At 43.0% G+C, this 72,089-nt stretch overlaps 1 long non-coding RNA gene across 1 annotated transcript; it reads right to left on the bottom strand.

The window, feature by feature from the left end:
- Nucleotides 1–17,555: 17,555 nt before the first annotated feature.
- LOC141107201 (uncharacterized) lies at nt 17,556–55,676 on the bottom strand. Its single transcript, XR_012235809.1, has 12 exons — nt 55,652–55,676; nt 34,368–34,388; nt 29,802–29,822; nt 29,155–29,175; nt 29,015–29,035; nt 28,752–28,772; nt 28,646–28,666; nt 21,298–21,318; nt 19,602–19,622; nt 18,694–18,714; nt 17,732–17,752; nt 17,556–17,578 (listed from the first exon to the last, which is right to left on the bottom strand). It is a non-coding gene; the product is annotated as an uncharacterized lncRNA (long non-coding RNA).
- Between the last annotated feature and the right edge of the window lie 16,413 nt (nt 55,677–72,089).

Below are 72,089 nucleotides of genomic sequence, written 5' to 3'. Positions count from 1 at the left end.
TAGACATCTTCACCAGAGTACCTTTGTTGGGACATTTTGGCCACTAAATTTACAGGTACCTGGTGTGACTCATGGGAAAAAGAGCACCTGCCTGTCAGGGACTTGAACGGCTAAAAATAAAATGTACCTGCTAATGCTAGCAAAGATCAGGCCAGATCTTTCTAACACTGTGGTTTTGGGTGCAACGTATCAGATGTGGCAGTGATCTACTGACACCGCACTTGTTGGGGGGGGTGTAGTGGCTAAATGCAAGTGCTGGTAGCAAATGGAGCTGACCCTGTTAAGACTCTAATGCCCCGTACACACGGTCGGACTTTGTTCGGACATTCCGACAACGAAATCCTAGGATTTTTTCCGACGGATGTTGGCTCAAACTTATCTTGCATACACACGGTCACACAAAGTTGTTGGAAAATCCGATCGTTCTAAACGCGGTGAAGTAAAACACGTACGTCGGGACTATAAACGGGGCAGTGTCCAATAGCTTTCATCTCTTTCATCTCTTTATTTATTCTGAGCATGCGTGGCACTTTGTACGTCGGATTTGTGTACACACGATCGGAATTTCCGACAACGGATTTTGTTGTCGGAAAATTTTATATCCTGCTCTCAAACTTTGTGTGTCGGAAAATCCGATGGAAAATGTGTGATGGAGCCTACACACGGTCAGAATTTCCGACAACAAGGTCCTATCACACATTATCCATTGGAAAATCTGACCGTGTGTACGGGGCATAAGACTGCATTTTTGAGGACACTATACTAAGGGGAAAACTAGCCTGTTTGTGGACAATATATTGATCTGTACAGACATACTATATTAGTAATGGCGGTGATCGGCGACCTATAGTGTGAGTGCGATAGTGTGTGGGCAATCTAAAACTAACTGATCCTGGCTGGGAGGGACGCTAACTGACCCTGGCGCTATCTGATTATTCAGTGATAAATGAAAAAGGCTGTGCACTGACACTGTACTAATGGTACTGGGTGACAGGAGTAAACAAAGGGTGATCAAGGGGTTAAATGTGCCTATCTAAGGTGTATGGGTGCAAAGTGTGCTGCTTTTACTCACTGTGTGGTGTTCACTTCTGTTGTTGGACCGAAATGGGTCCAGGAACAGAAGGGACAGTAAGACCGACAGCCTGTGTTTACAAATACAGGCGCAGGTCAATCTCTCATTGGCTGCAGGCGATCAGCAGGATCCCAGGCAAAATCATTAGCGGGGACCCTCTGACAAACTGGTCCTGCAGCCAATGACACCTTGGGCTTCTATGCGCGCTTGGCCCCGGAAGAAACGTACAGGTACGGGATTGTGCCTGTATGAGCCAACCTGCTGTAGTAAATGAACTGCGGCGGGTCGGCAAGAGGTTAAGCTGGCCATAAACAGATAGAAATCTGGCCAGTTCAGCAGGGACAGGCCGTATTTGGATAAATGTATGGCCGTCCCTGTTTGACAGAAATCGATTGTTAGAATGGACAAGCTAGAACAGTTTTGTTAATTAGCAGCTGCAGCCGCTAATAAGTGTATTCTGACAGTGGAGAGTCAGAATACAATATCCTGGAGGGGGGATTCTTACATCCACCTTACTTGTGTGAATGAAGTAATCTGTTCATCTTTTTGTTCGGCCCACTGGCTAAATGAAAAAAAAAAAAAAAAATCATATATGGCCAGCTTTAGTCCTAAATGGGCAAAATTACAGATTCCCTTTGAGAACCCTCTAGAGGCAGATGCATTAACCGCTTAAAGACCAGCCGCCGCAATTATACTGCGGCAGGTTGGCTCTCCTGGGCAAATCGACATCATGGTACGTCGACCGCTTAAAGACCACTAGGGGGCGCACGCGCCCGCGATGCCGGAGCCAATGCGCGTGGCCGGCGGCCGCAATGTCTACAGGCCACCCGGGGTCGCTCCTGAGAGAGACAGAATGGGGATCTGTCTCCTCCCCCCTCCTCCTCAATGTATACAGACAGATCCCCGTTCTGTCAGGGGAGGATGGACAGATCGTCTGTTCCTAGTGATTAGGAACAGCGATCTGTCTCCTCCCCCAGTCACTACACTGCCCCCACAGTTAGAAACACCTCCCTAGAGAATACTTAACCACCCCCTACTGTTAACTCCTTCCCTGCCAGTGACATTTATACAGTAATCAAAGGCTATTTTTAGCTCTGATTGCTGTATAAATGTCATGGTCCCAAAAAAGTGTCAAAAGTGTCCAGTTCGCCGCAATGTCGCAGTCCCGCTAAAAATTGCTGATCACCGCCATTACTAGTAAAAAAAAAAAATGAATAATAAAAATGCCATAAATCTATCACCTATTTTGTAGATGCTATAATGCCCCGTACACACAATCGGAAATTCGGCCAGCAAAAGACCGATGAGAGCTTTTGGTCAGAAAATGCGACCGTGTATATGCTCCATTGGACTGTTGCTGGCCAAATTCCCGCCAGCAAAAGATTGAGAGCAGGTTCTCTATTTTTCCAACGGAAAAAGTTCCGATCGGAAATTCCGATCGTCTGTACCGATTCCTACGCATGCTCGGAATCAATTCAACGCATGCTCGGAAGCATTGAACTTCATTTTCTCGGCTCATCGTAGTGTTGTACATCACCGCGTTCTTGATGGTCGAAAGTTCCGCGAACTTTTGTGTGATCATGTGTATTCAAGCCAAGCTTGAGCGGAATTCCGTCGGAAAAGCCATCCAAGTTTTTTTCCGACGGAAAATCCGCCCGTGTGTGCGGGGCATTACTTTTGCACAAACCAATCAATATACACTTATTGCAATTTTTTATTTTTTTTTTTTAAGAAAAGTATGTAGAAGAATACATATTAGCCTAAACTGTTGAAGAAATGTGTTTTTTTACTTTTTTGGGGGGATATTTATTATAGCAAAAAGTAAATAATATTGTTTTTTTTTTCAAAATTTCAGTCTTTTTTTATTTATTAGCACAAAAAAACAAAAAAACACAGAGGTGATCAAATACCACCAAAAGAAAGCTCTATTTGTGGGGAAAAAAAGGACATAAATTTTGTTTGGGTACAGCATTGCACAACCATGCAATTGTCAGTTAAACCGACGCAGTGCCATATCACAAAAAATGACCTGGTCATTAAGGCTACTTTCACTGAGGTGCTTTTTAGGCATTTTAGCGCTATAAATAGCGCCTGCAAAGCACATGAAAAGCGCCTCTCAAGCCACACCAGTGTGAAAGCCTGAGTGTTTTTACACTGGGGAGGTGCACTTGCAGGACTGCAAGCATTATCTTTGGGGCGGTGTGGGAGCGGTGAAAGTAGCCTAAGGGGGCAAATCCTTCCAGTCCCTAAGTGGTTAAACATGCTGCACTTCCAGAGAGGAAATCATCTCAACTACTGACCAAAACCCTGATATATCAATTTTGGAAGGAGTAACTATTTAAGGGAAAAGCAACAAAAATAAGTAACAATTTGAAGGTGATAATAACAAATTGAAATTGAATACAATTACCAGCAGTGGTTGTTTTCCCTGTGTTAAGCTGGATACACACTATACAACTTTTGCTGTTGGATTTCCTTTAGATTTACCAAAACCATGTAGTGCAAGGGCCTGCCTGATTGCATACAAATTGAAACTGTTAAGGTTTGACCACATAATATATGGTTTTGGTAAATCTAAAGGAAAAAATCTAAAGAGAATTGTATAGTGTGCATCCAGCTTTAGGCTCTGTTGTAAAATACAAATTAATACATTGCCTTCACCAGCCTCTTTTGGACACTTCAATCTTTAATACACACCTCCAGCATACTCATACACCTGTAAAAATTGCCTGCAGAATGTTTACACTGATCTGCCCCACCTCTGATACATGTCTCCATTGTCCTGCATCACCTTCACCTCTGGCGCATGCTTCCAAAATACTCTCTCTGGTCTGCCGTACCTCTGATACATGCATGCACCATCCTGGATCATCTTTGACTCTGACACATGCTTCCAAAATACTCTCCCTGGTTTGCCGTACCTCTGATACATGCCTGCACTATCCTGGATCACCTTTGACTCTGACACATGCTTCCAAAATACTCCCCCCTGGTTTGCAGCATCTCTTATACAGATGTAGCAAAATGGACTACAATTGCAATTAACAGCTATCCCCGGCACTATCTGTATATCATATCATCCCTCTAGTGCCCAGCGTTACTAAACTGACATCATATTTGTGAGCCAACAAAAAGGGATTGTTGGATTGGTGGTTCCATCAGGTGACTGTTCCCCTACATGACCATACACCCGGACCATATATCCCAGGGATTTTTGCTACCTTCGGGGAGATTGCTGGGAAGAGCTATAAAAAAAGAAACCAGAGACCCGCCCCACGCTTCCCAGTCCTCGTGCGAGAAAGGTCTCTCCCTGTGCAAGGGGAGTGAGGTTGTGGCCCACCACGCGGGGCACATCATCCTCGCCTGACCAAGAAGGGGTCCACCGCTGCCTGTTGTTCATTGTACATCTCACCAGCACCAACTCTACAGTCCAGCGACCTATGCTCCGTGCTTCGCATCGGGTGATTGTCTCAAGCGGGTCTGCAGCCAGGATGCCTACCCGGGAGTCGCTGTCTAGAAGGTGCTGGTTGTTGGTGAGAGGGCAATTGCTTACCTTTGCAAACCTTCCCTTGGTTGTTTTACTGGGATACTGTGTACAGACAGCTTTACTTTGGGAACACTTCACTGCACTTCTATTTGAACACTGTGCATAGGCATCTTTAATTGCATCTATTACAAGGTATAATACCACTCTGTTACTACACCTTATTGGATATAGTTAATGAGCTCCAACTGCCGGTGAAGACCATCAAATCTGCAATGGGGACATTCTGTCATTGCTATTTTAAAGGGCCCTATTATCATCCTTGTTTAGCTTCATCTCTCATTAGGATAATAAGAGGTTGAACAGGCCGGCCTGGGTTTTTCACTTTAGAAGTATTGTCAGAATTGATGCTTAACTTTGCTTATCCTTCCAGGTTATATCCAGGTGATATTCCATTATGTGTATGTGTATATATATATACATATATATATATATATATATGTGTGTGTGTGTGTGTGTGTGTGTGTGTGTATGTATGTATATATATATATATATATAGCGTAGTATCCTGTTGTTGCCAACTGTTCTAACTGTTTTACTGGAGGAATCATTCCACCGAGCTTCTGCTGTTATCCAAAGCTCAGTCGAACCATTACCTCTTTTGTACAACAATATCTTATCTGAAGCATTCCAGTAAATGTTACCGAATATAAACGTATTGAGTGTTGTCTATTTACTCAAAGGTGTGGCAATGATGTCTGAACCCAGAGTGTCAGGTGAGTTGGAATGTTCACAGGTTCAGGACAATGTAGATGAGCAGGTAAATCCAAGCAGTCCCTAAGTGGCCGTGCTACACTTGCATGCATGTACCATCCTGGATCATCTTCACCTCTGCCACATGCTCCCAAAATACTGTCCCTACTCTGGCCCACTTCTGATACATGCATGCACCATCCTGGATCACCTTCACCTCTGCCACATGCTCCCAAAATACTCTCCCTGGTCTGTCCCACCTTTGATACATGCATGCACGATCCTGGATCACCTTCACCTCTGATACATGCTCCCAAAATACTCTCCCTGCTCTCGCCCACCTCTGATACATGCATGCATCATCCTGGATCACCTTCACCTCTGATAAAACAGGGCTCCCTATGTCAAATCAGCTTCATATTTGCCTTTACCGTCCCTAATTTTCTCCAGCCCTGATACATATTTCCAGAATCTACTACCTGATCCATCCCTCCTTTTATACATGCCCCAACCAGCCCAGATCTACTTCACATCTGATACATGTCTCCAGAATCCTCTCCTTGATCCACCACATCTCTGATGCCTGTCCCACCATCACTGTTCCCTTCCAACCACTGTAATCACTCCAGTGTAAAGACAACAAATTAAAATACAACTGAATACATTGCCTTCACTAGTCTTTTTTTGATTCTTTGATCTTTAACACACACCTCCACCATACTCATTTACCTCTAAAAATTGCCTGTAGAATCTTTACACTGATCTGCCCCCACCTCTGATAAATGTTTCCATTGTCCTGCATCACCTTCACCTCTGACGCATGGTTCCAAAATACTCTCCCTGATCTGCCTTACCTCTGATACATGCCTACACTATGCTGGATCACCTTCACCTCTGACACATGCTCCCAAAATACTCTCCCTGCTCTGGCCCACCTCTGATACATGCATGCACCATCCTGGATCACCTTCACCTCTGACACATGCTTCCAAAATACTCTCTCTAGTTTGCCATTCCTCTGATTAGGAATGAGCCCAATGTTCGAATCGAACGCAAGTTGGACTCGAACATCGGGTGTTTGCCTGCAAACGAACCGAACATATGGGGCATTCGTGGCAAATTTGAGCGCTGCGGAACGCCCAATAATGCACTGCGAGATCGCAGTGCATTGACGTCTGATGATTGGCCAAAGCATGCACCTGACCTGCATGCTTTGGCCAATCACAGTGCGCTCTGCTGCGAGAGCCATAATTGGCCAAAGGCAGGGTGCCTTTGGCCAACATGGCTCATGGGTACTAAGTCCATGCCCCACACTATATAAAGCTGCTTACATAACGGCCGTGTATAGTGTGTGGAAGAAGATAGATTGAGCTAGCTTAGGCAGGCAGGTTGGTTAATGGCTTGCAGGCAGTGTTTTATATATATATATATATATATATATATATATATATATATATATATATATATATATATACTGCATTCAGTGTAGACTTTATATTCAGTTAGTGCAGGCAGTGTAGTATATATAACACATTGTATTGAAGTTGTTAAGGGGAACCCCACGCCAATTTTTTTTTTTAAATGGCGTGGGGGTCCCTCTAAAATCCATACCAGACCCTTATTTTAAGGGGAACCCCGTGCCAAAATTAAAAAAAAATGGCATGGGGGTCCCCCCCCAAGACACATACCAGACCCTTATCCGAGCATGCAACCTGGCAGGTCAGGATAGGGGGATGGTGATGAGTGAGCGCCCCCTCCCCAAACCATACCAGGCTGCTTGCCCTAAACAAAGCACCTTGTCCCCAGCACCTTGCCTTCCAGATTCCGATAAGCCCCCTGCCCGCAGACCCCCACAACCACCCGGCAAGGGTTGTGGGGATGAGGCCCTTGTCCCCATCAACATGGGGACAAGGTGCTTTGGGGGGAACCCAAAGCACCCTCCCCACGTTGAGGGCATGTGGCCTGGTTAGGTTCAGGAGGGGGGCGCTCCCTCACCCCCCATCCTGTCCTCCAGGCTGCATGCTCGGATGAGGGTGTGGTATGGATTTTGGGGGGGACTCTCACGCCAATTTTCTTTTACGGTGCGGAGTTCCTCTCAAAATCCATACCGGACCCGAAGGGCCTGGTATGGATTTTGGGAGGGACACCGCGCTGTTGTTTTTTTTTTTTATTTTGTAGTGGAGTTCCCCTTAATATTCATACCAGACCCAAAGGGCCTGGTATGGACTGGGGGGTGGGGGCACCCATGCTGATTTTTTCCTTGATTTTTCATCTATATTGCCTGGAGCTGTCAATACTTTACAGCCGCGAGCAAGTTTGAATGACATTTTTTCCTTTAGAAATGCAATTTTGCTGTGGGACTGTAAAACACATCACACGGATGTGCTACTTTACAGGCAGACTAAGGGGACCCCCAGGCACAATATTTAGAGGAATATTTAATTTTTATTGTTTCACTTTATGCATTATTAAAATCACTGCTCCTGAAAAAATGGTCGTTTTTAAAACTTTTTTTTGCATTGATACATGTCCCCTGGGGCAGTATCCGGGTCCTCATACACGTTTTATGTCAATAACTTGCATATAAGCCTTTAAAATTAGCCGTTTTGATTTTTCATGTTTGTGTCCCATAGACTTTAATAGGGTTTGCATGTTCGCACAATTCTTTTGCCTGTTTGTATGTTCTGATGCAAACCGAACAGGGGGGGAGGGGGATGGGGGGGGGGGTTCGGCTCATCCCTACCTCTGATACATGCCTGCACCATCCTGGATCACCTTAACCCCTGACACATGCTCCCAAAGTGAATATTAAAAAGTAATAGTTGCGCTAATAAAAAACCCCAGTCACTCTGTGAATAAATAATGATAATCCCTCCACATTAAAATTGATAAATATAGGTCTGGTTAGGTCAGAAGCATTAAATCAAGAAACACAATGATCCAATATCCACAATATTCACAATCTAAGTAACAACCCACCTGTGACATTGGATCTTTAAATAATGATGAATATAAATATTATAAATGTAAATATATATATAATATACTCATATATGGTGGGAAAAATGTCTATTAGAAGCCGTTCTCATTATAAATAAAAAATATGAATGTCTATAAAAAAACGTTTCTGTTATAAATAATCTGCTTTATATTCAGACATGAGATAGATCAAGTCACAGGGATCGCCCAATTTCCTCTATATTATACGGATTTCCAGATGAGTGTTTTCAGGGACAACAAACATGTGAAATAAGCAGAAAGAAACATGATTGCGCAGTAACTAATTACTATTAAATGGTCACACTATACTGGATGCACTCACATAGACCTGAATGATAAATGCCTGGATGAAGAGAAATCAGCCACTTGGGGCGCGGTGAGTCTTGATACCGCTCGTAATACACTACTGCCCGGCCTCACTGTCAGGTCACCTGTATCCAGGTGACAGATGCACCCCGTTGGGATCAGGAGTGCACTGCAAGGTAGTGGACCCTACGGCCGACTGCTGCGGATTGAACCCTGGGAGGTTCAGGAAGCAGGTCTACTGGATCACTGACACAGATCCCACTGGGAGCTAGAGCATAGTTTTCCCCAGGGCGCGGAGTCTAAGAGCCAGCAGGTGTTCACCAGAGCCTTTAATGGTAAGGATGGACTGAACTGCATTCTGGCTCCAGGTCGCGGCCCCCAGGGTCTCACAGCTCACGCTCACGGTAGACTACAGGAGAAGAGGAAGGAGGCAGCAGGCTGGAACAACAAGGAAAGTAAGGGACAAGCCAAGGTTGGGGCCACAAGCAGACAAGGACAACAGAGTACACGCCAAGGTTCAGGGTCAAAGTCGGTAACAGGAATCAGACATAGGAAACACAGCAAGTACACACAGAGGCTAACACACAATGGTTGATCAGCACTGCTGGCTTGCAGTGCAGAGGTTAATATAGGGTTCCCTGATAGGGCCTGGGGTGGGGCCGTGCTTAGAGGAGAGGTTACAAAAGCAGTCAGGTGAGGGTCAGCTGGTCTCTAGAGATGAACACATGGAGACAGGTATGCTGATCGACAAACTCTATTGCATAACCATGACACTCACTACTCCATGTCACTGGTTCCTCTGAAGAAACAACAATTGGGGCTTGGGGCGCGGTGAATCCTCACACCGCTCGTGCCACACTGCTGACCGGCCTCAATACTGCATGTCACTGACTCCTCCTATGCGTTGCATCACACCACACGTGACTTTTCAAGGTTTTTATAGACATTCATATTTTTTATTTATAATGAGAACGGCTTCTAATAGACAATTTTCCCACCATATATGAGTATATTTATATATATTTTTACATTGGTTTATTTATAATATTTATTTTCATCATTATTTATAGATCCAATGTCACAGGTGGGTTGTTACATAGATTGTGAATATTGTGGATATTGGATCACTGTGTTTCTTGATTTAATGCTTCTGACCTAACCAGACCTATATTTATCAATTTTAATGTGGAGGGATTATAATTATTTATTCACAGACTGACTGGGATTTTTTATTAGTGCAACTATTACTTTTTCCTTGTCAAAAGAAGTTTATTGAGTATACAATGTTATAAAGATACATAAAGTAAGTTTACAAGGATCTATAAAGTAAGCTCATTGTTTTACAGTAGGGTTTCTATAGGTAAATATAATGAAATTTCAAATATTAAACATTGGGTTTACGTAAACCTAAATTAAAGATATATATCATTTCCTTAGTTACTTTTGTAGGTATTTAAATGATTTATACCTACTATACATATTGTTTACAAGTAGAGTGTATATAGGTCAAATAAATTCTGATAATGAGCTTTAATCGTAAGGTGGAGAAAAGGAAAGAAAAAGAAGAAAAAGGGTTGAAAGGTAGAGGTATGGTCCACAAGGTTGTCCTGCATGTCAGTTTATTATTCTTTTTAGTTCTCTTTGAAGCCTTAGAATGGGTGTCTCTGTAAGTCATTTAATCTGTTACCATGGCAACAGGACAGAGTCATTGAAGTTTGACAGGAACTGTTGTTTTATCCAAGGATGCCAAAGTTTTTCAAATTTTGGAATTTGATTTTGATCGATGGCTACCATCTTAGCATGGGACATTGTATTATTCATTCTGTGAATTGTTTCTGCTAGTACCAATGTAGGAGATTTCCATGCCTTGGCCACTGTTTGTTTTGCAGCCGTTATTAGTTGGATCGTAAGTTTGAATTGAGAGAGTGTTAACCATTCCGGTTTTAGATTAAGTAAAGTTAAATATGGATCTGGTTGTATTATTTTTTTAAATATTTTAGATGCAATCACGAAGACTTCCTTCCAGAAGGTTTGGATTACTGGGCACGTCCACCATATGTGTAAATATGTGCCTATTTCTGGGCATCCTCGAAAACAAAGAGCTGAGGTATTAGGTGAATATTTTGCCACTCTAGCGGGTACAAGGTACCAGCGAGTTAGGACTTTATAATTTGTCTCCAGTGCTAAGATGTTGGGTGAAGATGACTTAGATGTGAGCCATATGTTAGACCAGTCCGTGTCTTCTAAAGTTCGTCCCAGGTCCTCCTCCCACCTCTGAACGTAAGAGGGTCTATTAAGATTTGCTACTCCATATAATTGATTATAAAGTGATGAAATTGTACCTTTAGCAAATGGATCTTTTGTACAGATTGATTCAAAAATGGATAATTGGGATAATGGTGTATCCCCCTTTAGGAATGGTGTATAGAAATTTTTGATTTGGAGATATCTAAATATCTCAGAGTTTGGTAGATCATATTTTTCTCTAAGCGATGGGAATGAAAGGAATGATTTAGATGCTATGAAGTCATTTAGTGTCTGAATGCCTGATATTGTCCAAGCTTTAAAAGAATTTGGGTAGATCCATGCCGGATAAAAGGCCGGATTTCTGATAAAAGAAAGGAGAGGATTGTGTGGAGATTGTAACTGATATTTGGTTTTTAGTTTATCCCAGAGAGATAAGAAGTGTTTAGTTATGGGATTATGAATTTTAAAGCGGTCTTTAGGATCAAGCCATAATAAATTTGATATTAATAGTGGGTCATTTTCTGAAGCCTCTATAAATACCCATAATGGGATTTCCTGTTTTGCATGGTATTTGGACAGACTGGCCAAATGTGCTGCTCTGTAGTAGTTAGTAAAATTAGGGTATCCCAGGCCTCCTTTATTTTTGGGAAGATGTAGTGTGTGTATAGGTATACGTGGTTTAGAAGAGCCCCATATAAACGAAGTTGCTCTTTTTTGTACTATTCTCAAAAAATAGGAAAGAATTGGAATAGGGAGGACTCTGAATAGATAAAGCAATTTGGGTAGAATAGTCATTTTGATTGCATTAATCTTCCCTATCCAGGATAAAGGAAGTTGCGACCATTGTTTTATTAGATTTGTGATCTGTCTTAATACAGGAGGATAATTGGTTGAGAATAAGTCAGAATGAGATGCTGTTAAATGAATTCCAAGATATGGGATTGATTTTTCTGCCCATGTGAATGGGAGTGCAGCCCTAGCCGGGATCAATTCCATGTTTGTGAGTGAAATATTAAGCATTAGGCATTTCTTAGGATTAATCATAAGGCCGGATAGGGCTGCAAATCCATCAAGAGCTGGTATTAAGTTAGGACCAGAGACCTGTGGTGATGATAGAAAAAGTAATATATCGTCTGCAAATATACATAATTTGTGTGTAATACCTCCTACTTCAATGCCAGTTATAGTTTGGTTTGTTCTGATGTATTGGGCCATGGGTTCGAGTATAAGGGCAAATAATAAGGGAGATAATGGGCAACCCTGTCGGGTACCTCTTTCGATATTAAAGGCTTCAGATTTGTATCTAGCATATTTTATATAGGCTTTGGGTTTATTATATAATGCTTTGATCCATGTTAAAAAGTGGGGTCCAAAACCCCATTTTTGTAATGAGTATTGCATATATTGCCAGGATACTGTGTCAAATGTCCTCTTAATATCGAGAGATAGAAAACATAAAGGGATTTTCCGTTTTTTAGCAATATGTGCCAATAACACTGCCCTGCGTATATTATCGCCTGCCTGTCTATTTGGCATGAAGCCTACTTGATCTCTATGTATTAATTTTCCTATAATGCTATTGAGGCGTTTTGCTATTATTTTTGCTAATAATTTAATATCGAGGTTTAACAGAGAGATAGGCCGATAATTCACACAGGAAGTATCATCAGAAAGGGGTTTTGGGATCATACAAACAATTGCCATTAGTGTTTCTTGCCGAAAAGAATGTCCATCTAGAAGTTTGTTAAAAGTTTCAGTGAGAATGGGAGAGAGTATTTCTGAGAATGTTTTATAGTATAAAGCCGAGTAGCCGTCTGGGCCTGGTCTTTTGTTAAGTTTTAGGTCTTTTATGGCGTTAGCAACTTCATCTATAGTTATAGGCTCATCCAAACTGCTTTTTTGATTCTGAGATAACTCAGGTAAGGTTATTTTTGAGAAGAAGGATTCAGCCTCTATAGGATTAAATTCATTGTTTGTCTTATATAAAGTTGCGAGATGTGAGTGAAATTTATGGACTATTTTAACTGGATTACAAGTGTAAACATTTTTTGATAATTTCAAACGTATTGGTTTGAAAGATTTGTTAGTTGAATTTAATGCCCGAGCCAAATATGTACCTGGTTTGTTTGTATTCATGTAGAAATTGTGTTTGGAGCGTTTGAGGGATTTATCAACTGACTCAGTGAGAAATAGATCGTATTCCAATCTAGATTTTTCCAGATGAGATTTTGTACTCTGAGATGGATTATCTTGAAATGATATGTAGGCTGCATTAAAATTGAGTTCTAGTTTTTTTGCTAGATTTTTGCGTTCCCGTTTAAATAGTGCCATTTGTCTTTGTATTGTACCACGCAAGACAGGCTTATGAGCTTCCCACAGTGTTATTGGGGAGATGTCTGTTGTATTATTAATTGATATGTATTCCTTTAAAGCTTGTTCAATGGCCATCTGATGTAGTGGGTGTTTGAGCATTATGTCCGGTAAGTACCACGTTGGGTCATGCGCTTTTGGTATGGCTGAGGCTATAGTAGTGTATACTGCATTATGGTCAGACCACGGAATCGGAATTATATCTGATGCAATAATTTCTGGTATCATTCCTATTGTTAGAAAAATATGATCTATTCTGGTGAAGGTTTGATGAGGGTGCGAGAAATAAGTGAATTTCTTTTTCATTGGGTTACTTTCTCTCCACGAATCTACCAGATTGTATTTGGAAAGAAGTTGAGAAAAAGGTAATCTAGAGGTTATTTTGGATGGTGTAAAAGGTGATTTATCTAGAAATGGGAGGAGGACCTGGTTCGAATCCCCACACATTATCACTGTTCCTATTTTGTGTGTATTAATCACTTGTAATATATGTGAGAGGAATGGTGTAGGTTGTTTGTTAGGAGCGTAGTAGGAAATCACCGTGATTGCTGTATCCATTATATAACCCATGAGTATCAGGTATCTACCTTCTGGGTCTTTAATTTCTGATGATAAGGTGAATGGTGTGGATCGGTGAAATGCAATTAGAGTTCCCCTTTGCTTGGTACAGGCAGAAGCCGTGTAAATTTGTTGATAAAAAGGAGAAATATATTTTGGAGTAGAATCTTTGGTGAAGTGTGTTTCTTGGAGGCATACTATGTGAGCCTTCTTGTTATGGAAAGTACGGAAGGCTTTGGTCCTTTTTTGAGGGACATTTATTCCCTGAACATTCAGGGAAAGTATATTCAGTGGTGCCATGGCAATAGATCAAATAGTTTTGACTTACTTTTTGTTATGCAGAGCTGACTGCGCAGATCAACCTGTGTGGACTGAAGAGATGAATAGATAGAAAAGAAACCAGTGAATTCTGGAGTAAAGAGTAAACAAAAAACATATGAGATTAGATGATACATTGTATAAATTATTTTTTGCAAGTAATCACAATTTACCCGTGAAAGAGAATAAATATCTCTCTCAGGGGAATAAGTGCCTTCGTCACACTCCCACATAATATGGTTGGGAGAATGAGGAGGGCTAATGGGGGTACACGGATCTTCCGCTTACAGGAGAGAAGTGCTATGTCAAAAGACATCAAAATGATGTTTCATTAATTGGAGTGCAGAATATAGTTTTTGTTGAAATTATTTATTCCAGGGTGGATGTATATGGTTAGTCTTGCCCTAGGCTAAATAATTCAGTTAGAAAGGTACTGTTAATAACTTTGGTATTGATGAAGATAGTTTGAATTATTTTGGGATTTTAACCCTTTTAGAGTAAACAATTACATATTTTATTCATATGCAACTGTTTAGATATGTTAACTCATAAAATTGAGGTTGTATTGCTTCAGATTAGAATAAACAAAAACATAATTCTAGGAACTAGTTAGGTAATAATATATTTGTTTTAAGAAAAGAAAGAAAAAGCTTCCATTACTTCTGGATTATTGAACATATTTGTCCTAAAAAGTAATAAATCTATTGTTATTACCTGATAATATATAACTGAACAAGAATTTCCTTATTTCACTTATATATTCTAAGGCTATATGAATCAGAAGTAATAAGAAATATAACTGGAATGTAACATGATCCCACACAGTGTGTGACTATCAGAATGCAGTTACATTCAGTTATAAATATAGTTTTTTTATAGAGAACCATCTCTTAGTATAATAAATGAAGAGATATCAGGAATTAGGATGTCAGTCCATTGAATCTTCTTGGTCCATGGATGATGTGGCATAACGGCCTCTTTTGTGAGAATGATGATTCCCATTTTGTTCTGAAATTTTCTGGGTGCTGCCTGAAGGTAAAGAAGATGCCATTCTTCTGCGTGTGGGAGTGTTGCTGCTTGTGGGTTCTGTCAGATTTAATTTTAAAAGGGTTTGTTGTAGTTCATCTGCTGATCTGCTTCTGTAAATTGTACCTTGGTAGTTAAATCTGACTGAAAAGGGGAAGCCCCATTGATACATAATGTTGTGGCGTTGCAGTTCCATTAGTTGGGGTTTCATGGATCGTCTTTTAGTAATAGTAAGTTGGGATAGGTCAGCAAAAATTTGATAATTGTGTCCTTGAAAATTAAGTTCCTTTTTTTCTCTTGCAGCAATTAGTATTTGTTCTTTCGTTCTGTAATAATGAAATTTTGTGATTATATCACGTGGGGGTCCATCTTTCTTTTTGGCTGTGAGGGCTCTGTGTACTCTGTCCAGTTCTAAACGTTCAATAGGGATATCTGGCTTTAGTTCTTGTAATAGAGCAGTAATAGTAGATTGCAGGTCTGTCACAGTTTCAGGTATTCCCCTTATGCGCAAGTTTGAACGTCTGGCTCTATTTTCGTAATCTTCGAGCTTAGTTTGAAGTATTAAATTCTCTTTTTTTAATTGTTCCAATTCTGTTATATTTTCTTGGGTTGTAATTTCAATTTCATCCATTTTTATTTCTAGGGCGGCGGTGCGGTTTCCCAGCTCTCTTATTTCTTTGGTTAGGCTTTTTGTTATTTGGTCTGAGGTTTGTTTTAAAGCCTTATGAAGCATCTTTTCAAATTGTAATAATAATACTGGGGATGCTGAGGAGGCTTGTGGAGAAGTTTGTGAGAGGATTTGTTCTGTATCTGACTCAAATGGAGAGTCTTGCTGTGACATTTTCTGTCTGTGAGAGCGCCCTGATGCTGTATCTTGTGAGGTGACTGGAGCTGCTTCAGCTGCAGTGAGTGCCTGTGAGCTCTTTGTGAGGTGATTTTTATTTCTGCCACGGTTTCCTCCCAGTACCATATTTCCTGCCCAAACTTTCACAGTTTGTTCCCAGGGGCAAAAAGGTTCAAATGGATACCTTTTGAGCCTGCAGGCTCCGCTTTGTCCTTCTCTTCTCTCCTCAGCGGTGTGGAGCTCTAACAATGCATGTCTGCTCTGCTAGGCTCCGCCTCCTGCCCCCCCGCAACTATTACTTTTTAATATTCATTTGATATAGGTGTCTGAGCACTTTTTATAGTTTGCAGCTTTTACAATTATTTTTCAGTCACATTTTTCAGAATATCTTCACAGGATTTATTCTCACTTTTTCCATTTCAGCGCTTTAGTTTTTTTTTGCACTTATATGCTCCCAAAGTACTCTCCCTGCTCTTGCCCACCTCTGATACATGCATGCACCATCCTGGATCACCTTCACCTCTGACACATACCTCAAGAAACCCCTCTCTGATCAGCACAACCTCTGAAGCATGCTCCCCTATGCCAAATCACCTTCACCTCTGATATATGCTTTCAAAATACTCTCTCTGGTCTGCTGCACCACTGATACATACATTCACTATCCTGGATCACCTTCTCCTCTGAATAATGCCTGTAGAAACCCTACTCGATTCGCTCAACCTCTAAACATGACTCCCCTCAGATTAGCTTCACATTTGCCTCCACCATCCCTACTTTTCAGACTCATTTTCCAGCCCTGATACATATTTCCAAAATCTACTACCTGATCAATCCCGCCTTTTGTACATGCCTCCACCAGCCCAGATCTACTTCACATCTGATACGTGTCTCTAGATTCCTCTCCTTGATCTGCCACATCTCTGATGCCTGTCCCACCATCACTGTTCCCCTACAGCCACTCAAATCACTCCAGAGTCTCTTAGCTTTCTAAACACACAGACCCTTGTCCCAAAATGACCACATTCATGAATTGGCACACATTTGCTAGTATCAGATACTCTTTACAAGTAAGTTGTGTTAGTCATATTTTTCTACTATACATTTTTTTACTATATATACATACTTACTAGGGAGCAATTTCAGTCTATCTGTGACCTGTTCTTATTCTATATCTCCATCATCATCCTGGCTGGGCTCACCTCACAGTACTCTACTAAGTGGTGCATATACCTTATTACATGAGCGCTGCTCAGACCTGAGATGGTGCCCACCTCAGTCAGAAGGGGGAGAAGTTATGGTGACAGAAGTCAGAAGACTTCAAGAAAAAAAAAAAAAAAAGTATATATAGGAGTGGGGCTTTGGGGGTGGGGGAGAAGAGGGTGGCAATGTGGAGGAAAATCCTGGAGTTCTGCTTTAAAGAAAACTAAAAATTTACCAACTTGTTGTACATGTTTTGTGAAAGGATTGAATAAATTAATAAGTTATTTGAGGAAATGAGAGTTCTGCAGATCTACACACACACAGACACGTGCTAAGATATTATATAGGTATAATTTTAAATATAACATGTACTAACCTGTTTCATTTACTGTGGTTCCTGTGGAATAATTAAATGAATCTATGAATTCAGGAAAAACTACTTTGAAGATCTGCACACCACACTTATTATGGACTACACATATACCTAATCTGATAGAAAAGATTAACATATTACATGCAGTTTTAAAACAGATTAAAAACCTTTACAAACCTGTAACGTTGTTCGTAGTTGCTGTGGAATAAATAAATAAATAATTTGAAAGATGAGTATTGTAACGATCTATAGAAACACACACCTAAAGCTTCTCTCCAAGAAAAACCTTTTTAGGTTTCATTACACTGTGCAGGGTGCCATGCTGATGCTCTGTCGGTGGTGGGCCCAAGACACCCTGAACTCATAGTATGTTTCCAGTATTTCCTTGTTCAGTAGCTAAAGGTGCTGTCTACATCCACTCCATAGATATGAATGCCTGTGCATGGCTGTATACACGGTACTTGCATAAACCTGCACATGTGTACACATTTAAACTCCAAACGTAAATAAATAATAAATAAATAATTTAAACTCCAAACGTGGACTGTCTGCATAGAGCCATTCATGTCTATGAGTCGGCTGTATGCAGCACCTTTGGCTCTACCCACATGCCGGAACTGGCAACTGGCTCAGCCTCTCAGATGTGTTGCTGGGAGATTGAGCAAGCTGTCCCCCCCTGCCCCCCCAGCCCAGGGTTTTAGTGAGCATTGAAGGGGCAGAGCAGAGAGCTGACAGTCAACGGCTCTCTGCTCAGAGCAGATGGGAGAACTGAGCTTTCAGTGGTGTTTGATCACACAGTGTAAAGGCGGCAGGGAACAGATACAGCATTGGATCGATGCTCCATCCATCTTAGGTGAGTATGCATTTTTTTGTAAACCCTGAACTTCTCTTTTAATGCATGGTCAAGTGATCTTCCATTGCACTGGTTCCAGTGAAGGTGACCAATAAGTTAAATCAACTCTGTTTGTCTTGTTGCCCCCAATCCCCTTCCCGTGTTGACATCATCAAACTTATACTATATTCAATGCAGGACCATTTGATTAAATTCTAGCCAAGGAAATTGCCATTATCCATGAAATCAGTAGGGGACATAGACATAGGTACTAAAGGATTGCCATATTACATATACTTTTACTAACCTGTTACATTGTTTGTAGTTGCTGTGGAATAATTAAATAAATTAATTAGTTAAAGAATGACTATTGTAAAGATCTACACGCTCACAAATACACACTACACACTTAAAGCCAAACACTTCACACCTGTGAGCATTTAACCAACACACGTGGGCCCTGGACAGGGCAGGAGGCCGGGTGCAGTGGGCCTGTATACAGGAGGAGACGGCTGTAGACATTCTGTCTTTTAAGGAGGTGGGGGCTAGGGTGGATTCCAAAAAGCTTATAAGGCCAGACTGGAGAGCCCTGTATAAGGCTGCTTCCCTGGAGGGTTCCCAGGAGAGGTGTACCCAGCTAGGAGGTATCTACACAGAACACAGTCCTGTGAGTACTGCCGACCCTTGACAGAGGAGAGACTAGAGGGAGATGATTGTGAGGAGCTGCATGTTCTTTCACTGGTGATTACTGTGGATCGTCCACTTTATGTGATAGACTATGTATGTCAAATGACTCCAGAATGTACAGTGTGTCCTAGTGATGTGACTGTCTTGCCATTCCCTGAACAACATCAGGAATAAATTCAGGAAAAACTGCTCTTAAGATCTACACACCACACTTGTGTAACTTGGGCATGCTATGTATGTCCCCAAAGAAGTAGTCAAAGTACAAAGGACATACAAAGCATGCCCTATGTAGTAATTTAATGAAAGAGTAAATGAAACGGTAAGTCTACACACAAAAGGCTTAGATACTATATGGGTAAATTTTTAAACAAGATCTAAGATTCACTAACATGTTACATTCATTGTTGTTGCTGAGAAATAATTGAATAAATAAATGAATTCACATTATGGACTACACACATACCTAATCTGATATAAAAGATTACCATATTACATGCAGTTCTAAAACAGACAAAAAGCTTTACTAACCTGTAACATTGTTTGTAGTTGCTGTGGAATAAATAGATAAATAAATCATTTAAAGAATTAGTATTGTAACGATCTTTAGTAACACACTCAGGGCAGTACGGGGGGGGGGGGGTCGAAGGGGAATCTCCCTGGGCTCTTTCTTAATCTGTGGTGGAGATCCCTGTATAAGGTTGCTTCCCTGGAGATTTCCCAGGAGATGTGTACCCAGCTAGGAGGTATCTACACAGAACACAGTCTTGTGAGTACTGCTGACCATTGGTAGAGGAGAGACTAGAGGGAGATGACTGTGAGGAGCTGCATGTGCTTTCACTGGTGATTACTTCGCATTGTCCACTTTATGCAATTGACTATGTATGTCAAGTGACTCCAGAATGTACAGTATGTTCTATTGATGTGACTGTCTTGCCATTCCCTGAATAACATCAGCAAAGTGCAGTGAACCTAACTATTGTGTGGAATTTCCATCTTCTGCATATAAAGGTCTATGGCCGGGAATGTCATTAGGAGGCCTATGGCAAGGAGCAGGGCATAAGGTGGCAGAGGGGTTGGCCTCAGCTGGTGGGATTGTGTTCTGACAGGGCTGAAGCAGGGGTAGGACCTTGTGCAAGGGTGCCAAAATTAGGCAACACAAAGCCTCTCTTACATGCTGACACATGCACACAACTGTTTCATTTTTAAAACTAGACCCCAAAGTGTGCCACCGTAGTGCTTGATGGTGAAAAGGTTATTGTACCACACCTTTTCACATACATATACTAAAAATGGGGGATTGTAAGAGATGAATTGTAAAAGAGGGAGTGCTTTATGAGCTGAGTAAGATAACTTTAACTATAAACTTTATACCTGTGCTGTCCCTTCAGAGCCCCGTGCCGTGGTCCGTGTCTCCTGCGCACATGCAAGGGAGTGATGTAATCGTGGCGTGGCAAATCAGACGGCTGGAGCATGCGACCCGGAAGATAGGTGAAGATGGAAGCCCTCTCAGCGGTGACAGTGTAGCGCTAGAGGGCTTCGTTCTAAGGTAAGTATTTCATAATGTGCTAGTATGCGATGCATACTAGTACTGTATCTCTTACCTTGCAGGGTTTAAAAAAAATAAAAAATTGTGCACTTTACTACCGCTTTAATGAAAATGAAAAATATACTAACTTGTTGTGCAGTTTTTGTGAGAGGTTTGAATAAATGAATAAGTTATTTAAGAAAATGAGAATTCTGAAGATCTACACACACACACATTAGATAACAGAAAAGGCTAAGATATTATATAGGTATCATTTTAAATATAAAATTTACTAACCTGTTACATTTACTGTGGTTCCTCTGGAATAATTAAATGAATCTTTGAATTCAGGAAAAACTACTCTGCAGATCTACACACCACACTTTTGTAACTTGGGCATGCTATGTATGCCCCCAAAGTAGTCAAAGTACACAGGACATACGTAGCATGCCCCATGTGATAATTGAATGAAAAAAGTGATGAATTTATTAAAGTCTACTCACAAATGGTTTAGATATTATATGGGTACATTTTTAAACAAGATCTAAGATTTATTAACCTGTTACTTTCATTGTAGTTGCTGAAGAATAATTGAATACATTAATTAATGTACATTATGGACTACACACATACCTAATCTGATAGAAAAGATTACCATATTACATGCAGTTTTAAAACAGACTAAAAAGCTTTACTAACCTGTAACATTGTTCGTAGTTGCTGTGGAATAAATAAATGATTTAAAGAATGAGTATTGTAACGATCTATTGAAACACACACCTAAAGCTTATCTCCAAGAGATAAGGGCGTGCTATGTATGCCCCCAAAGTAGTCAAAGTACACAGGACATACGCAGCATGCCCCATGTAATAAATGAATGAAAAAATGGATTAATTCATTAACCACTTCAATACCAGGCACTTAGACACCTTCCCGCCCAGCCCAATTTTCACCTTTCAGCGCTGTTGCAATTTGAATGACAATTGCGCGGTCATGCTACACTGTACCCAAACAAATTTTTTATCATTTTGTTCCCACAAATAGAGCTTTCTTTTGGTGGTATTTGATCACCTCTGCGGTTTTTAATTTTTGCGCAACAAATAAAAAAAGACAGAAAATTTCGAAAAAAAACAAGTTTTTCTTTGTTTCTGTTAAATTTTTTTGTAAATAAGTACGCTTTCTCCTTCAATAATGGGCACTGATATGGCGGCACAGATGGGCACTGATACGGCGGCACTGATGGGCACCGATGAGATGGCACCAATGAGGTGGCACTGATGAGGTGGCACTAACGGGCACTGATGATGGGCACTGATAGGCGGCACTGATGGGCACTGATAGGTGGCACTGATGGGCACTGATAGGTGGCACTGGTATGCGGCACTGATGGGCACTCATAGGTGGCACCGATGGGCACACATAGGCGGCACTGATGGGCACTCGTAGGTGGCATTGATTGGTATATATGGGTGGTACTGATGGGTACGTATGTGTGGCACTGATGTGTGGCACTGATGGGCACTGATAGGTGGGCACTGATGGGCACAGATGGGCACTGATGGGCACTGACAGGTGGCACTGATGGGCAATGACAGGTGGCACTGATGGGCAATGACAGGTGGCACAGATGGGCAATGACAGGTGGCACTGATAGAGCATTGCTGGGCAGATCTGGTCATATCATGGACATAATAGTGCCAATCAGTGCCCATTTGTGGGCACTGATTGGCACAGATTGGGCACATGTGGATGGCCATGGGATACATACCTGGCCATCCACGTTGCCCCTTCCCTGGTGGTCCTAGTGGCATCCCTGGTAGTCCAGTGGGGTGATCTGAGGGGGGGCTGCGCTGATAAACAATCAGCGCAGACCCCCCCTGCCAGGAGAGCCGCCGATCAGCTCTCCTCTACTTGCGTCTGTCAGACGCGAGTGAGGAAGAGCTGATCAACGGCTCTTCCTATTGACAGCGTGATCAGCCGTGATTGGACACGGCTGATCACGTGGTAAAGAGCCTCCGCCGGAGGCTTTTTACCAAGATCAGTGTAGCGGGGGCGCGCTGCGGCATGTTATCCTGCTGGACGTCATATGACGTCCAGTCAGGATAACACAACCACTTCCCGGACGTCAATCCGCTATAGGGCGGGCGGGAAGTGGTTAAAGAGGAGGGCCAGTCAAAACAAAAAAAAAATTAAAAAGTCAGCAGGTACAAATACTGCAGCTGCTGACTTTTAATTGGACACTTATCTGTCCCAGGGTCCAGCGATGCGGGGGATCGAAGCCCCGCTAGTCTCCCCGCTCGTCTCCCCCTCCGGCATTGCAACTGTGGGCGCCGGGCTGTGGCTTCACAGCCTGGCACCCACTGCGCATGCGCGAGCAGCGCAGCGCACCGTGATTGGCCGCTCAGTCACCTGGGACCTGTAATGGGTCCCAGATGATTGACAGGAGGGAGGAAGCAGAGCTGAGCCCTTCCTGTGCCGAGGGGGAAGTGATGTCACCAGCCCAGGCACTGGAAGAGGCAGACTACGAGGGACCCCCTAGCAACAGGCATTTAGAGGTAAGTAAAAAAAAAATATATATATATCCAAATGTTTTTTTTTATTTTTTTTTAGGCACAATCATGACTTTTTTTTTTTTAGGGTGGAACACCACTTTAAAGTCTTTTTAGGTTTCATTACACTGTGCAGGGTGCCATTCTGATGCTCTGTGGGTGGTGGAACCAAGACATTCTGAACTCATAGTATGTCCCCAGTATTTCCTTGCGCAGTAGCTAAAGGTGCTGTCTACATCCACTCCATGCACATGAATGCATACACCAGTACATGTGTACACGTTTCAACTTAAACTGCAGACTGTCTACATACAGCCATTCATGTCTATGAGGCGGCTGTATGCAGCACTTTTGGCTCCTGGGCAGGGAAATATGCAGAAACGTTACATTATATAAAATGAAGTGAAGCGCATGAAGTTAAAATTTTTAAAAGATTCTACAAAGCCGTTTTCAACTGGTCAACAGTGAGCACTTAGATTTGTTTTGTCTCACCATATATATATCCTGGGGGAATCGACTGGAGTTCTTGGTCCTGCCTGGATGATTTACCCTTATGGGACATGTGCATATAACCATCTGTTAGTTCAGTGGCTTGAGGTGAGTGAAGAGAGTGCTCTGGAGGTGGAGGGTCTGTCCCCATTGCATCCTTTGTGTTCTGTCACCTGGAATCCTCTTGGTGCTTGCTGGGACCTTTAGTCCTCTTCATTTTCCTGCTGGATTACTATTGGACTTTGGAGAATCTTTTAGAAATTTTAATTCCATGTGCTTCACTATGTTTTATATTATGTCCATTTTGATTATGTGATGATCTTTTGTGCTAGCTGCATTAGTTTTTAGGAATTGTTTGCGCTAATTGATTTGATTACTTAATAGAAACTTTACATTATATACCCCAGATGGCCTTGTGCATAAGTCCCAACAGGTTCACACTGGACGTCATTCAACCCAGAAGACCGATGACATCTAGTGGTAGAGATGCATTACTGTATGGGAGAGAGCCCGAGAGGAGGGGTGCATTGCAGCCACAGCTGCATTTTCTTTAGCCAGATAGGGAACCATTTAAAAAGAAAAATAGCTTAGTTTTTTACCTATAAGATTCTATATAGCTGCATTTTTTAATAAGATTAAAGATTTCTTAACCTGTTACATTTGTTGTAGTTCCTGTGGAATAATAAAATGAATCAATACATTTATGACAATATACTCTAAAGATCTGCACACCACACCTAAGAACTTGTGTAACTTGGGAATGCCTGTATGCAGGGCCGTCTTTACCGCAGGGCAAAAGGGGCAGCTGCCCAGGGCCCTGTCATTGTTTTTGGGCCCAAAGCAGAGCTGCTCCTTAAGCCCACGCTGCCAGCAAATCGGGACCCCCATCGGCACTGCAAATTCACCGTCCAGAGTGACACTGGAAGCCGGCATCAGTGTGCAAGACTGCTGCATATTCTGGAGCAAGAAGCAGGCGGGCAGGGCCTTGAACTCCACTGATGCTCTGACCCCGCCCCTCGCTATGTGTGCTGCCTGTACACTGGAGGCCTCGGGTAGGACCGCGTAGTGGAGCAAATATCAGAGTGCTAGACACCAGCACTGCTGTGAGTCCACCCGCGGATGGTTATCGGAGCTGAGCTGGCCAGGACCAGGAGGATTTCTCCTCCCCTGGCTCCCCAGGACCCCATATGTAGAGTTTCAAAACCCTGTCCAGGCTGTGGCTGGATTTATTACAGCGCATGCAGCATGGGCCAGGCCACCAGACCACACAGTGCTGTACAGTATTTCACTGCTTGATGGGTTTATTTTAAGCCTGGTTTACATGTAGGGTCTGCAATGTAAAGGGGCACTATGATGTGGAAATGGCTGAAATGTAAAGGGGCACTATGATGTGGAAATGGCTGCAATGTAAAGGGGCACTATGACGTGGAAATTGCTGTTTTTTCTTTTTAGATAATTCTATGTGTGTGTTTGTTTTTTGAGATACTGGGGTGAAGAGCAAAATTGCATTGGGGGCCTAAGAAAATGTTTGCCCAGGGTCCATTCCATATTAAAGACGGCCCTGCCTGTATGCCCCAAAGAAGTAGTCATAGTACACAGGGCATACATAGCATGTCCCCTCCCTCTGCTGCAGCTGTCTGACCCCCACCCCAACACACAAGCACTCATAAGAACAAAAAAGGTAAAAGTTGACCTAAAGCCAGGAAAAATAATCACTAATGTTTTATCACTCTACCCAGTCCCAGGCAATACATAATTCTTTAATTTTGTTTTTTAATTAAAGTTCCTTCGACCCTCTTATGCATATCTTACAGGAGAAGTATGGCCAAAGCTTTTATGGCCCTACTTCTCCTATAAATCACAGGAGTGCAGTTCCTTCTGCACTCCGGGGAGCCATTTTCAGCCAACAGAAGGCTAAGGTCCGCTGTTGGCTGACTTCACTCAGCGGTCCAGGCTGGGAAAAGATCCCAACTTTACAGTCAGGATCCACCCACATGCCTGGACTGGCAGATGGCTCAGTTTCTCAGATGTGTCACTGGGAGACTGAGCAAGCTGCTCTCTTTCTCCACAGCCCAGGGCATAGTTGCCAACATTGTAAAAAAAAAATGTGGGACACTTTTGTGGCTGTAGGCGGAGCCGTACAATAATTAGGGGGCGGGGCATTCGTTTGTAGGCGTGGCTGAGTAAAAATATTCAAGTGCGGCGCGCTACGCGTCATAGTGGGCGTGGCTTAAATGGGCGTGGCTCAAGAGGGTGTGGTTAGAGTCTGAGATGAATGAGGGATGGAGAGGGAAAGGGGGAGAGGGGGAGAGGGAAAGGGGGAGAGGGGGAGAGGGAAATGACGGGACAGCAGCCCCAGATCCTGCACAATAAAAATATGTGTATTCTAGAAAGTTTAACAATCAGCAGATAAAGATACTCCAAACACCTGGTGTTAGCACTTCAATCATCCCGGCACCATGGTTGTTATGGTGTCAGGATGATTGAAGTGCAGTATTTCTATTATTACATTGTAATATAAAATTAAATCATTCAACTCACCATAATGCAGAATCAGTGGGAGCCCCGAGTGTGTCACCTGCCACGTCGCCTGCCACCAGCCGTCCGTCCTTGCATCAGGTGCCCCCAGCAGAGTCCGTCCTTGCATCAGGTGTCCCCAGCAGAGTCCGTCCTTGCATCAGGTGTCCCCAGCAGAGCCCCCCCTCACACCAGGAGTCCCCAGCAGAGCCCCCCCTCACACCAGGAGTCCCCAGCAGAGCCCCCCTCACACCAGGAGTCCCCAGCGGAGCCCCCCCTCACACCAGGAATCCCCAGCGGAGCCCCCCCTCACACCAGGTGCCCCCAGCGGAGCCCCCCCTCACATCAGGTGTCCCCGGCAGAGCCCCCCCCTCACATCAGGTGTCCCCGGCAGAGCCCCCCCTCACATCAGGTGTCCCCGGCAGAGCCCCCCTCACATCAGGTGTCCCCGGCAGAGCCCCTCCTCACATCAGGTGTCCCCGGCAGAGCCCCCCTCACATCAGGTGTCCCCGGCAGAGCCCCCCCTCACATCAGGTGTCCCTGGCGGAGCCCCCCCTCACACCAGGTGTCCCTGGCAGAGCCCCCTCTCACATCAGGTGTCCCTGGCGGAGCCCCCCCTCACATCAGGTGTCCCTGGCAGAGCCCCCCTCACATCAGGTGTCCCTGGCGGAGCCCCCCCTCACATCAGGTGTCCCTGGCAGAGCCCCCCTCACATCAGGTGTCCCTGGCAGAGCCTCCCTCACATCAGGTGTCCCTGGCAGAGCCCCCCTCACATCAGGTGTCCCCGGCAGAGCCCCCCCTCACATCAGGTGTCCCGGCAGAGCCCCCCTCACATCAGGTGTCCCTGGCAGAGCCCCCTCTCACATCAGGTGTCCCCGGCGGAGCCCCCCCTCACATCAGGTGTCCCTGGCGGAGCCCCCTCTCACATCAGGTGTCCCTGGCGGAGCCCCCTCACATCAGGTGTCCCTGGCGGAGCTCCCACTCACATCAGGTGTCCCTGGCGGAGCCCCCCTCACATCAGGTGTCCCTGGTGGAGCCCCCCTCACATCAGGTGTCCCTGGCGGAGCCCCCTCTCACATCAGGTGTCCCTGGCGGAGCCCCCTCTCACATCAGGTGTCCCTGGCGGAGCCCCCCCTCACATCAGGTGTCACTGGCGGAGCCCCCTCTCACATCAGGTGGCAGAGCCGGAGTGAGGCGGGGCGGAGGGTGGGCGGCGACGGAGGAGCTCCATCTAGAGCCCCCCCCAGCCGTCTTCCTGAGCTTCTTCAAGATGGCGGCCGGCGGAGTAGCGGCGGTGGGAAAAATCAAAAACCGGATTTTTCGGGACATTTCCCGGGACACAAAAAATTTGGGAATGGAGTGTAAGTCCCGGGAATGTCCCGGAAAATCCGGGACAGTTGGCAACTATGCCAGGGCTTCAGTGAGCGTTGGAGGGGCAGAGCAGAGAGCTGAAAGTCAACGGCTCTCTGCTTAGAGTGGATGGGAGAACTGAGCTTTCAGTAGTGTTTGATTTCCCAGTGCAGAGGTGGCAGGGAACAGATACAGCATTGGATTGACGCTGCATCCACCTAGGTGAGTATGCATTTTTTTGTAAACCCTGAACTTCTCTTTTAACACATGGTCCCGTGCTCTTCCATTGCACTGGTTCCAGTGAAGATGACCAGTTAGCTAGATTAACTCTGTATGTCTTGTCCCCCCCACCCCTCCCATGTTGACATCATTAGCCTCACACTGTGTTCACTACAGAACCATTTGATTGAGGCCAGGTTCACACTGTAACCCGCTGCGGATGGGACAGGAGCGCTGTACGTCCCTGTTCCTCGTTCCAGGGACAAATCAGGGTCGATTCTATGTCTGAATTCGGCGCCCTGAAACGGAGCCAAAGATGCACAGCGTTTCCGCAGCCGCAACGGAGATATGTGAACCGGCTCCATAGGGAGCCAGTCACATTCTCCTGCTATGCAAATTGGATGCGGGGAAACCCACATCTAATTCGCATAGGTGTGAACCCGGCCTATAGGAGAAGTCCAGCCTAACACTAAAATCTCTACATCTACAGACATCCACGATCTAACACTAACCTTCTAGCCATGTAAAGAAGAAATCAGTATGCATACCTTTTCTGAAGCTGCTCGGGTCCGGTCCCACGCTGAGCTGTTAGCCACGACACCACTGTGGAGGCAGGTGCAGTAGAGGCAGCCAACAACGGAAGAGCTATAGTAAGTCTATGGGTGACATAACTTCCCATTCATTTCACAGCTGTTGTCGGCTGTGTCCTCTGCAGAGCTTCCGCAGCTGGAGACTGGAAGGTATGGATACTGATTTCTTCTTTATAGGGTTAGATAAGTTAGTGTTAGATCGTGGATGTCTATAGATGTAGCAATTTTAGTGTTAGGCTGGACTTCTTTAAATTCCATGAAATCAGTACAGGATATGGACATAGGCACTCAATATAATAGAAAGATTACCATATTACATACACTTTTACTAACCTGTTACATTGTTTGGAGTTGCTGTGGAATGATTAAATAAATAAATGAGTTATAGAAAAGGCTAAGATATTATATAGGTGCCATTTTAAATATAAAATGTACTAACCTGTTACATTTCCTGTGGTTCCTGAGGAATAATTAAATGAATGTATGAATTTAGGAAAAACTACTCTGAAGATCTACACACCACACTTGAGTAACTTGCGCATGCTATGTATGTCCCCAAAGAAGTAGTCAAAGTACAAAGGACATATAAAGCATGCCCTATGTAATAATTTAATGAAAGAATAAATGAAACGGTAAGTCTACACACAAAAGGCTTAGATATTATATGGGTACATTTTTAAACAAGATCTAAGATTCACTAACCTGTTACATTCATTGTTGTTGCTGAGGAATAATTAAATGAATAAATTAATTCATAATATGGACTACACACATACCTAATCTGATATAAAAGATTACCATATTACATGCAGTTTTAAAACAGATTAAAAAGCTTTACTAACCTTTAACATTGTTCGTAGTTGCTGTGGAATAAATAGATAAATAAATGATTTAAAGAGTGAGTATTGTAACAATCTATAGAAACACACCCAAGGCCGGTACAAGGGCGGGGGGCCGAAGGGGGTGGGGGGCAAAGGGGAAACTGGGCGCTTTCTTAATCTGTGGTGAGGACGGGGGTGGCTCACTGGGAGCTTCTGCCGCTCCTCCTGCCTGAGAGGAGTGACTGTCATTCTCCCTCCTGTCACTGCATAATGTATCCATTCCCTGACTCTTCCATTCCAGCAACTTCAACTCTGCCTTATCTCTCCTGCACCCATTAATCACTACTCTCCTTCCAAGCTCCCCTTCCCCTGTTGGCTTGTTCTCCTTCCCAGCTGGGTCACTTTTGTCTTCCTTATTGGTCACTTTCACTGCATGCATTTTTTTTCTAAACCCTGAACTCTCTTTTAATTCATGGTCCAGTGATATTTCATTGCACTGGTTCCAGTGAAGGTGGCCAGTAAGCTAAATCAACTCTGTCTTGTTGCCCCTCCCCCCACAATGTTGACATCATCAAATTCAGAAAATTAGCATTGTCTATGAAATCAGTACGGGACATGGGCACTCAATATAATAGAAAAAATATCATATTACATATACTTTTACTAACCTGTTACATTGTTTGTAGTTGCTGTGGAATAATTAAATAAATGAATAAGTTAGAGAATGAGCATTGTAAAGATCTACACGCACGCAAACACACACTACACACTTAAAGCCAAACACCCCACACCTGTGAGCATGTAACCAACACATGTGGGCCCTGGTCAGGGCAGGAGGCTGGGTGGAGTGGACCTGTATACCAGTAGTGTATTTAGGTTTTGTGCTGCCCTAGGCCTGACTAAACTCGTGCAACCCCCCTAATTTAAATATGACCCACCCCTTCCTGTCAAGGCCACACCCCTTGTTGTTTAAGACCCGCCCTGAAATTTTCGAGTGGGGACACTAGTTCTGGGGGCCTGGGGGGGGATGGATTCCCTTAATTTGCATAGATTTCCTCTCACTTCCTGTTCGGCTATGGGGCAGGAAGTGAAGGGAAATCTCTGCAATGGGACGGGGATGGTAAAAAATAAACTGACAGGGGTTATAACCCTCCCTTATTCTATCCAAAATGAAAAAAAAAAGTGTTGCCTAGAGATCTACTTTAATCACAAATTTCTGATCATTTTATGGAGAGGACTAAGAAGATCTAAGCATGCCAATGATGCAGCAGAAAACATAGAGCACAGTGAGGAAGGTTTGTGGTCCAGGATGAGAGGACAATCAAAATGAGAAGCAGCGCCCCCCCCCTCACAGTTGTGGAATGCCAGCCGCCCGCATACAGGAAGCAGTGAGGCCGTTTTATGGGGGCGCTAGACTCATTTTCCTTTCAGCCCAGTCCGCCCCGTAAGACTGGCGCTACAATAACAGTGTAGCGAAAGCAGGCGGGGACTCTTTCCGTGCTACCCCCCTGCAAAGTGCTGCCCTAGGCCTGGGCCTTGTCGGCCTAGGCTAGGATACAGCATTGCTGTATACAGGAGGAGCCGGCTGTAGACATTCTGTCCCTTAAGGAGGTGGGGGCTAGGGCAGATTACAAAAGGCCTATTAGACCAGGATGGAAATCCCTGTATAAGGTTGCTTCCCTGGAGGGTTCCCAGGAGAGGTGTACCCAGATAGGAGGTATCTACACAGAACACAGTCTTGTGAGTACTGCTGACCATTGGCAGAGGAGAGACTATAGAGAGATGACTGTGAGGAGCTGCATGTGCTTTCACTGGTGATTACTTCGGATTGTTCACTTTATGTGATTGACTATGTATGTCAAGTGACTCCAGAATGTACAGTATGTTCTATTGATGTGACTGTCTTGCCATTCCCTGAACAACATCAGCAAAGTGCAGTGAACCTAACTATTGTGTGGCATTTCCATCTTCTGCATATAAAGGTCTATAGCCGGGAATGTCATTAGGAGGCCTATGGCAAGGAGCAGGGCATAAGGTGGCAGAGGGGTTGGCCTCAGCTGGTGGGATTGTGTTCTGACAGGGCTGAAGCAGGGGTAGGACCTTGTGCAAGGGTGCCAAAATTAGGCAACACAAAGCCTCTCTTACATGCTGACACATGCACACAACTGTTTCATTTTTTTTAACTAGACCCCAAAGTGTGCCACTGTAGTGCTTGATGGTGAAAAGTTTATTGTACCACACCTTTTCACATACATATACTAAAAATGGGGGATTGTAAGAGATGACTTGTAAATGTGGAAGTGCTTTATGAGCTGAGTAAGATAACTTTAACTATTTACTTTATACCTGTGCTGTCCCTTCAGAGCCTCGTGCCGCGGTCTGTGGTGTGTGCGGGAGTGACATAATTGCAGCGTGGCCAATCAGACGGCTGGAGCATGCGACCCGGAAGGAGGACCGGGTGAAGATAGAAGCCCTCTCAGCAGTGACAGCGTGCCAAAAGAGGGCTTCGTTCTAAGGTAAGTATTTCATAATGTGCTAGTATGCCCTGCATACTAGTACACTATGCCTTTACCTTGCAGGGTTTAACCACTTCAGCCCCGGACCATTTGGCTGGCCAAAGACCAGAGCACTTTTTGCGATTCGGCACTGCGTCACTTTAACTGACAATTGCGCGGTCGTGCAACGTGGCTCCCAAACAAAATTGACGTCCTTTTTTCCCCACAAATAGAGCTTTCTTTTGGTGGTATTTGATCACCTCTGCAGTTTTTATTTTTTGCGCTATAAACAAAAAAAAGCAGCATTTTTTAAAAAAACGCATTCTTTTTTACTTTTTGCTATAATAAATATCCCCAAAAGTTTAGGCCGATATGTATTCTTCTAAATATTTTTGGTAAAAAAAATCACAATAATAGTATTGATTGGTTTGCGCAAAAGTTATAGCGTCTACAAAATAGGGGATAGTTTTATGGCATTTTTATTAATATTTTTTTTTACTAGTAATGGCATCGATCAGCGATTTTTATCATGATTGCGACATTATGGCAAACAGATCGGACACTTTTGCCGCTATTCACATTTATACAGCAATCAGTGCGATTAAAAATGCATTGATTACTGTGCAAATGTGACTGGCAGTGAAGGGGTTAACCACTAGGGGGCGCTGTAGGGCTTAAGTGTGTCCTAAGGAGTGATTCTAACTGTGGAGGGGATGGGCTATGTGTGACACGACACTGATCACCGCTCCCGATTACAGGGAGAGGTGATCAGTGTCCTGTCACTAGGCAGAACAGGGAAATGCTTGTTTACTTTAGCATTTCCCCGTTCTTCCTCTCCGTGAGATGATCACGTGTATCCCCGCAGACATTGAGTCCGCAGGACCCAGGATCACACTCACAGAGATTGCGGCACACGTGCGCCTGCAAGCCGCTTCTTAAAGGGCAACGTACAGGTACGTTAATATGCCTGTATGTGCCCTTCTGCCGACATATATCGACGTGAGCCAGTCGGCAAGTGGTTAAAAAAAAAAATTGTGCGCTTTACTACTGCTTTAATGAAAATTTACTAACTTGTTGTGCAGTTTTTGTGAGAAGATTGAATAAATTAATAAGTTATTTAAGAAAATGAGAATTCTGAAGATCTACACACACACAAATTAGATAACAGAAAAGGCTAAGATATTATACAGGTATCCTTTTAAATATAAAATTTACTAACCTGTTACACGCTGTCGGCTGATGTCACTCAGCCAGTCCAGGCTGGGAAAAGATCCCAACTTTACAGTCAGGATCCACCCACATGCCTGGGCTGGCAGTTGGCTCAGCTTCTCAGATGTGTTGCTGGAAGACTGAACAAGCTGCTCCTTTCCCCCCCAGCCCAGGGCTTCAGTGAGTGTTAGAGAGGCAGAGCAGAGAGCTTACAGTCACCGGCTCTCTGCTCAGAGCGGATGGGAGAACTGAGCGTTCAGCGGTGTTTGATCGCTCAGTGCAGAGGTGGCAGGGGACAGATACAGCATTGGATCAACGTTGCATCCACCTGAGTATGCATTTTTTATGTAAACCCTGAACATCTCTTGTAGCCTTCCTGGTGGTATGATTATGTCAGATTTTTGAATCTCAAAGCCGTACATTGTTTTGCATAGAAATTTGGCTTTTTATATTGTAGGCCTGTCATTCTTAGTAATAACACACTTAAATCTGTCCAAAAAAGAGTCTAGTAGACATCCTGGGTATGATTCCAGGTGTTATGCTTATTTTACTTTCTGATCTTGTAAGTGATTTTAATCCCGCTGGAGATATTAAATATTTTAATCTTCTGCACTTAGAGGCGCCTTTTTTTCTGCTTGTGATCCTGGGTATGATAAAGTTTGAAACACAAAATCATAAATTATAATATAATAAATAACTATAAATAATTATATAATAATAATAAAATGAATTCCCCCACGAATCACTTTCCTGCAATTCTGCAAGTGTCCTAATTTACTATCGCTGTTTTCTAGCTGGTCGGTCTAATACCACTTTTGACATAAAGGGATACTTTTTGGTTGCTATGGACAATCTCAAGTTTCCAGGCAGAAAGAACAGTATATATCATATAAAACTGCATGCAGGGCACTGGACAAAGCGCTAGGGACAAAAGGGAGGTGAAATGATTTGATACAGTAATGTAATCTGTAAGATTACAGTGTACTGTATGTGTTATGTTTTTTGTACTTTTTAAATTTGCCCCTGGGCTCTGCCCCCATGCGTTACGGCGCTTGCAGGGAACGGAGCATGGCACACAGAGCATTGGGCGTAGGATCTAGCGGAGGACACAGCGGGGGGACATCGCAGGATCCCGGAGACAAGGTAAGTAACCTGGACCAGGATCCTGCAATGCAGTCCCAAGTGTGGCTCGGGGTTACCTCTAATGGTACTGAAATTTAACCCAGAGCCAAACTCGGGAATACCGCCAGAAGGGTTAATGCATGTTGTAGTGATCTGCCATTGCACTAGTTCCAGTAAAGGTGATCAGTAAACTAAATCAAATCTGTTTGTCTTGTTGCCCCCAACCCCCTTCCCGTGTTGACATCATCAAACTTACAACTGTATTCACTGCAGGACCATTTGACTAAATTCTAGCCAAGCAAATTAGCAGTATCCATGAAATCAGTACAGGACATGGACATAGGCACTCAACATAATAGACACTCAACATAATAGAAAGATTACCATATTACATACACTTTTACTAACCTGTTACATTGTTTGTATTTGCTGTGGAATAATTAAATAAATGAATTAGTTAAAGAATGAGTATTGTAAATATCTATACACACACACACACACACACAAACAAACGCACTACACACTTAAAGCCTATACTAGATGAAAACCCTATCAGGTTTCATTACACTGAGTACAGAGTGCCATGCTGATGCTCTGTCAGAGGAGGGCCATGACTTTTTGCACTATTAGTAAGTTCTCAGTCTAACAAGTTGGCATTGGGTGTCATTCAACCCAGAAGACCAAGGACATCAAAATATAATAATTACTGTGTGGGAGAAAGCCAGAGAGTGCCACGGTGCTATTTAAGCCTCATACACACGATAGGACTTTGTACAAACTTTCCCGTGGATTTTTGTACAAAGGGCGTTGGCCTTAAACTAATTAAGCATACACACGGCAGGAATTTTTCATCCAACTTTCACCAAATCACGTTGTTTTTCAGCTCTTTACTGCCACCCTTTGGTCAACTTCTGTATCGGCGAGAGTTGACACCTGCGAGCTACGTCGCGGGAGCCAGCGCCGAGCTGGCTCGCTCATCGGGAAAGGAAAAATTTGTTTTTTCCTTTCGCGATGAGCGACAAGCATTGCCGACAGGTGTTTGGTATAAATCATGAGGGGGAACTCCACGCCAAATTTTAAATAAAAAAACGGCATGGTTTCCCCTTCAGGAGCATACTAGGCCCTTAGGTCTGGTATGGATTTTAAGGGGAACCCCCTACGCCTAAAAAAAAAGGCGTGGGGGTCCCCCCAAAATCCATACCAGACCCTTATCTGAGCACGCAGCCCGGCCGGTCAGGAAAGGGGGTGGGGACGAGTGAGCGCTCCCCCCTCCTGAACCGCGCAAGTACCGCAAGCCCTCAACATGGGGGGGTGGGTGCTTTGGGGGAGGGGGGTGCCCTGTGGCCCCCCACCCCAAAGCACCATGTCCCCATGTTGATGAGGACAAGCGCCTCTTCACGACAACCCTGGCTGGTGGTTGTCAGGGTCTGCAGGCGGGGGGCTTATCGGAATCCGGGAGCCCCCTTTAATAAGGGGCCCCCAGATCCCGGCCACCCACCGTATGTGAATGAGTATGGGGTACATCGTACCCCTACCCATTCACCTGGGGGAAAAAAGTGTCAATAAAAAAAACACACTACACAGGTTTATAAAGTAATTTATTAGGCAGCTCCGCGTGTCTTCTTCTGACTTCGGGGGGTCTCTTCCGACTTCTCTGCTCTCTCGGGTTCTTCTCCCGCTCTCCGGTTCTTCTCTCGCTCTCCGGCCTCTTCTCCCGGTGTCTGGTTCTTCTCCCGCTCTCTGGCCTCTTTTCCTGGTGTCCGGTTCTTCTCACACTCTCTGGCCTCTTCTCCATGTCTTCGGTTCTTCTCCCGCTCTCCGGTTCTTCTGCCGGGCTCCTCCGCTATCTTCTGCTCTTTTGCCGATCCGTGACCCCACCCCTTATGACATCACAGTCCCGGGGCATGATGGGACTGTGACGCCATAAGGGGCGGGGTCACCAGGTGACATCAACCAATGACCACGCCCCATGCCTATATAAGTTGTTGCGCACCTCGCACACAGGATTACAGCGGGAGAGAGTGTTGTGTCAACATCGGAAGAAGGAACAAGACAATGGAGAAGACCGGCCACCACTAGTAAAAGAGCGGCAAAAGAGCAGAAGATAGCGGAGGAGCCCGGCAGAAGAACCGGAGAGCGGGAGAAGAACCGGAGACCTGGAGAAGAGGCCGGGGAGCAGGAGAAGAACCGGACACCGGCAGAAGAGGCCGGAGAGTGGTAGAAGAACTGGACACCGGGAGAAGAGGCTGGAGAGAGCGGAGAAGTTGGAAGAGACCCCCGAAGTCAGAAGAAGACCTCCGGAGCTGCTTAAATTACTTTAAAACCTAGTGTGCTTTTTTATTGACACTTTTTTTCCCCAGGTGAATGGGTAGGGGTACGATGTACCCCATACTCATTCACATAGGTTGGGGGCCGCTATCTGGGGGCCCCCTTATCAAAGGGGGCTCCCGGATTCCGATAAGCCCTCCGCTCGCAGACCCCGACAACCAACGGCCAGGGTTGTCGGAAAGAGGCCCTTGTCCTCATCAGCATGGGGACAAGCTGCTTTGGGGTGGGGGGCAGGCAGGGCGCCCCCCTGCCCCAAAGCACCCACCCCCCCATGTTGAGGGCATGCAGCCTGGTACGGTTCTGGGGGGCACCTGCTCATCCCCACCCCCTTTCCTGACCAGCCGGGCTGCGTGCTCGGATAAGGGTCTGGTATGGATTTTGGGGGGGAGCCCCACGTTGTTTTTTCGGCGTAGGGGTTCCTCTTAAAATCCATACCAGACCTAAGGGCCTGGTATGCTCCCAGAGGGGAATTCCCTCTTGTGCTGGCTGCAATAGGAAAATGTGTTTTTCCTATTGCAGCCAGCGCGAGATGTACAGTACCCTGTCGCTGAGAACCAGCGCAATGGGATCACGCTGGAAACATTCTCATGGGCAGGTACTGTAGTTTGTACAAAAGTCCGATGGCTTTGTGTACACACAATCGGGCTTTGCTCCATCTGACTTTTGTTGCCGGAAAGTTTGTCCATTTGCACAGCCAACAAAAGTCCGATGAAAACCGAAAAAGTTTGTCCGATGGAGCACACACACAGTTGGATGTTGCCCCAAAACAGCTGATTTGCATGTTTGTTGTCAAAAAGTCCAATCGTGTGTACGGGCCTTTACAGTAAGCCCACAGGCGAGCAGGTGACACAGGATCCCCCAGGGTGTGGAGTCTAAGAGCCAGCCGGTATTCTGCCAGGGACCCCCCTCACAAGGGTTTGGGCTTAGCTGTGTGCTGACCCCAGGTCACGACCCCCGGGTTCACCCTGCTCGCTAGGGAAGTACCAGAAGACACTGTCAGACATGGATGGATGGATGAAGCAAAGAAAAGCCGGATAGCTGAGAGGTCAGGTAAAGAAGGGGCTCAGAAACAAATGTTGTTCAAGCAACCAGTAGCTGGTCAGAAGGGATTTAAATAGCGAAGCACATGAGGGGCTGGACAGGAAGTTGCAGAAAGAAATCATATATTAAGCAACAGGTGGAGCCGGCGACACCCATAGCTGCAGAGTGCTGCAGAGCTGAACACAAGCTAGTGGAACAACAGGTGCCAGCCAGCCTACAGCAGTAAAGGTGAGACACAGATCAGCTCCGCAGCTGATCTGTGACAGTACCCCCCCTCTTACGAGGTCCCCCTACACGTCTGGGGGCTGGCTTGGAGGGAAATTTCCGATGAAATCTGGTCACCAAACGTGGGGCTGAGACATCGGTGGCAGGAACCCAAAACCTCTCCTCCATAGCACCATAGCCCTTCCAATCAATCAGAAAGAGTAGCCTCCCTCGGGAGTACTTGGAGTCCAATATTTCTCTAATCTCATACTGATCTGTGGTATCAGCCACAGGAGTGAGGTGAGAAGAAGGGCGAGAGTAGCGATTGAGGACCAGTGGCCTGAGCAGGGAGACATGGAAGGCGTTAGGTATCCTGAGATGAGAGGGCAGACAGAGCTTGAAAGCAACTGGATTGATCTGACGGAGAATAGGAAATGGACCAATGAAGTGAGGGGCAAATTTCATTGAGGGCACCCGGAGTCGGATGTGCTTGGTAGAGAGCCAAACTCTATCTCCATGCAAACCTTTCTATTACTAACAAGTAATCCTGGGCTGTATTGGTACTTGCAAGTCAGAAAAAGTGGCGCTAAATGGCGGTGTAACTCCTAACTAGTGCGAAAAAAATATAATCATCTAGTGTTCCAACAAACAATATGTGCACATAAAGTAAAAAACATTCATGGAAGATCTCATCAGTGTGAGAAAAATATGAAATACAAAATCCCTGTAAAAGTGTATCATACACACAGCAATATATATTATATGATGACATGAAACGTGAACTATAAATAATATCAGTCCATAAATATTCCCAAGGCAGGACACCGTGCAGGAAAGGTGAGGTATCTGGAAACAATCCACCAATTCACTCAGTGTTAGTGATTCCTCTCCCCTTGAATTCAACACTCACCAGCTCCATATGCCTCACACTCTCGTGTTTTGGCAATAAGGCATAAGTATAAGGTTGGTCAATGGAAGGTCAAAGGATCCAGATTCTTTAATTATCCAAGTGTCACCTCAATTTATAAAAAGAACTCAAAATAGTGTGATACCGTAAAACATATAAAATTTATTCAACTTAAAACTTCAATCATTACACTCACAAGAACAACTCTTGATTCAAGCCAAACTGACACTGCAAAGCAAATCCAAATCAAACCGAATCCTCCTCTGTGAAACGCCCAGCACCACTGTGAAAATGAGGGTCACGGCGGACCTCAAGAAGCAGCGATGGATGAGTTTTCACCCCTCTCTGCTGACAATCTAAAGATGTGGATCACCTGCTGGCAACACAGCCCGGGGGGCAGCTCCTCTGAAGCGTTTGAAGGCTCCCACCGATGCACGGAGATCCGCAGCCAAGTCACGTCCGTCACTACTGATTACTGATAGGTGCCGTACAGCCACGCCCCGACATGTTTCGTCATATCAGACTTCCTCATGGGATTGGCTGTACGGCACGGCACCTCCTACCCTTATACTCCTTGCGTCTTTCGACGTAATGATATGCAAATCTGTGTTCGCCTTCCCAGATGCCTCTGCGGCCCTCAAAAGCAGCGATGCTGGGCCGATCACGTACATCAGATAGCAGCTAAACTATATAAATATCTTGAAGGTAACTAAGCAAACTATAATCAAATATAATGCATAGATCGGGTATTGAAAACTCAAGAATGATGAGACAAACTGTTTTAAATCATAGATCTCATTCGTTGAGTGATAATCAGCAGTGTATCACCAACCCATTGATTGAACACTCCCCATATAAAGTATAGAATCATAGATCAAAAGTGTTGCATAATAGAGTTACCCAAGCGGTTTGTAATATGTGGTCAGACGAGGCAGCCCATACATTACCCGACCATGGACATAGATCGGGGCATTTTTCTAAATAAATCCATCATTCCCCCTAGCTAGTAATAAGAACTCACATAAGTATAATCATAACTCATTCCCTATATCTACGTTAATACCAACTATAGTGTATAAATAATGTTAAACCCTTAGTGAATAATTGTGAATCACTAAAAAGTTATCATGCTGTTAACCAGTAGAGTGAGTCCTCTAGTGGTGAAAGTGAAAAGTGTTTCCTCCGTGTTTCAAAAAATGATTTCCATTAAATTGAGCCACACAATTACCCCCCTTTTTTTTTTTTTTTTTTTTTTTTTTAAATGAAAACATAGCCCACTAAATATATTAGTGAGCTATGCCACTGTAAAAATGAGTGATGGTGCACTATGCCTAAACATATAAATATTAATTGGCCACTATTTCAGGTGACGCTTATATATAGAAAACAAAAGTGAGTGATAAAACCAAACAACCAAAAAACGTTATAGAAAGAAGGCAGTTGTTTCTCTCAATAGTCATCGAGTATAATGAGTTCTATAGAGGAATGTGTAGAGAGAGATGTAAAGACAGATTCCCTTGGGTGTATGGTTCAAACGTCACTGATGAAGCAGTTCAAATCTACTTCAATATTCAGGCCCCTAGGGGCAAGGCTTTTCAGACGAAATATCCATAGGGTCTCTCTTTGTGAGAGATCCCTAACTCTATTAGACCCTCTCCAGGCTGGATAAACACAATCTAATCCACAAAATTGTGCTAGGGAGGGGTCTTGATGATGTTTCTCTCTGAAGTGTAAAGATACACTATGGTATTTATAACCATTTTTGATGTTCGTGAGATGTTCAGATATTCGAACTCGGAGTAGTCGTTTCGTCCGACCAACATACAGTAACCCGCACGGGCACCATAAGAGGTAGACCACGTGTGAGGAATTGCACGATATGTATTCCTTGATCTCAAAGTTTTGCTGGTCTGTGCTAGTGACAGTTGTCATCCCCCTATTGGACACCCTCACAGTTCTGCAACATACACATTTCCTACATGGGAAAAAACCCTGTAGGTTAATTCTTAAAGTTTGTTGCCCTGGTGGGTCCAGAATCTTTCTTACCACTCTATCCCCAAAGTTTGGAGCTCGTTTGTAAACGAACCTGGGTGATGAGGGTAAGATTTGGCCTAAGTGTCTATCCCTTTCCAAGATGTGCCAGTGCTTCCTAAATATTGCCTCAATGTCCTTGTACTGGAAATGGAAGCCTGTGATGAACCTAATTTGTTGTTGGATACTTTTTTCTGGTGGGTGCCTACTTCTAAAACACTGGTCTCTTGATAAAAGTGCCACTTCCTGTATTGTATTATCCAGTCCCTGTTCACGGTAACCCTTTTGCATAAATTTATCCTTTAGTAATTTGACTTGGGTATAGTAATCCTCCAACTCGGTACAATTTCTTCGTACCCTTAGTATTTGTCCCTTCGGTATATTACGAATCCAAGTGGGATGGTGCCCACTAGTGATGGTTAAGTAACTGTTGCGATCCGTAGGTTTGAAATACGTCTTAGTTTTCAGACCGTTGGTGTGTATTTCTATAGTTAAATCCAAAAAGTTGACAGAAGTGTCGCTAATTTGGAATTCTAATTTGATGCCATTGGGGTTATTATTCAAATGTCCCAGAAATTCGATCACTGACTCTCTGGATCCCTCCCAAATGAACATTAAATCGTCTATGAAACGACGATAAAACTTCAACTGAGGCCTATGGGTGCTGAAGACTCGTTTGTCTTCCCACTCAGCCATAAACAGGTTGGCGAGGCTGGGAGCATATTTAGCTCCCATTGCCACGCCAACCTGTTGTGAAAAGAAAAAACCGTGGTACCAAAAATAATTATGGGACATGCAAAAATCTAAGGCATGTCCCAAAAAACGTTTTTGCGTGTGGGGAACTTCATCCCGCCTACTGAGTGCCCAATTAAGTGCCAACAGGGCATCCTCATGTTTTATGATGGTATATAATGAGGATACATCAGCCGTAACCAAATGAGTCTCTATTCCAGGGTTGATGACTACTTCCCTTAAGAGTTGTAACAGGTCTGATGTATCCTTCAAATAAGCTCTAGTAGTTAAAACGCTGGGCTGCAGGAATTTGTCTAAATATTCACCCATACGTGCCGTAACAGAACCAATCCCGTTCACAATAGGGCGGGCCGGTGGTGTTTGTGCGTTCTTGTGGATTTTCGGCAGTGTATAAATAATGGGGATCCTGCATGTTGAGGGCACTAAGTAACGTTTCTCTTTATCATTCAGAGCCTTGATTTGGTAACCCCATTCGACCAGCGCATTCAATTGTGTTCTGTAAGCTTCCGTTGGGTCTCCTCCCAGTTTCTTGTATGTGATTTTATCACCCAAGAGTTCCATAAGCTGATGGTGATAGAACTCTTTATTCAACAGAACGACTCCTCCCCCTTATCCGCCGGGCGGATGATGATATTTTTCTTATCTTCCAATGATTTTAGTCCATCTTTGATATACCTCGGATTTACCGTTTTCTTAACAGGGAGCTCATCAATGTCTTTCAACACCAAATGCTTGAATACCTCTATGAAGTGGTTGTTCGATAGTTGTGGATTAAAGATTGACTTGTTCTTAAGCCCACTGTCAATTTTCTGCCCTCCTACATTAGCTCTAATCCCTGATTCCACAGGGTGACTAAGGAAATACTTCTTTAGATTGAGTGTTCTAATAAATTTGTGTGTATCAATGTAGGTTTCAAACTTATTCATCACTCTCCTAGGGGCACATTTAAGGCCAGTGTGTAAGATATTTAATTCCTTCTCATTTAGCTTAGCTTCACTCAAGTTATATATACCCGTTTCTACATGTCCCTCGGTCTTTTTCTTGGGTTGTCTCCGTCTGCCTGCCCTACATCCCCTTCTCCTCTTTGGTAGGGGGTCATTTCTCGGTTTGGGTAATGTGGGGGTCCAGTGGGGTTGCCTCCCCTGCGTTCCCCTGGATGTGTGTTCCTCCTTGGTGTACCGGTCCCCCTCCCACCCCTCCCCCGTTGTCCTAAAAAAGGCTCCTGTTGATGGTATGTTCTGTACTCTTCATCCATTAATGGTTGGTATCTATTATGTAGTGGTACATGATAATTGGGTTCAGGAGGAGGATAATGGTGCCATTGTTGGGGATAATCCATGGAACGCCCCCCCCTCCCCTTCTCTGTTGGTATGAGTGGGGTGAGGAGTAACCATATTGTTGTGGATATCCCCTATTACTAGATCTGATAGGGCCTCCTAGTTGATGTTGTTCATTATGGCCATACTCCCTGTTAATCGGGGTGTTGCCATTCCGATTATGATTTGGGCCTGTTACACTTCTGTTGTTAGTGCCCTTGGGGGGTGCCTCTTTAGCTTGATGTGATTGTGTAATGGTCCTAACAACCTCTCCCTCTTTGTTAGTGTTGTCAGTATCAGAATTGTTAACATTTAAATTCTGCCAAGCATAAACCTTATTGGTTTTAAAATCATTAGAGTCCCTATTATATTTTTTTACCTTTTTCTTTTGAGTTTCTCGATCTATCTTTTCAAGTTTCTTTTGCATGTTGTTGTTAAACTCTTTCATCTGGTTAGAATCAATTATGGGTTCTAGCTTACTTTGCAGAACAGTGATTTTCTCTTTAATTTTACTAAGCTTGATCTGTTTTCTTTTTAAAACGAGGGTTTGTAATTCCCTCCCTACTCTGTTAAAAAATTCGAACCACTCATCTATAAACACCTGTTCATTAAGCCCATCCTGGGGAGCTACTTCCCATCTTAGGCTGCGAAAGATGAGGTTCTCCCTCAAGTAATGTTCAAAGGTGAAGACGTCCCACCATGTCTTAATTTGTTTTTCTAGCAAGTTCTCTAAATTCTTAAAAGTGCCCGTGTAGTCTTCCTCACAGTCAATCATTTCATGACTAGTGGAGAAGACACATTCGGGATTCATTTGTCTATTGGATAAAAAATTAATAGCATCCATGGCTGCAGGTGGTTAAGGGTAATAGAATATGACCAATAAGAAAACTCAGATATGCGCGCCCCTCTCGAGTCTTCACCACTGCGCTCAAATGCCAGGTAGAAGGGTGCTTACCCCCTGCAAAAGAGAAAGTCCTAAATAAAATGACTATAGAGCTGCCACTTTAAAAATTATATATATACTATGCAAACCTTTCTATTACTAACAAGTAATCCTGGACTGTATTGGTACTTGCAAGTCAGAAAAAGTGGCGCTAAATGGCGGTGTAACTCCTAACTAGTGCGAAAAAAATATAATCATCTAGTGTTCCAACAAACAATATGTGCACATAAAGTAAAAAACATTCATGGAAGATCTCATCAGTGTGAGAAAAATATGAAATACAAAATCCCTGTAAAAGTGTATCATACACACAGCAATATATATTATATGATGACATGAAACGTGAACTATAAATAATATCAGTCCATAAATATTCCCAAGGCAGGACACCGTGCAGGAAAGGTGAGGTATCTGGAAACAATCCACCAATTCACTCAGTGTTAGTGATTCCTCTCCCCTCATTTTCACAGTGGTGCTGGGCGTTTCACAGAGGAGGATTCGGTTTGATTTGGATTTGCTTTGCAGTGTCAGTTTGGCTTGAATCAAGAGTTGTTCTTGTGAGTGTAATGATTGAAGTTTTAAGTTGAATAAATTTTATATGTTTTACGGTATCACACTATTTTGAGTTCTTTTTATAAATTGAGGTGACACTTGGATAATTAAAGAATCTGGATCCTTTGACCTTCCATTGACCAACCTTATACTTATGCCTTATTGCCAAAACACGAGAGTGTGAGGCATATGGAGCTGGTGAGTGTTGAATTCAAGGGGAGAGGAATCACTAACACTGAGTGAATTGGTGGATTGTTTCCAGATACCTCACCTTTCCTGCACGGTGTCCTGCCTTGGGAATATTTATGGACTGATATTATTTATAGTTCACGTTTCATGTCATCATATAATATATATTGCTGTGTGTATGATACACTTTTACAGGGATTTTGTATTTCATATTTTTCTCACACTGATGAGATCTTCCATGAATGTTTTTTACTTTATGTGCACATATTGTTTGTTGGAACACTAGATGATTATATTTTTTTCGCACTAGTTAGGAGTTACACCGCCATTTAGCGCCACTTTTTCTGACTTGCAAGTACCAATACAGCCCAGGATTACCTGTTAGTAATAGAAAGGTTTGCATAGTATATATATAATTTTTAAAGTGGCAGCTCTATAGTCATTTTATTTAGGACTTTCTCTTTTGCAGGGGGTAAGCACCCTTCTACCTGGCATTTGAGCGCAGTGGTGAAGACTCGAGAGGGGCGCGCATATCTGAGTTTTCTTATTGGTCATATTCTATTACCCTTAACCACCTGCAGCCATGGATGCTATTAATTTTTTATCCAATAGACAAATGAATCCCGAATGTGTCTTCTCCACTAGTCATGAAATGATTGACTGTGAGGAAGACTACACGGGCACTTTTAAGAATTTAGAGAACTTGCTAGAAAAACAAATTAAGACATGGTGGGACGTCTTCACCTTTGAACATTACTTGAGGGAGAACCTCATCTTTCGCAGCCTAAGATGGGAAGTAGCTCCCCAGGATGGGCTTAATGAACAGGTGTTTATAGATGAGTGGTTCGAATTTTTTAACAGAGTAGGGAGGGAATTACAAACCCTCGTTTTAAAAAGAAAACAGATCAAGCTTAGTAAAATTAAAGAGAAAATCACTGTTCTGCAAAGTAAGCTAGAACCCATAATTGATTCTAACCAGATGAAAGAGTTTAACAACAACATGCAAAAGAAACTTGAAAAGATAGATCGAGAAACTCAAAAGAAAAAGGTAAAAAAATATAATAGGGACTCTAATGATTTTAAAACCAATAAGGTTTATGCTTGGCAGAATTTAAATGTTAACAATTCTGATACTGACAACACTAACAAAGAGGGAGAGGTTGTTAGGACCATTACACAATCACATCAAGCTAAAGAGGCACCCCCCAAGGGCACTAACAACAGAAGTGTAACAGGCCCAAATCATAATCGGAATGGCAACACCCCGATTAACAGGGAGTATGGCCATAATGAACAACATCAACTAGGAGGCCCTATCAGATCTAGTAATAGGGGATATCCACAACAATATGGTTACTCCTCACCCCACTCATACCAACAGAGAAGGGGAGGGGGGGGCGTTCCATGGATTATCCCCAACAATGGCACCATTATCCTCCTCCTGAACCCAATTATCATGTACCACTACATAATAGATACCAACCATTAATGGATGAAGAGTACAGAACATACCATCAACAGGAGCCTTTTTTAGGACAACGGGGGAGGGGTGGGAGGGGGACCGGTACACCAAGGAGGAACACACATCCAGGGGAACGCAGGGGAGGCAACCCCACTGGACCCCCACATTACCCAAACCGAGAAATGACCCCCTACCAAAGAGGAGAAGGGGATGTCGGGCAGGCAGACGGAGACAACCCAAGAAAAAGACCGAGGGACATGTAGAAACGGGTATATATAACTTGAGTGAAGCTAAGCTAAATGAGAAGGAATTAAATATCTTACACACTGGCCTTAAATGTGCCCCTAGGAGAGTGATGAATAAGTTTGAAACCTACATTGATACACACAAATTTATTAGAACACTCAATCTAAAGAAGTATTTCCTTAGTCACCCTGTGGAATCAGGGATTAGAGCTAATGTAGGAGGGCAGAAAATTGACAGTGGGCTTAAGAACAAGTCAATCTTTAATCCACAACTATCGAACAACCACTTCATAGAGGTATTCAAGCATTTGGTGTTGAAAGACATTGATGAGCTCCCTGTTAAGAAAACGGTAAATCCGAGGTATATCAAAGATGGACTAAAATCATTGGAAGATAAGAAAAATATCATCATCCGCCCGGCGGATAAGGGGGGAGGAGTCGTTCTGTTGAATAAAGAGTTCTATCACCATCAGCTTATGGAACTCTTGGGTGATAAAATCACATACAAGAAACTGGGAGGAGACCCAACGGAAGCTTACAGAACACAATTGAATGCGCTGGTCGAATGGGGTTACCAAATCAAGGCTCTGAATGATAAAGAGAAACGTTACTTAGTGCCCTCAACATGCAGGATCCCCATTATTTATACACTGCCGAAAATCCACAAGAACGCACAAACACCACCGGCCCGCCCTATTGTGAACGGGATTGGTTCTGTTACGGCACGTATGGGTGAATATTTAGACAAATTCCTGCAGCCCAGCGTTTTAACTACTAGAGCTTATTTGAAGGATACATCAGACCTGTTACAACTCTTAAGGGAAGTAGTCATCAACCCTGGAATAGAGACTCATTTGGTTACGGCTGATGTATCCTCATTATATACCATCATAAAACATGAGGATGCCCTGTTGGCACTTAATTGGGCACTCAGTAGGCGGGATGAAGTTCCCCACACGCAAAAACGTTTTTTGGGACATGCCTTAGATTTTTGCATGTCCCATAATTATTTTTGGTACCACGGTTTTTTCTTTTCACAACAGGTTGGCGTGGCAATGGGAGCTAAATATGCTCCCAGCCTCGCCAACCTGTTTATGGCTGAGTGGGAAGACAAACGAGTCTTCAGCACCCATAGGCCTCAGTTGAAGTTTTATCGTCGTTTCATAGACGATTTAATGTTCATTTGGGAGGGATCCAGAGAGTCAGTGATCGAATTTCTGGGACATTTGAATAATAACCCCAATGGCATCAAATTAGAATTCCAAATTAGCGACACTTCTGTCAACTTTTTGGATTTAACTATAGAAATACACACCAACGGTCTGAAAACTAAGACGTATTTCAAACCTACGGATCGCAACAGTTACTTAACCATCACTAGTGGGCACCATCCCACTTGGATTCGTAATATACCGAAGGGACAAATACTAAGGGTACGAAGAAATTGTACCGAGTTGGAGGATTACTATACCCAAGTCAAATTACTAAAGGATAAATTTATGCAAAAGGGTTACCGTGAACAGGGACTGGATAATACAATACAGGAAGTGGCACTTTTATCAAGAGACCAGTGTTTTAGAAGTAGGCACCCACCAGAAAAAAGTATCCAACAACAAATTAGGTTCATCACAGGCTTCCATTTCCAGTACAAGGACATTGAGGCAATATTTAGGAAGCACTGGCACATCTTGGAAAGGGATAGACACTTAGGCCAAATCTTACCCTCATCACCCAGGTTCGTTTACAAACGAGCTCCAAACTTTGGGGATAGAGTGGTAAGAAAGATTCTGGACCCACCAGGGCAACAAACTTTAAGAATTAACCTACAGGGTTTTTTCCCATGTAGGAAATGTGTATGTTGCAGAACTGTGAGGGTGTCCAATAGGGGGATGACAACTGTCACTAGCACAGACCAGCAAAACTTTGAGATCAAGGAATACATATCGTGCAATTCCTCACACGTGGTCTACCTCTTATGGTGCCCGTGCGGGTTACTGTATGTTGGTCGGACGAAACGACTACTCCGAGTTCGAATATCTGAACATCTCACGAACATCAAAAATGGTTATAAATACCATAGTGTATCTTTACACTTCAGAGAGAAACATCATCAAGACCCCTCCCTAGCACAATTTTGTGGATTAGATTGTGTTTATCCAGCCTGGAGAGGGTCTAATAGAGTTAGGGATCTCTCACAAAGAGAGACCCTATGGATATTTCGTCTGAAAAGCCTTGCCCCTAGGGGCCTGAATATTGAGGTAGATTTGAACTGCTTCATCAGTGACGTTTGAACCATACACCCAAGGGAATCTGTCTTTACATCTCTCTCTACACATTCCTCTATAGAACTCATTATACTCGATTACTATTGAGAGAAACAACTGCCTTCTTTCTATAACGTTTTTTGGTTGTTTGGTTTTATCACTCACTTTTGTTTTCTATATATAAGCGTCACCTGAAATAGTGGCCAATTAATATTTATATGTTTAGGCATAGTGCACCATCACTAATTTTTACAGTGGCATAGCTCACTAATATATTTAGTGGGCTATGTTTTCATTTAAAAAAAAAAAAAAAAAAAAAAAAAGGGGGGTAATTGTGTGGCTCAATTTAATGGAAATCATTTTTTGAAACACGGAGGAAACACTTTTCACTTTCACCACTAGAGGACTCACTCTACTGGTTAACAGCATGATAACTTTTTAGTGATTCACAATTATTCACTAAGGGTCTAACATTATTTATACACTATAGTTGGTATTAACGTAGATATAGGGAATGAGTTATGATTATACTTATGTGAGTTCTTATTACTAGCTAGGGGGAATGATGGATTTATTTAGAAAAATGCCCCGATCTATGTCCATGGTCGGGTAATGTATGGGCTGCCTCGTCTGACCACATATTACAAACCGCTTGGGTAACTCTATTATGCAACACTTTTGATCTATGATTCTATACTTTATATGGGGAGTGTTCAATCAATGGGTTGGTGATACACTGCTGATTATCACTCAACGAATGAGATCTATGATTTAAAACAGTTTGTCTCATCATTCTTGAGTTTTCAATACCCGATCTATGCATTATATTTGATTATAGTTTGCTTAGTTACCTTCAAGATATTTATATAGTTTAGCTGCTATCTGATGTACGTGATCGGCCCAGCATCGCTGCTTTTGAGGGCCGCAGAGGCATCTGGGAAGGCGAACACAGATTTGCATATCATTACGTCGAAAGACGCAAGGAGTATAAGGGTAGGAGGTGCCGTGCCGTACAGCCAATCCCATGAGGAAGTCTGATATGACGAAACATGTCGGGGCGTGGCTGTACGGCACCTATCAGTAATCAGTAGTGACGGACGTGACTTGGCTGCGGATCTCCGTGCATCGGTGGGAGCCTTCAAACGCTTCAGAGGAGCTGCCCCCCGGGCTGTGTTGCCAGCAGGTGATCCACATCTTTAGATTGTCAGCGGAGAGGGGTGAAAACTCATCCATCGCTGCTTCTTGAGGTCCGCCGTGACCCTCATTTTCACAGTGGTGCTGGGCGTTTCACAGAGGAGGATTCGGTTTGATTTGGATTTGCTTTGCAGTGTCAGTTTGGCTTGAATCAAGAGTTGTTCTTGTGAGTGTAATGATTGAAGTTTTAAGTTGAATAAATTTTATATGTTTTACGGTATCACACTATTTTGAGTTCTTTTTATAAATTGAGGTGACACTTGGATAATTAAAGAATCTGGATCCTTTGACCTTCCATTGACCAACCTTATACTTATGCCTTATTGCCAAAACACGAGAGTGTGAGGCATATGGAGCTGGTGAGTGTTGAATTCAAGGGGAGAGGAATCACTAACACTGAGTGAATTGGTGGATTGTTTCCAGATACCTCACCTTTCCTGCACGGTGTCCTGCCTTGGGAATATTTATGGACTGATATTATTTATAGTTCACGTTTCATGTCATCATATAATATATATTGCTGTGTGTATGATACACTTTTACAGGGATTTTGTATTTCATATTTTTCTCACACTGATGAGATCTTCCATGAATGTTTTTTACTTTATGTGCACATATTGTTTGTTGGAACACTAGATGATTATATTTTTTTCGCACTAGTTAGGAGTTACACCGCCATTTAGCGCCACTTTTTCTGACTTGCAAGTACCAATACAGCCCAGGATTACTTGTTAGTAATAGAAAGGTTTGCATAGTATATATATAATTTTTAAAGTGGCAGCTCTATAGTCATTTTATTTAGGACTTTCTCTTTTGCAGGGGGTAAGCACCCTTCTACCTGGCATTTGAGCGCAGTGGTGAAGACTCGAGAGGGGCGCGCATATCTGAGTTTTCTTATTGGTCAAACTCTATCTCCAGGCAGGAACTTAGGAGCCGGGCAGCGATGACGATCTGCTACCATTTTATGCCTGGAAGCAGCTAGATGAAGATTCTCAGAGACTTCTTTCCAGATTGAGTTGAAGGACCTTTGGGTTTCTGCTGCTGCTGGTACAAGAGGAGAAATGGGAACAGGAAAGGGAACAGATGGATGCTGCCCGTAAACAGTGAAAAAGGGAGATTTTCCAGAACTGGCATTGGAGTGATGGTTTAAGGCAAACTCTGCCCAGGGCAAAAGGTCCACCCAGTCATCTTGGTGGGCTGAGAGAAAACGTTCTACATTTTGATTGACACACTCCATTTGCCCATTGGACTGGGGATGAAAGGCAGAACAAAAATCCAATTTAATCCCAAAGGAGCTGGCCAAGGTTCTCCAAAACCGAGCAGTAAATTGAACTCCTCTATCAGAGACGATATGAGAAGGCATCCCATGAAGATAAAAAATCTCCTTAATGAAAGTTGTTGCAAGACTGGGAGCAGAAGGTAGGCCTGGGAGAGGAATCAAGTGACACATTTTGGAGAACCGATCCACCACTACCCAGATGACTGTAGAACCTGTTTAGGGGGGCAGATCTGAGATAAAAATCCATGGAAATACAACACCAAGGTATATCGGGCACTGGTAAGGGCAGAAGTAACCCAGCAGGGTCAGACGTGGAAGATTTGGATAGTACGCAAACCGTACAAGCTTGAATGTATTCCTTGACATCCTTACGAAGAGAACGCCACCAGTAATGATGCTGAAGAAGGTCACAAGTACGAGGTATGCCAGGATGTCCAGAGAACTTGGAGTCATGTGCCCAAGCAAGGAGTTTGGAATGAAGTGCAGGAACTACAAAGGTTTTACCTAAAGGAGGCTGCATAGACCGTAGCTGAGTAGTGGCTAGAATACGATTCAGAGGGATGATGGGACCAGGATCTAGGTGATTCTCAGAATTGTTGACATCAAACGACCTGAACAAGGCATCGGCTCGAAGGTTTTTGGCACCTGGATGAAAAGTAATGTTAAAGTTGAAGCGGGCGAAAAAGAGGGCCCAGCGAGCTTGATGTGGGTTCAAGCGTTTTGCAGATTGTAAATACTTCAGGTTTTTATGATCAGTATAGATGGTAATACAATGGGGAGAACCCTCTAAAAGACGTCGCCATTCTTGAAGAGCTAGTTTAATAGCGAGTAGCTCACGGTCCCCAATGGTATAATTCTTCTCCGCATCAGAAAACTTCTTGGAAAAGAATCCGCAAGGCTGAGACTTGCCCTTCTGAGCTTGGAGTAGGATGGCACCGACGCCTACTGAAGAGGCACCTACCTCCAAAGAAAAAGGCTTCCTAATGTCCGAACGTAGGAGAATTGGGGCAGAGAAGAAGGCTGTCTTGAATTTGAGGAAAGCATGAATGGCTTCAGGTGACCAGAGCCGAGCATTGACACCCTTGTGGGTGAGAGATGTAATAGGGGCCACCAAGGTGGAGTAGTTACGGATCAATTGGCGATAGTAATTGGTGAAGTCCAAAAAGCGATGGGTGGCTTTAAGACCAGAGGGCTGGGGCCACTCAGAGATGACCCGAAGTTTGGCTGGGTCCATGAGGAGGCCCTGTGACGAGATTATGTAGCCCAGAAATGGAACTTGTGTTTGTTCAAATAGACATTTCTCCAATTTTGCATATAGACAATTGTCCTATAGACACTGTAGCACAGCTTTCACGTGAAGACGATGGGTAAGTAAGTCTGGTGAGAAAATAAGAATGTCATCCAGATATAGAATAACACAGACATACAGAAGGTCGCAGAAGATCTCATTAACCAAATTTTGAAAGACCGCTGAGGCATTGCATAAGCCAAAGGGCATCACAAGATATTCATAATGTCCGTTCCTGGTGTTAAAGCCGGCCATCCATTCGTCTCCTTCCCGGATTCTTATTAAATTGTAGGCCCCTCTAACATCCAGTTTAGTAAAAACATGAGAACCTTGCAGTCTGTCAAAGAGTTCTGAAATTAAAGGAAGAGGGTATCGGTTCTTTGCTGTGATGGCATTAAGAACCCCTGTATGGACGGAGTGAACCATCTTTTTTCGCTACAAAGAAGAACACGACTCTGGCAGGTGAGTTAGATTTCCTGATGAAACCCTTTTTCAGGTTTTCCCGAATGTATTCAGACATGGCTTGTGTCTCAGGGTTAGATAGAGGGTAGACTCGGCCTCGAGGAGGAAAGGTCCCAGGTAACAGATCAATGGCGCAGTCATAGTCTCTGTGAGGAGGAAGGCGATCAGCGGACTTTTTGCAGAAAACATCTGGGAAGGACTGATATTGGGAAGGCAACATGGGAGTTGTGGAGGTCTCAGCCAGAGGAATGGAAGGAGGAGGTAGCACCTTGGAAATACATCGTTGCTGACACGGAGGACCCCAAGCCAATACTTGTCCAAAATTCCAGTCAAGATGCGGGGAGTGTTTCTGCAACCATGGAAGGCCTAGGATGATGGGACTGGAGGATTTAGGCAGAATTAGGAAAGAGATCTCCTCACCATGCAAAACCCCAATGCGTAACACAATGGGAGGAGTTTTAAACTGGATGGGGCTCATGGGCGAGAAGGAGCCATCTACTGCGGTCAGGGAGAGGGGTATAGCCAAGGCAACAAAGGCGATACCCAACTCGGAAGCTAAAGATTGTTTAATGAAATTCCCGGCAGCACCAGAGTCCACGTATGCAGAGAGTTGATAGGCATTTTGAGCCCAGTGGATAGCCATGGGAAGAGTGAAACAAGGGAAGTGGACAAAATTAAAGGATCAGTCTAGATCAACTCCCTCCGAGTGACTTAGACCCTGGAGTTTCCCGGACGGACTGGACAGGAGTTCAAAAGATGTCCTTTATCACCACAATAAGGACACAAGCCCAATTCCATGCGTCGGGCACGTTCCTCGGGAGTGAGGCGAGTTCGCCCAAGCTGCATAGGTTCTCCCAACGTGTGAAAGATTGAAGACGGAGAGTATTCCACAGGTCTTTGGACTACCTGTGCTTGACGGCCAGCAGGGGGATGACTGGATCTGGATTTCTCCAGGGCACGCTTCTGGACGCGAATGTCTATTCTATGCATTACAGTAAAAAAAAACTGTAACTCTCCCTCAGCCCCCTTATACTTTCCTGAGCACCATCTCGACCCAGAGTTGTGCATGAGAGCAGCGGCTCTGCCAGGTTTCCCTCTCCTCATTGGCTCACACTGCGGCAGGAGCCAAATGTAACAGATGAAAGACACATCATGCTTTCTTCCCTTCGACATCAAAAGATGTCCATCAGTGCCATCAGCACAGAACTGGTAGAAACTATTGGGACCCAGGTACACCCTCTACTGTCCAGAAAAATCTGTCCAGAAGTGGTTTACATGGAAGGATTGCGGCCACAGTCATATCTCCAATGTGGAAACAAGGTTAAGCGATTCAACTATGCATGAAAACATAAGAACTGGTGTGCAGAAAAATGGCAATAGGTGCTCTAGACTGATGAGTCAAAATTTGAAATATTTGGCTGTAGCAGGAGGCAGTTTGCTCACTGAAGGGCTGGAGAGCGGTACAATAATGAATGTATACAGTGATACATGGTGGAGGTTCCTTGCAAGTTTGGGGCTGTGTTTCTGGAGAATTGTTCAGGGTCAATGGTGTCCTCAATGCTGATAAATACAGGCAGATAATTATCCATCATGACATACTATCAGGGAGGAGTGTGATTGGTCCCAAATTTATTCTGCAGCCGGACAATGACCCCAAACATACAGACAATGTCATTAAGAACTTTCTTCAGCCTAAACAAAAACATGTCAGGAAAGGGCACACCTGCTGGTGGCACTGTGGCTCCCAGATCCATAGGCTACAGTTCCAGCGTCCACCAGCGGGTGTCTTCCAGCAGCCTGAAGCTCATATCATTAGTCATCACCTGATGCTCATTGTAGGAAGTATATTTAAGTCCTGTCTGTCCTGTACCCTGCATCCTGTTCCTGGATCCCTGCCCTGCAGCCTGATCCCTTCCCTACCTGCCCTCTCTGTCTCCTGTTACCCTTACCCTGTCCTGTCTGGCTCCCAGCTCTCTCTGCTTGATCTCCTGCGTATGACCCTGGCTCTGCTACGATTACGATTTTGCATTCACTACTTGCTGTATATACTTAGTTTAGGCAGTTGTTCATCGTGTGTCACTATTTGTTTGGTTATCTGGTTTATTTTACACAGTTTGGTATGTTGGACGTACATTTACATTTGTTATTCACTTATCTTTTAAAATAAATCATATTCTTTTACACAATATTTGTGCCCGATATTCTCTGTGGCAGTCCACACATTTCTGGTCACACTGGTTCCTGACAAACAAGGAGTTCTGGAAATGATGGTTTGGCCCCCACAGAGCCCTGATCTCAACAGCATCGAGTCTGTCTGTTATTATATGAAGAGACAGAAGGATTTGAGGCAGCCTACATCCACAGAAGATCTGTGGTTAGTTCTCCTAGATGTTTTGAATAACCTAACTGCTGAGTTCCTTAAAAACCTGTGTGCATGTGTACCTAGAAGAATTGATGCTGTGTTGAAAGCAAATGGTGGTCACACCAAATATTGATTTGATTTGGATTTCTGTTCATTTACTTTCCATTTTGATAAAATGAAACTATTAACATATCTATTTCTGAAAACATTCTTAAATTACAGCATTTTTTCACACCTGCCTAAAATTTTTGCACAGTAGTTTATATATTTGTGCTATTTGGATTTGAGCACGGATATCTCTCTATTTCCATTGCAGGTTCAACCAATCTGTAGCTGACCTCAACCAGTGCCAGTCTGCCCTATATTAGCACTATGTGCCCAGTATGCTGTATGCTGTAATTGCCTCCAATTATGACTGTCTTCTGAAGCTTAGCATTCACTGAATATCACGTGTGGCACTTGGTAATGTCACAGACTGCACTTAAGGCCACTTGCACGGACTTGCACTTAGACCATAACAGGTCCAAGAGATAGACATGAATCGCTGTACAATGATGTATGTGGCTATACACTGTAATTGCATAACGAGCAGGGAAATAGGTCCAAACTTGTTATGTTGTACCGCCCCAGGAAGCCATGTGCATGAGCCGAAACAGGTTGATATTGGATGTCATTCAACCAAGGAGACTGATGACATCTAGTGGTAGAGATGAATTACTACGTGGGAGAAAGACAGAGATGGTGAGCTTTGCATCCTTAGCTTCATTTATTTTTATTCAGATGGGGAACCATTAAAAAAAAAAAAAAGCCCGGACTTGGTCTATAAGAAAATATATAGGTGAATTTTGAAACAAGAACAAAGCTTTACTAACCTGTTACATTGGTTATAGGTGCTGTGAAATAATTGAATAAATTAATTAATTAAGGAATACACTGAAGATCTATACACAGACACTGAAAGAGGAACTACAGTCTGCTCACATAATTTGTAATAAAAACATCATTGCCATTCTGAAGCTTCCCTCTAACCACTTTGCATATTATTTTATATATATACTGTGATTCTGTGCTTGCCAAATATGCTACAGAAATCTCCCCCCACTAAGTCTGGCTGCATCCATTTTAACTGTGGGCAGCTGAAGCTGCTGCCTGTTCACTTTCTGGATTTACACAGGCAAGCACAGAGGAACACCTCCAGCTCTGCAAGCCCTTCAGCTCTCATTGGCCCTCTTATGACTCATCCCACCTATCTTCCAGGCAAACTCTCACATGTGAGAGAGAGAGAGCTGTGCATGAAGTCATAAGCCTAAGCTTTTTACCAGACAAGAAACAGCAAGTGGGCTGTATAAGGTATTTACTGGCAGAAAAAAAATGTTTCACTATCCAAAGTAAAAACAACAAGGGCAGAAGATTTAATAGATGGAAAGTTGAAAAAAAATACTGAAGTTCCACTTTAATAGAGCAGAGAAGACTAAGATGATGAGGCTGTTTTTCTAAAAGAGTTAGGAATCTTACCTCAATAAATTGTGTGAAGATTCGCTTCAGTTATCAAATCGTGAAAAATGCAACCTCCTTTTAATTTATTTCATCTACATATGACTGGGTAGTTGAATTGAACACAGCTACGATTTATAAAGTAAAGATTTTCAACTCTTTTAGTAAATCAACCCCATTATAAGGATACATTTTAAAATTATATTTACTAACCTGTTGTTGCAGTTCCTGTGAAAGAATTGAATTAAAACAATGTGTTAAAACAATTGCTTGTAGTTGCTGTGGAATAATTAAATAAATGAATGAGTTAAAGAATGAGTATTGTAAATATCTATACACACACACAAACACACAAACAAACACACAATACACACTTAAAGCCTATACTCAATGAAGACCCTATCAGGTTTTATTACACTGAGTACAGAGTGCCATGCTGCTGCTCTGTCAGAGGAGGGCCATGACTTTTTGCACAATTAGTAAGTTCTCAGTCTAACGAGTTGGCATTGGGTGTCATTCAACCCAGAAGACTAAGGACATCTAAATATAATAATTACTGTGTGGGAGAAAGCCACAGAGGAGGTGAACATTGCAGCCATAACTGGTGTTTTCCCCTCTACCTTGCCCCAGGCAATTTATCTTCTATTTTTTATTTATTTTTTTAAAATAAAGTCTTTATGACCCCTTTATACTTAATACATGGTCTTGTGATGTTCACTGCACTGGTTCCAATGAAGATTACCAGTCAGCTAAAGCAACCTTGTTTGTCTTGTTTCCATCACTCATGTTGACATCCAACCTACACTGCATTCATTACAGGACTGTTTAAATTCTAGCCAGGCAAATTGTCATTTTTCACGTGATTAGGATGAGACATGAACACACTGCCAAAAGAAGATCAGAAGACCAGGATGCTGCACTGCCGATGAACTAAAGTATATTTGGATCTTAGAACAGAAACTTTATTTTAAATAAATAAATAAATATATATATATATTGTTTTTGGGTGGTGGTGTCCTCAAGGGTCTGCACCCTGGAGCCGTGAGAACAAAGTGGTCACCCAAAGAACAACCTGGGGTATGAACATGGCAACTTACATCAGCAAGGTGGCTGTAACCCAACTGGGTAGAACAAGCAACCTTCTATTGGCACAAGTGGAGAATACCCCTGTCTCCTCCCATGAGTGCCTCGTGAGTCCTGGTCCTAGGTCCTCAGAAGGGATTTTAGGGAGGTGATGTGCTTGTTGGAGAGAAAGTAAAAAACCCATTAGTGGTATGAACACACTGGAATGTGTATTAAGGGATAAATCAAATTTATTGTATTTTATGAACATCAAGTTCAATTCAGTTTCACCAAAGAGTTTTGTAGCTCAAACTGCCCACTTCCCCAGCTTTAAGGTGATACACAGACGTTGTGTACATTCTGGTTGTACAAACTTCACCAGAGTATGCCTGTGTGGAGTTCCACAGAGACACACTTGATGTAACTTGTTTGTTAAATACGATGACTTCAGTTCACCCCTAGACACACCGTAATACCCATTCCACATGGCGCCTCTGCTGTTCAAACCACCGACAAGTTTTTAACTTTCTCTCCAACAACGTACAGTATCTCACAAAAGTGAGCTCACCCCTCATATTTTTGTAAATATTTTATTATATCTTTTCATGTGACAAAACTGAAGAAATTACACTTTGCTACAATGTAAAGTAGTGAGTGTACAGCTTGTATAACAGTGTAAATTTGCTGTCCCCTCAAAATAACTCAACACACAGCCATTAATCTCTAAACTGCTGGCAACAAAAGCAAGTACACCCCTAAGTGAAAATGTCTAAATTGCACCGAAAGTGTCAATATTTTGTGTGGCCACCATTATTTCCCAACACTGCCTTAACCCTCTTGGACATGGAGTTCACCAGAGCTTCACAGGTTTCCACTGGAGTCCTCTTTCACTCCTCCATGATGACATCACGGAGCTGGTGGATGTTAGAGAACTTGCACTCCTCCACCTTCCATTTGAGGATGCCCCACAGATGCTCAATAGGATTTAGGTCTGGAGACATGCTTGGCCAGTCCATCACCTTTACCCTCAGCTTCTTTAGCAAGGCAGTGGTCATCTTGGGGTGCGTTTGGGGTTGTTATCGTGTTGGAATACTGCCCTGCGGCCCAGTCTCCGAAGGGAGGGGGTCATGCTCTGTTTCAATATGTCACAGTACATGTTGGCATTCATGGTTCCCACAATGAACTGTAGCTCCCCAGTGCCAGCAGCACTCATGCAGCCCCAGGCCATGACACTCCCACCACCATGCTTGACTGTAGACAAGACACACTTGTCTTTATACTTCTCACCCGGTTGCCACCACACACGCTTGACACCATATAAACCAAATAAGTTTATCTTGGTCTCATCAGACCACAGGACATGGTTCCAGTAATCCATGTCCTTAGTCTGCTTGTCTTCAGCAAACTGTTTGCGGGCTTTCTTGTGCATCAACTTTTAATAGAGGCTTCCTTCTGGGATGACAGCCATGCAGACCAATTTGATGCAATGTGCAGCCTATGGTCTGAGCACTGACAGGCTGACCCCCCACCCCTTCAACCTCTGCAGCAATGCTGGCAGCACTCATACGTCTATTTTCCAAAGACAACCTCTGGATATGATGCTGAGCATGTGCACTCATCTTCTTTGGTTGACCATGGCGAGGCCTGTTCTGAGTGGAACCTGTCCGGTTAAATCCTGTATGGTCTTGGCCACTGTGCTGCAGGTCAGTTTCAGGGTCTTGGCAATCTTCTTATAGCCTAGGCCAACTTTATGTAGAACAACAATTCTTTTTTTAAGATCCTCTGAGAATTCTTTGTCACAAGGTGCCATGTTGAACTTCCAGTGACCAGTATGAGAGAGTGAGAGCGATAACACCAAATTGAACACATCTGCTCCCCATTCACACCTGAGACCTTGTAACACTAACGAGTCACATGACACCAGGAGGGAAAATGGCTAATTGGGCCCAATTTGGACATTTTCACTTAGGGGTGTACTCACTTTTGTTGCCAGTTTTTTTGTAGACATTAATGGTTATGCGTTGAGTTATTTTGAGGGGACAGCAAATTTACACTGTTATACAAGCTGTACACTCACTACTTTACATTGTAGAAAAGTGTCATTCCTTCAGTGTTGTCACATGAAAAGATATAAGAAAATATTTACAAAAATGTGAGGAGTGTACTCACTTTTTTGAGATACTGTATATATTTAATGCCTGTGTGTTGTTGGAGGGGTAGACACTAAGTGCATTTTTTCTGCCCAGGAGTGGAGCCAGTATATTATATAGGTAAAGTTTTATTAAGGTTAAAATTTCACTAACCTGTTACATTCATTGTAGTCCCTGTGGAAAATGTAATGAAAATAGTAACTCCACACAATCTCAGTTAAAAATGACAAAAAAATGTTTACATATCACATGAGTACATTTTTAAATAAGATCTAAGATTTATAAACCTGTTACATTCATTGTTGTTGCTGAGGAAAAATTGAATAAATAAATTAATTCAAAATGGAGTACTTCACACATACTTAAAGTGGTTCTAAAGAGAGAAGGCTTTTTACCTGAATGCATTCTATGCATTACAGTAAAAAAAAACTTCTGGATGTAACTCTCCGTCAACCCCCCTTATACTTACCTGAGCACCATCTCGAACCAGCGTTGAGCATGAGAGCAGCGGCTCTGTCAGGTTCCTCTCTCCTAATTGGCTCACACAGCGGTGGGAGCTAAATGAAACAGATGAAAGATACATCATGCTTTCTTCCCTTTCGACATCAAAAGATGTCCATCAGTGCCATCAGCACAGAACTGGTAGAAACTATTGGGACCCAGGTACACCCTCTACCGTCCAGAAAAGTCTGTCCAGAAGTGGTCTTCATGGAAAGATTGCGGCCACAGTCATATCTCCAATGTGGAAACAAGGTTAAGCGACTCAACTATACATGAAAACATAAGAACTGGGGTGCAGAAAAATGGCAGAAGGTGCTCTAGACTGATGAGTCAAAATTTGAAATATTTGGCTGTAGCAAGAGGCAGTTTGCTCACTGAAGGGCTGTTGAGCGGTACAATAACGAGTGTCTGCAGGCAACAGTGATACATGGTGGAGGTTCCTTGCAAGTTTGGGGCTGTGTTTCTGCAAATGGAGTTGGAGAATTGTTCAGGGTCAATGGTGTCCTCAATGCTGATAAATACAGGCAGATAATTATCCATCATGCCATACTATCAGGGAGGAGTGTGATTGGTCCCAAATTTATTCTGCAGCCGGACAATGTCCCCAAACATACAGCCAATGTCATTAAGAACTTTATTCAGCCTTAACAAAAAATTTTATGAACATCAAGTTCAATTCAGTTTCACCAGAGTTTTGTAGCTCAAACTGCCCACTTCCCCAGCTTTAAGGTGATACACAGACGTTGTGTACATTCTGGTTGTACAATCTTCACCAGAGTATGCCTGTGTGGAGTTCCACAGAGACACACTTGATGTAAGTTGTTTGTTAAATACGATGACTTCAGTTCACCCCTAGACACACCGTAATACCCATTCCACATGGCGCCTCTGCTGTTCAAACCACTGACAAGTTTTTAACTTTCTCTCCAACAACGTACAGTATCTCACAAAAGTGAGCACACCCCTCATATTTTTGTAAATATTTTATTATATCTTTTCATGTGACAAAACTGAAGAAATTACACTTTGCTACAATGTAAAGTAGTGAGTGTACAGCTTGTATAACAGTGTATATTTGCTGTCCCCTCAAAATAACTCAACACACAGCTATTAATGTCTAAACTGCTGGCAACAAAAGCGAGTACACCCCTAAGTGAAAATGTCTAAATTGCACCGAAAGTGTCAATATTTTGTGTGGCCACCATTATTTCCCAACACTGCCTTAACCCTCTTGGACATGGAGATCACCAGAGCTTCACAGGTTTCCACTGGAGTCCTCTTTCACTCCTCCATGATGAGCTGGTGGATGTTAGAGAACTTGCACTCCTCCACCTTCCATTTGAGGATGCCCCACAGATGCTCAATAGGATTTAGGTCTGGAGACATGCTTGGCCAGTCCATCACCTTTAAGTTATAAACAAATATATACCGCGCTGTCCCAAAAAAAAAAAAACAAAAAAAAAAAACAAAAAAAAAAAAAACTAAAGCAGCCAGCACAGCAGTGGATAAAGTTGCAAAAATGACAAATAGGGTGAAATGTGCAGCGCTTATGTGATCATATAAACCATAACAAATAATATTAGTACAGAAAACTTGAATAATAAATGATGTGCTCAAAAATACTCCAAGCAGTCCTCTATTATGACATGTGATGTCTATAAACAGAGTAACTTGGACGTGTGATGTCCAAAAAAGAAAAAAGTCAGTGACAAGCTTCAGTCATGTGTGATGATAATCCTCAACAACATGTGGATATAATATAGTGACAGTCTTTAACTTCAAATATGTATGATGTAATAGCAGTTAATAGTGGGTCCACTACCAAAGACGCCAGAAGCTGCTTACCAGAGGGATTGAACTCAAATAGGTGTACACCTAGTGAGTCAATCAAGCTTTGTGGTATAATATACCAAGGGGATCAGATGCTCTATCCAGATATGACCTCCAGATGGACCTCCGAACAAGTGTAAGGTATGGATGGACTCAGTAGATATAGGCAGTCAGCCCCATAATTAAAAGAAAGAGGAAGGCATATAGTGTAACTCCGTATGGAAATTTTAATACATAAAAAGCAAAGGAAATACACTCACGTGTTAAGCAGTAAAATCAAGCGCTTGTATAAAAGAAGACAGTGGTCTCAGCATATCCTTCCGACGCGTTTCGACTTAGAAGTCATCATCTGGGGTACTGGACCACTGTACTGGCTGAGTATTTATAGGTACTGGTTACCCCCATAACAAGTGGCAGCTCCATCTGATTGAAAGTGCAAATTATAGAGATTACTTCCTGGTTCCTCCAAAATGGCGCCAGGGCTTGCATTCCAAGCCTCGTTTTCATGTGTAGAGGAGGATTACTTCCTGGTTCTGCCAAAATGGTGCCCGGACAAGAGTTCCAAGCCTCATTTTAACATGTGAAAGAGGATGTGACATCATGTGGAACAGTGACTGGTTTAAACAGCCAAAAACATGGCACCGCTATTTTCGGGGACATATAGGGGCAGATGTGGCTTAAAACGGCACAATGTCCGGTGTATATAACCTACAACATGGCGCAGTTTGTCATAAGGACATGTATATTAATACACTAAGTTACAAGGTATCACCCTCTGGCAGCAAAAATGAAAAACAATATAATACATCCACACATTGCTCTAGCCTGAACATGGGCAGTGGCGTAGCAGCCAGCACTCCCACCCAGCAGCAAAAGGGCCGCCGGTTCGAATCCCGAGATTCCATGTGGGGGGTAGAAAAAAATAAATAAAATAATGTAATATATATAAAAAATATATATATGATACTAAGGTGTAACAAATGATGGCACCCCTGAGAAAGGACATGTTATTGGTTGGATCAAGCTGATATTTGTGATAGGGACCAAACCAGTATATATTCAAATATACAATCTAAAATACATGTTATAAGAATTTAATAAAAATACCTTCATAAAAACATTTAAAAATACTTATATAAAAAAAAAAAAAAAAAAAAAAAAACCCCTCTCATAAAAGACATTCTAATAGGTACCAACTGGACCCTAAAGTACCGGAAATAGAGAAAAGGCATCATGCTTGGTTGATAAAAGCATTGATGTCCCATTCTATGTTCAACCCAAAAGGGGAGTAGGTCTGCAATTGGTGGATCCAATAAGTCTCCAAATGACAGACTCCCCTTGTCTTAGCTCCTCCCCTCCAAGGAGGTGTATATTTATCTATGACAAGAAATTGAGAACCAGTAGGATCTCGTCTGTGATGCTCTCTATAATGTCGAGGCACATTATGTTTGATGTCACCACTTTTTATTTTAGCGATATGCTCGCTGACTCTAACAGAAAAAGCTCGAATTGTACGGCCCACATACTGCTTCCCACAGGGGCAGGTAATCAGATAAACGACATGTGTGGTAGCACAAGTGCAGAATGTTTTAATGGGATATGTACAATTTGTAGTGTTCGATTTAAACTCGAGGCTTTTACGTCTACCACAGGAATTGTATTGACATACAGTGCATTTTTTGCAGGGAAAATAACCAACTAAGTTGTGAAAAAAAGAAGGTCGTATGGGGGGATTTATGATATTAGGTGCAATTTTTCCCTGCAAAGAAGGCACACCTCTAAAGATGACCTTAGGTTGTTCTGGGAGTATTTCCTTTAAAACACGGTCATTCCTAAGTATATCCCAATGTCTGTAAATGATGTTTTTGATTTCTCTGTGTTGGACTGAAAAAGTGGTGAGCATAGAGCATTTAAAGGAGCTTTCTTGTTCACGAGGAGGTTTTGGTGTCAGCAAAGATTTTCTATCAATTGCAGCCACTCTATTTATTTCTGAGGTTAACGATGTTGGGTCGTACCCCTTTTCTATAAATCTGTCCCTCAGTGTTGATGCTTGAGTGAAATAGTTGTTTACATCTGTGCAATTCCTGCGCAATCTCAGGAACTGACTACGAGGCACAGACTGTAACCAGGATTGGTGGTGACAGCTGTCAACTGGTATAAAGCTATTGCGGTCAGTATTTTTGAAATAAGTTTTAAACTTAAATTGGCGTGAGACCATCTCGATTTCGAGATCCAAAAAGTGAATTTTAAATGAGCTAAATTCATATGTCAACGAAATCCCCCGATCGTTGTCATTTAAAAACACAAAGAAATCCCTGAGGGATTATAAATCAGGGTTGGTTTTCGGTTGGCAAAAGACATTGTTAGCGAACACCAATCCTGAAGTCTCTTCTACGGCTGTTGTACATGGTCCCCATGCTGTCAATAATATGGTGAACACTAGCCATTCCAGCCACACACAACCTAAACCCCCACCTACACCTAGAGGGTACTCACATGAACCTGTAGGTCATTTAGGTCCACAGAGAGGTAGACATCCCAGTTATCATACCCCTCCACCACCACATCGTGGACGGGCCAATAATCGGAATAAGAGGGGAGGTAGAGGTCGCTCCAGAGGCAACCAACACTATCATCAGACTCCTCATTATGTCGATTATAGAAATTATGGATACAACGGGTCCCCTGTGAGAACCTATGATAATCCACCCCCCTATGACTCTCGTTATTATGACCATCCGTCAATCCCAGTGTACAACAGATTTTCTCCACTCCGTCATAGAGAGGATCAGTCATATAACAGGAATGAATATAATCGTTCTTCATTAAGTCAAAATCGATATGATTTAAGTCCTAAGGGAAACCAGGATTTTCGTCAGGGCACACAGGGAAGAAAAAGGTCTTCGGACCCAAAAGAGGTTCTAGAGGGGGGCGGAGAATCCAGAGAAGAAAAAAGAAAAAGGACATGATAGGCAATGGAGTTTTTAATTTAAGCACTAAGGAATTGACCACTCAGGAAATGATGATATTGGACAAGGGTTTAAAATTTGCCCCCCAAAAGAAATTAGACAAATTTCACACCTTTATAGATGTCCATAAATTTATTAGGAAGATTAATATCCAACGTTATATAGCTTCTAATACGTCTTCTCAATTTCAAAGAGCTGCTTCTTCAGGCATGGTATATTCAGGGCTGTCTAATCCGTCTTTATTCAGCCCCCCTGTACCTGCAGCTCCTGCCGTTAACATTTTTAGGGACCTAGTTTTGCAAGATTTAGCCAAGCTTCCTCCCAAAAAGACATATAACCAGTCCTTTCCAATGCTCGGGTTCAAATCACTGTGCGAGAGGAAAGATATTGTAGTCCGTCCTGCCGATAAGGGCGGAGGCATAGTCGTGCAGGACAGACTGGACTACATTCAAGAAATGTATAGGATATTAAGTGACCAGGACACATATAGGGAACTTACCAGAAACCCTACTGCCCAATATAAAAAAGAGCTGGACCAACTAGTTTTAAAAGGTTTCAATGAGCAGATTCTAAATAAAAAAGAAAGGGCTTACCTAGTACCTACTGCACCTAGAATCCCAATCATGTACCATCTGCCCAAGATCCACAAGGATCCTGTTCACCCTCCGGGTCGACCAATCATAAGTGGAATCGACTCTGTAACATCACGTATCGGTAAATATATTGATTTCTACCTTCAACCATTGGTCAAAGGCACTCCATCGTATCTTAAGGATACGACTGATACCATTAGGCTACTTGAAAGTGTGGAGATTGGGGGGGACCTGCTGATGGCCACTGCAGACGTGGCATCATTGTACACCTGTATCCCCCATACCAGAGGTATAGAAGCGGTCACACATTTTCTGAACAGAGACCATTCCATTACCAATAAACAAAGTGAATATATTATTGAGCTATTACAATTTGCTACCAAACACAACTACTTCTGGTTTGACCAAAAGTTTTTCTTGCAACAGAAGGGTGTGGCTATGGGGGCCAAATTTGCCCCTAGCCTTGCCAACCTTTTTATTGCAAAATGGGAGGAGGATGTCGTCTATTCTGAACACAGGCCCTCATTGGTACTGTGGGCCAGATATTTAGACGACATCCTCCTCCTATGGGATGGCACCCCCGAATCCCTCAGGGATTTCTTTGTGTTTTTAAATGACAACGATCGGGGGATTTCGTTGACATATGAATTTAGCTCATTTAAAATTCACTTTTTGGATCTCGAAATCGAGATGGTCTCACGCCAATTTAAGTTTAAAACTTATTTCAAAAATACTGACCGCAATAGCTTTATACCAGTTGACAGCTGTCACCACCAATCCTGGTTACAGTCTGTGCCTCGTAGTCAGTTCCTGAGATTGCGCAGGAATTGCACAGATGTAAACAACTATTTCACTCAAGCATCAACACTGAGGGACAGATTTATAGAAAAGGGGTACGACCCAACATCGTTAACCTCAGAAATAAATAGAGTGGCTGCAATTGATAGAAAATCTTTGCTGACACCAAAACCTCCTCGTGAACAAGAAAGCTCCTTTAAATGCTCTATGCTCACCACTTTTTCAGTCCAACACAGAGAAATCAAAAACATCATTTACAGACATTGGGATATACTTAGGAATGACCGTGTTTTAAAGGAAATACTCCCAGAACAACCTAAGGTCATCTTTAGAGGTGTGCCTTCTTTGCAGGGAAAAATTGCACCTAATATCATAAATCCCCCCATACGACCTTCTTTTTTTCACAACTTAGTTGGTTATTTTCCCTGCAAAAAATGCACTGTATGTCAATACAATTCCTGTGGTAGACGTAAAAGCCTCGAGTTTAAATCGAACACTACAAATTGTACATATCCCATTAAAACATTCTGCACTTGTGCTACCACACATGTCGTTTATCTGATTACCTGCCCCTGTGGGAAGCAGTATGTGGGCCGTACAATTCAAGCTTTTTCTGTTAGAGTCAGCGAGCATATCGCTAAAATAAAAAGTGGTGACATCAAACATAATGTGCCTCGACATTATAGAGAGCATCACAGACGAGATCCTACTGGTTCTCAATTTCTTGTCATAGATAAATATACACCTCCTTGGAGGGGAGGAGCTAAGACAAGGGGAGTCTCTCGTTTGGAGACTTATTGGATCCACCAATTGCAGACCCACTCTCCTTTTGGGTTGAACATAGAATGGGACATCAATGCTTTTATCAACCAAGCATGATGCCTTTTCTCTATTTCCGGTACTTTAGGGTCCAGTTGGTACCTATTAGAATGTCTTTTATGAGAGGGTTTTTTTTTTTTTTTTTTATATAAGTATTTTTAAATGTTTTTAATAAATTCTTATAACATGTATTTTAGATTGTATATTTGAATATATACTGGTTTGGTCCCTATCACAAATATCAGCTTGATCCAACCAATAACATGTCCTTTCTGAGGGGTGCCATCATTTGTCACACCTTAGTATCATATATATATTTTTTATATATATTACATTATTTTATTTATTTTTTTCTACCCCCCACATGGAATCTCGGGATTCAAACCGGCGGCCCTTTTGCTGCTGGGTGGGAGTGCTGGCTGCTACGCCACTGCCCATGTTCAGGCTAGAGCAATGTGTGGATGTATTATATTGTTTTTCATTTTTGCTGCCAGAGGGTGATACCTTGTAACTTAGTGTATTAATATACATGTCCTTATGACAAACTGCGCCATGTTGTAGGTTATATACACCGGACATTGTGCCGTTTTAAGCCACATCTGCCCCTATATGTCCCCGAAAATAGCGGTGCCATGTTTTTGGCTGTTTAAACCAGTCACTGTTTCACATGATGTCACATCCTCTTTCACATGTTAAAATGAGGCTTGGAACTCTTGTCCGGGCGCCATTGTGGCAGAACCAGGAAGTAATCCTCCTCTACACATGAAAACGAGGCTTGGAATGCAAGCCCTGGCGCCATTTTGGAGGAACCAGGAAGTAATCTCCATAATTTGCACTTTCAATCAGATGGAGCTGCCACTTGTTATGGGGGTAACCAGTACCTATAAATACTCAGCCAGTACAGTGGTCCAGTACCCCAGATGATGACTTCTAAGTCGAAACGCGTCGGAAGGATATGCTGAGACCGCTGTCTTCTTTTATACAAGCGCTTGATTTTACTGCTTAACACGTGAGTGTATTTCCTTTGCTTTTTATGTATTAAAATTTCCATACGGAGTTACACTATATGCCTTCCTCTTTCTTTTAATTATGGGGCTGACTGCCTATATCTACTGAGTCCATCCATACCTTACACTTGTTCGGAGGTCCATCTGGAGGTCATATCTGGATAGAGCATCTGATCCCCTTGGTATATTATACCACAAAGCTTGATTGACTCACTAGGTGTACACCTATTTGAGTTCAATCCCTCTGGTAAGCAGCTTCTGGTGTCTTTGGTGGTGGACCCACTATTAACTGTTATTACATCATACATATTTGAAGTTAAAGACTGTCACTATATTATATCCACATGTTGTTGAGGATTATCATCACACATGACTGAAGCTTGTCACTGACTTTTTTCTTTTTTGGACATCACACGTCCAAGTTACTCTGTTTATAGACATCACATGTCATAATAGAGGACTGCTTGGAGTATTTTTGAGCACATCATTTATTATTCAAGTTTTCTGTACTAATATTATTTGTTATGGTTTATATGATCACATAAGCGCTGCACATTTCACCCTATCAGTCCATCACCTTTACCCTCAGCTTCTTTAGCAAGGCAGTGGTCATCTTGGGGTGCGTTTGGGGTTGTTATCGTGTTGGAATACTGCCCTGCGGCCCAGTCTCCGAAGGGAGGGGGTCATGCTCTGTTTCAATATGTCACAGTACATGTTGGCATTCATGGTTCCCACAATGAACTGTAGCTCCCCAGTGCCAGCAGCACTCATGCAGCCCCAGGCCATGACACTCCCACCACCGTGCTTGACTGTAGACAAGACACACTTGTCTTTATACTTCTCACCCGGTTGCCACCACACACGCTTGACACCATATAAACCAAAAAAGTTTATCTTGGTCTCATCAGACCACAGGACATGGTTCCAGTAATCCATGTCATTAGTCTGCTTGTCTTCAGCAAACTGTTTGCGGGCTTTCTTGTGCATCATCTTTAGAAGAGGCTTCCTTCTGGGATGACAGCAATGCAGACCAATTTGATGCAATGTGCAGCCTATGGTCTGAGCACTGACAGGCTGACCCCCCACCCCTTCAACCTCTGCAGCAATGCTGGCAGCACTCATACGTCTATTTTCCAAAGACAACCTCTGGGTATGATGCTGAGCATGTGCACTCATCTTCTTTGGTTGACCATGGCAAGGCCTGTTCTGAGTGGAACCTGTCCGGTTAAATCCTGTATGGTCTTGGCCACTGTGCTGCAGCTCAGTTTCAGGGTCTTGGCAATCTTCTTATAGCCTAGGCCAACTTTATGTAGAACAACAATTCTTTTTTTAAGATCCTCAGAGAATTCTTTGCCATGAGGTGCCATGTTGAACTTCCAGTGACCAGTATGAGAGAGTGAGAGCGATAACACCAAATTGAACACATCTGCTCCCCATTCACACCTGAGACCTTGTAACACTAACGAGTCACATGACACCAGGAGGGAAAATGGCTAATTGGGCCCAATTTGGACATTTTCACTTAGGGGTGTACTCACTTTTGTTGCCAGTTTTTTTGTAGACATTAATGGTTATGCGTTGAGTTATTTTGAGGGGACAGCAAATTTACACTGTTATACAAGCTGTACACTCACTACTTTACATTGTAGAAAAGTGTCATTTCTTCAGTGTTGTCACATGAAAAGATATAAGAAAATATTTACAAAAATGTGAGGAGTGTACTCAGTTTTTTGAGATACTGTATATATTTAATGCCTGTGTGTTGTTGGAGGGGTAGACACTAAGTGCATTTTTTCTGCCCAGGAGTGGAGCCAGTATATTATATAGGTAAAGTTTTATTAAGGTTAAAATTTCACTAACCTGTTACATTCATTGTAGTCCCTGTGGAAAATGTAATGAAAATAGTAACTCCACACAATCTCAGTTAAAAATGACAAAAAATGTTTACATATCACATGAGTACATTTTTAAATAAGATCTAAGATTTATAAACCTGTTACATTCATTGTTGTTGCTGAGGAAAAATTGAATAAATAAATTAATTCAAAATGGAGTACTTCACACATACTTAAAGTGGTTCGAAAGGGAGAAGGCTTTTTACCTGAATGCATTCTATGCATTACAGTAAAAAAAAACTTCTGGATGTAACTCTCCCTCAGCCCCCCTTATACTTATCTGAGCACCATCTCGAACCAGCGTTGAGCATGTGAGCAGCGGCTCTGTCAGGTTCCTCTCTCCTAATTGGCTCACATAGCGGTGGGAGCTAAATGAAACAGATGAAAGATACATCATGCTTTCTTCCCTTTCGACATCAAAAGATGTCCATCAGTGCCATCAGCACAGAACTGGTAGAAACTATTGGGACCCAGGTACACCCTCTACCGTCCAGAAAAGTCTGTCCAGAAGTGGTCTTCATGGAAAGATTGCGGCCACAGTCATATCTCCAATGTGGAAACAAGGTTAAGCAACTCAACTATGCATGAAAACATAAGAACTGGGGTGCAGAAAAATGGCAGAAGGTGCTCTAGACTGATGAGTCCAAATTTGAAATATTTGGCTGTAGCAAGAGGCAGTTTGCTCACTGAAGGGCTGGAGAGCGGTACAATAACGAGTGTCTGCAGGCAACAGTGATACATGGTGGAGGTTCCTTGCAAGTTTGGGGCTGCGTTTCTGCAAATGGAGTTGGAGAATTGTTCAGGGTCAATGGTGTCCTCAATGCTGATAAATACAGGCAGATAATTATCCATCATGCCATACTATCAGGGAGTAGTGTGATTGGTCCCAAATTTATTCTGCAGCCGGATAATGTCCCCAAACATACAGCCAATGTCATTAAGTACTTTCTTCAGCCTTAACAAAAATAATGTCAGGAAAGAGCTCACCTGCTGGTGGCACTGTGGCTCCCAGATCCATAGGCTACAGTTTCAGCGTCCACCAGCAGGTATCTTCCAGCAGCCAGAAGCTCATATCATTAGTCATCACCTGATGCTCATTGCGGGAAGTATATTTAAGTCCTGTCTGTCCTGTACTCTGAATCCTGTTCCCGGACCCCTGCCCTGCAGCCTGATCCCTTCCCACCTGCTTTCTCTGTTACCCTTTCCCTGTCCTGTCTGGCTCCCAGCTCCCTCTGCTTGATCTCCTGCATATGACCCTGGCTCTGCTATGATTACGATTTTGCATTCCCAACTTGCTGTATATACTTAGTTTAGGCATTTGTTCATCGTGTGTCACTATTTGTTTGGTTATCTGGTTTATTTTACACAGTTTAGTATGTTGGACGTTTACATTTATTATTCACTTATCTTTTAAAAAAATATATATTATTTTACACAATATTTGTGCCTGATATTCTCTGTGGCAGTCCACACATTTCTGGTCACACTGGTTCCTGACAAACAAGGAGTTCTGGAAATGATGGTTTGGCCCCCACAGAGCTCTGATCTCAACATCATGTCTGTCTGTTATTATATGAAGAGACAGAAGGATTTCCGGCAGCCTACATCCACAGAAAATCTGTGGTTAGTTCTCCAAAATGTTTCAAATAACCTACCTGCTGAGTTCCTTAAAAACCTGTGTGCATGTGTACCTAGGCAAAGGGTGGTCACATCAAATATTGATTTGATTTGGATTTCTCTTCTGTTAATTTACTTTCCATTTTGTTAATTGATAAAATGAAACTATTAACACGTCTATTTCTGAAAGCATTCTTAAATTACAGCATTTTTTCACACCTGCCTAAAATTTTTGCATAGTATTATATATATTTGTGCTATTTGGATTTGAGCACGGATATCTCTCTATTTCCATTGCAGGTTCAACCAATCTGTAGCTGACCTCAACCAGTGCCAGTCTGCCCTATATTAGCACTATGTGCCCAGTATGCTGTATGCTGTAATTGCCTCCAATTATGACTGTCTTCTGAAGCTTAGCATTCACTGAATATCACGTGTGGCACTTGGTAATGTCACGGACTGCACTTGAGACCACTTGCACGGACTTGCACTTAGACCATAACAGGTCCAAGAGATAGACATGAATCGCTGTACAGGGATGTATGTGGCTATAAACTGTAATTGCATAACGAGCA

The sequence above is a fragment of the Aquarana catesbeiana genome, linkage group LG09, assembly GCF_042186555.1.
Source record: "Aquarana catesbeiana isolate 2022-GZ linkage group LG09, ASM4218655v1, whole genome shotgun sequence".
Taxonomy (NCBI): domain Eukaryota; kingdom Metazoa; phylum Chordata; class Amphibia; order Anura; family Ranidae; genus Aquarana; species Aquarana catesbeiana.
Note: the sequence above shows the minus strand (reverse complement) of the source record. Positions and strands in the feature narration are given on the sequence as shown.